At 36.8% G+C, this 69528-nt stretch overlaps 1 protein-coding gene across 1 annotated transcript; it reads left to right on the forward strand.

Annotated features, from left to right (window-relative positions):
• The first annotated feature begins 21790 nt into the window (after positions 1–21790).
• LOC127837194 (tetratricopeptide repeat protein 28-like) lies at positions 21791–59893 on the forward strand. Its single transcript, XM_052364118.1, has 23 exons — positions 21791–22264; positions 22502–22711; positions 23466–23643; positions 30713–31014; positions 31700–32775; positions 33344–33467; positions 34791–35173; positions 35524–35885; positions 36727–36943; positions 38939–39108; positions 40226–40447; positions 42436–42583; positions 45714–45886; positions 47357–47460; positions 47972–48097; positions 48356–48455; positions 49061–49146; positions 49461–49618; positions 51994–52105; positions 53479–53547; positions 55251–55327; positions 56959–57037; positions 59418–59893. Exons 1-23 carry the CDS (start codon positions 22163–22165, stop codon positions 59661–59663), a joined length of 4824 nt encoding a protein of 1607 aa, XP_052220078.1. The 5' UTR covers positions 21791–22162; the 3' UTR covers positions 59664–59893.
• Positions 59894–69528: the final 9635 nt, after the last annotated feature.

The raw sequence follows: 69528 nt of genomic DNA on the forward strand, positions 1-69528 counted from the left end.
AACCTCTGACTTATGCAAGTTATGGTTATCACAAAATACGACCAACGGGGAGGTTATTATACATTATCCTGTTAATGTTTGGTTACTGTTTGGTTACCGTTGGGAATTTCCTACAGAGTAAACTAATGCGCTGGACGGTTGTGATACTCCGCCCCGCATGATCAATAAATACTCACAATATGCTGAATATTTTAATTTAAAAAAGGTAACAATTGAATTTCTTTAAATTTGTATATACCGGTAATCTATTTCAATGCATTAAATACTTGAAACTTCTCTGTGTTTTTTTTGCCATTCTGATATTTTTATTCATTTTTTCCTCAATTAAAAAAGAGATTTTAAACATTTATTATGAATAAATCTGAAGGAAAAGCGGCTCAAGAGACAAGTATTTTGATTGGCTGTTCAGAAAATGTGTATGTCGAAGTACAAACATGAATGTCGAAGTACAAATTGTAATTTGACGTACAAATATATACTTCGAAGTGTATTTTATATTTGTATGTCGACGTACAATTATTGTACTTCGACGTACATTTCTCTTTTTACCTTGTAGGTCTTCTTGACTTTCAACCCAAATGGTACGCCATAGTATGTCTTTAGGGTTATCTAAAGAATGCTCCCACTTAAGGGATCAATAAAGAGACCTCCCAGTGACTAAGCCAGTTAGCAGACACCCCATCAACTATACCACAGCTAACCGAACCAGCTTTAAATTCCTGTGGCTAGAAAAAAAAAGATGCTAGATCTTTAAAGGGATCTTTTCACGGTTCGGTAAATTGACAAAATTGAAAAAAAGTTGTTTCAGATTCGCAAATTTTCGGTTTAGTTATGATATCTGTGAGAAAACAGTATTACTGAACATTTGCAATGGTCTAATATAGCCATTATATGCATCTTTTGACGATTTAAAAACCTAAAAATTATAAAGCGTTGCAATGCGAAACGATTGAATAATTTGGAGAGTTCTGTTCTTGTCGTTTAAATTTTGTGAAACTACGAAGATTGCTTATACAAGGTATAAAACACGCATCATAAGTATTCTTGGCAGGATAGCTCAGTTGGCTGATGCGTTTTGACTTTAGGATTCCGGGGGTCACTGGTTCGAGCCCTGCTGCGGGCTACTTTTTTTCCTTTTTTAAATTTTATTTTTTGATTTTTTACTGGAGCTTTTAAAATTTAATGTTTACATTTATCAATATAAAGCATTTAATGACAAACTTCAAAACATGCCAAAATCTGTGAAAAGGCCCCTTTAAGCTAGGAACATGTAACTCGTTTCAAGATTGATTTTTTTTGGATGCATTACTTAATTATTGCAACAATTATAATATTTTGAACACAATCATGTCCATATATTTATAAAAAATACATGGTTATCAAAAAAACTTAAAAAGCTTTTGCCCGTAAATTAGATAGCACCTATAATCATATTAATGTTTTTTACATGTATTTGGTATTTTATTAATAGAAAAAAGTATATCTTATATATAGAAAATAGTAAATGCATGCGCATGCGCGGAAAGCAACTGACGGATATTCGAGGTCACGTGGTCATCTAGCCTAATATCTGGTTACCTGGTTATCGGGCTGATTTAAAGGCATGTGACAGGATAAATATTTTTATCACAATCTATTATTCTAATGGCAGGAAAACAAAAATTTCAATCTAATTGGTCGCTATATGAGGCGCAAAATAAAATGCATAAAGCAACCCCAAAGCAACTAGCAACCCATTTTTATCAACATGTTGATTAAAAACTTAAAGATAACTAAAATGAACAAACGTAAGTTAAAGATAGTATCGAAATAATATTATTTGCTATATTTGCTTTCATCACGAGTGTGTATGTTCAGAACAAGAGAAATCTATAAGCAGAGGTTGGTGTGAACTTATTGATCATTTTAAAGGGGCCGTCCAACAGATTTTGTCATGTATTGAAGCTGGTTATTAAATGCTTTAAATGCTTTATATTGATAAATAAATTGCTGATTGCCAATAAACTGAAACTAAAACTGATCAATTTAAACATTTGAACTAAAAATCTCCAGTAAAAAAAACAACAAGAATTTAAAAAAAGGAAAAAAAGTAACTCTTAACAGGGCTCGAACCACTGACCCCTTGATTCCTGGAGTTCTAGAGTAAAACGTCTCCCGCCCCGACCACTCGATTATCCACGCTCATGTTTACAGCCTATGTATTTTTTAGCTATAAAAGAAATCCTCGTAGTTTCCCCCAAAATATCGTTTCGCTTCGATACGACGTTTTATCAGTTGGACGTCCATTGTTTATTTTTAGAAATGACATGTAGAACATATATCAATAATAATTGAGCAAAATAGAATTCCGCCCTTTTCCCCTTCCGTCCATCTTTTGATTTTTTATAGAGTGACAGTTAAATAACTGATTCATTGTGTTCTCCAAAATAAACTACAGCATTCAGAATTTACCTTCCAAATTGACTTGGTCTAAAATATTCGGGCAACACGCTCCCTTCTTGACACAGGAAGTGACGTCACAAGAACATTCTCTGCAGCAAAGCCAGGTTGACCTTTTCGGCAAATGGAACTGCAAGCCGTTAACAAATGTATTAACAGCCTCACTGTTTGTTTCGCTGATCTTTTTTTCGCATGTTTTGTAAATATCGCACAATTTTGATTGCACGAACGCCATAATGGCTATCTCCGTCACGTTAAACGCACCCGGTGATGACGCAACGAGATGAACGCAGACGTTCAAAAGTGTTAGATGAAGTCCGTACCTCATTGCTTTGTTTTTCCGTTTATTCGTGTATACATAAATATATATATATATATATATATATATATATATATATATACATATAATCAAACGTTAAACACCACTTCAGCTTGTTAATGCATCATTATTGCAAATAACGATACAGATTTAAATAATGCTCCACCTTTCACTATTTCATCCCAATCTTTAAATATAATCGAAACGTGTGTGACATGCTCATAAAGCTGTTATCACCACACCAGCTTTTCCGTTTATTTTAGATGTTTTCTATGTGACCGCACGGACTCTAGATGACGCGGATAAGAAACGGGACCGTATCGGCAAATATCTAGTCGAAACCGATCTTTTATGATTAGCGTACTTCGAAGCGCCGAGGTTATACATTTTGATGTACCCACTCAAGTCTCTTTTTTTAAGTATACTTTCATTTCTCGGCCGATTTTGACAAATTATATATCATTAGAAAGCCTACGTTACGTAGTTTTCAGATAAAAAAAATATATATTATATTTTTCATCTAATTTGGGCAGCCCGGCGAGGTATAAATTTAACTTTTGCAAAAATCATACCGTTTTGGAGTTAAAAAATCTAGATTTACGGTTGACATGTTTGTTTTTTATACCGATTTGTAGCGTTTATATTTGGAGTTCAGTTTTAATCAAAGCGCTGAAGGCACTGAAGTTGTTCGCTATTGCATAATCTTAGACGCAACTCAGTTTCAAAATTATGTTATAGCATTTTATATTGCAAGTTTGAAATGAACACAATCCATTCAAATTTATAAAGAGTGTGTCTTAAAGCACAGGTAGAGATGTGTGCTCACTGTTTATCCTCGTATTTATGTTATTGAGATAACTTACACAAAATAACAACAATATGTGTCGTTTTTTCGCAATTGGTTGCTGCACTGGCAACCATCTTTAGAATTTTGGTTACCTTGTTAGAGAATAACAAGCCTAGAATCATGTACATGTTGTATTATGTGTATCTAATACTTTATTTATTTGCTTTAAATTATTGAGCTACAATTTTGCCGACATGACAGACTTTTAATGGATCATGTCTTGTTGTGAGCTGGAATTTAATCATTTCCTAAGCTTAATTGATCCACAGTCGCCAATTTGTATTCTATGTTTAATTGGATTGAGTTGTTTCAAGCTTTGAAAAATCTAGTTGCCCTGCTTTTTAGCCCAACTGTAACCAACTTTTGAAATTGAGTTTCCTGGGCGTAAATCTACTGGCTCCAGGCTAACAGGCAACCACTTAACCTGTAAGTTATGCATGATGTAAGATCTGACAGTGTAATGAACTCATTCAACTTGCAAGTCTGAAGACATTAAAGAGATCTTTTCAATTGACAAAATTAAACGATTTAATAATTTGGAGAGCTCTGTTGTTGTCGTTATTTTTTTCATATTACGAGGATTGCTTAAATAAAGTATAAAAAACACCTCTCACTGTATGTGCATGGATGACCGAGTGGTCTAAACGATAGACTTTTATTCCAGGGGTCAGTGGTTCGAGCCCAGTTGAGGGTGACTTTTTTGTTTTGATTTAAAAGTGATTTTGTATATTTGCCTTGTCAGCGAGGTTACTTTGAAGTTATTATCACTTTTATTGCTGTTTTCAAATCATTAATAGAAAATATTATTTTGGGAAAACAGGGCTTAAAGGGGCCTTTTCACAGATTTTGGCATTTTTTTAACTTATTCATTAAATGCTTTATATTGATAAATGTAAACATTGGATCATAAAAGCTCTAGTAAAAAATCAAGAAAAAAAAATAAAAAAAGGAAAAGAACGTTGCCAGGAGCAGGTTTCGAACCAGTGACCCCTGGAGTCCTGAAGTAAAAACGCTTTAGCCTATTGAGCTATTCCGCCGAGTACACATTCTTGACGTATTTTATACCTTATATAAGCAATCTTCGTAGTTTCACAAAATTTAACGACAAAAACAGAACTTTCCAAATTATTCAATCGTTTCGCGTTGCAACGCTTTATAATTTTTAGGTTTTAAAATCGTCAAAAGATGCATATAATGGCTATATTAGAGAATGGTTAATGTTCAGTATTACTGTTTCCTCACAAATATCATAACTAAAACGAAAACTTACGAATCTGAAACAACTTTTTTCAATTTTTCAATTTTGTCAATTTACCAAAGCGTGAAAAGATCCCTTTAATGCATATGTATAAGTTATCATCCCAGTACCAGAGACTCTCTTTAAACGAAAAACACCATAAAATCAGAGAGTGTCGTCCTTGGTCAGCTTGTGCGCACTGCACAGGCTAATCAGTGTGCACAGTACACCACTTATTTGACAAGCATTCAGCCCCGTTTTCGCTGAACGCAGCCAATATGTACATATTTCAATGACAAACTGGTCAATGTTGTCGCACAAGCTGTTAAACACTATTGATAACATACACACACTCACTGTCTGCAGTGTACCAGTGGTGAAGTATAAACAGTCTAATCAGTGTGCACAGGCAGATGCGGTGGTTATCGTTTTTTGCGTAGTTTAGAGCGGACCGACTTGCAAACTTCTTCTTAACCTTAGTTGTTTGCAAGCGAACAACTAAAGACGGCTATGAGAGACGTAAACCCGATATTCAGAAAGACTGCTATTAAAGTTGATTATATCAACATGCTCGTTTTTCTAGTAAACAATAAAATTATTTATTTTAAAAAGCAACGAAAATATCAGACCCGCCATGCTAACCCACAAAGAGGCTCCAGGGTGAAAGTATGTCTTGTGTCGATTGAGAAATCGGAAAAAATGTCATACCATAAGTACTACATGTACGTTTAGTTATTGGCGTAACTATTATAATATATCATACCGCACCGAACTAATTCTACGGTCTTGGCGATTATGCTTTTGTTTAGATACCGGCCATTAAATTTCCTTTGCCATTATTATAATATTTTTTTACGGAATATATTGAAACATTTTGTTCACGAAACATATCAATATAGCTAATTATTAATGAAGCTTAATAAATAAATGATTTCAGTTCTTGTTTATACCACAGAAAGGGTGATAATTTTATGCAACGAATCTGAAACCCTCTCATATGTTCACAATTTAATATTCTGTAGGAGGACCCTAGAACAGCTCTCAGTATAATCTAAATTGACAGTCGTTCCCGAGGTGATACAAAGCAAAAACTGTGCATAAATTAAGTAGGTTGAATGATTGCAGCTAAAACATTATCATCCGTATCTTTGTGTACCGGGTATTTCGAAGTTCACGAGGTTCTTCCGCGCCTGAAGCTGTATTAATTATCTAGCGTATATCAGCATACATGTCTTTGTAACCAAATAAAGCAAATGTAACGATCAACTGACTTTTAGTAATCATTTGCCAGACCTTTTGTCCGTCATCCGGTTGTAAAATCACTTATGGAATATGTCAACGGAACAACGAAAATATGAAGAATTTTGACAAAATGCAACTGTCCGAAAATTTATAGTCATTTATTATTTATGGAAAAATCTGGATGTTCGAAATATAGAGTTATAACATTTAATTGTGTGGATTAAATAGGGTGTCCGATACCTTATAGTAATTACGGGAAGTTGCATTAGTATTACCGGCATGCTAAATGCGCAGCAATAAAGAATAATTGTAAGAAATTTAAATTTGGTTTGCAATCATTTATAGATGTGTGTATATCGTGCACTAGAATTGCAAACTTAGTTACAATTTGAATATACACTCGCTTTACTTATTGTCGCATATTGCTCCGCAAAGAAGCGATATCAAAGTAATTGATAAATTCTTACGGAGTAAATCTTCCGGATACGTGCAATAAGTTAATTGCATAACATATTTTGTATTGTTGAATTTTACATGATGGGCGGAGCCTAATATGCAACATAACCGTGCAACTTACGTGCCGTATATTAAAGGGGCCTTTTCACAGATTTTGGCATTTTTTTACTTATTCATTAAATGCTTTATATTGATAAATGTAAACATTGGATCGTAAAAGCTGCAGTAAAAATCAAGAATAAAATTAAAAAAAGGAAAAGAACATTGCCCGGAGCAGGTTTCGAACCAGTGACCCTTGGAGTCCTGCCAGAGTCCTGAAGTAAAAACGCTTTAGCCTACTGAGCTATTCCGCCGAGTACACATACATGACGTATTTTGTACCTTATATAAGCAATCTTCGTAGTTTCACAAAATTTAACGACAAAAACAGAACTCTCCAAATTATTCAATCGTTTCGCGTTGCAACGCTTTATAATTTTTAGGTTTTAAAATCGTCAAAAGATGCATATAATGGCTCTATTAGACCATGGTAAATGTTCAGTATTACTGTTTCCTCACAAATATCATAACTAAAACGAAAATGTGCGAATCTGAAACAACTTTTTTCAATTTTATCAATTTACCAAAGCGTGAAAAGATCCCTTTAAACTTGAGTTGTAATGGATGTTCACATGTCCCTTAATTAAATGCACTGAGCGTTTTTTTTCCACATTAGATATTATTCTGTAATTGAAAGCTAACATTGAGTCGTGGGGAACATCGCGTGATGGTTTATGACTGTTCATTAATATTGACATCTTAAAATGTTGAGATTTGATTGATGAATATGATACAAATCGCTTGTAGCAACATTTGCTATGTTTATTATTTATTCTGTTCTTTCTTACTCGTTTCAAACCAATATAAAGTCAGTAAATACCAGGTATTTTTTACACCCGTAATAACTCTAAATATTTGGACATTTACAAATATTTTGTTTGTGTCCAAAAATTTAGATACAAAAAGTATTTAAAAATTACAGGTGTCCGAAAATTATCATTATATTGAAATAAAAGCAATGTCGCGTAATTGAATGTCAAACGCACTTAATCATTTTCGAATAAACAAGACAAGTCTCTGAATAATTTCTAAGTATTTCTTTTATTTTTCAATTAAAATACTTTCTAACTCCAATTCTAAAATTATAGTTATAAATCTCAATGTTTCATTCCAATCTAACCGCAGAGTGCCGTTTCTACACAAAACATCTCGTTTTATATCGAAATACACATTAACATAAAATAATAATATTTCTTATATCATATTTGATTGGTCAAGCCTTTTTACTGAATATTTGTTAATTTCTGATTGGCATGGTCAAAGAATGTCCTTACTACTTGTTAATTGCTGATTTGCTGACCGCTAAAGTATTGTTCCAAATGACAACCCCCGGAAATGGTGTGACCTAATTATTCACGCGTTTACCCATTTACCGGATATTCATCGTAAACATCTGATTAGACTCGCGTGACCATTTCCGTGGATGTTTTTGATTGCTAACCCATATTGCACTTCCGGTGATAATAATATATTATTGTAATCATTGTTCTCGCACAGTTGTTGTTTATATTGAGTATTGCGTTTATAACGCCTTTAATTAATTATAAGTAAAGATGTTTTTAAATAACTAGATTTTTATTAAAGCACCGCATCAACACTGCAAAGTTTCCTATTTTATAAATGGGACAGCCCAGTAAAATCGGGCTGTCCATATTTTGGCCGTTTTCGACCTTTTTAAATGTATTTTAATGTATTACAATGTATTTTTTACCGAAGTCCCGAGGGTAAACAACCCCATTAGTCAGTCAGTCGCACAGTTCAGCGGATGTACTAGATAATTTAATAAGATTAGAATTCCCGCATCAGTACATTTGAACGTTTTATCAACTTGGACATCTTGTTAAATATACATGTTAAATACATATTCATTCATCCAGAATATCTCATATTTGACCTTTCAAATTGTTGATTTAGTCTACTTCAACAATGAATGTAAAGGAACGTCTGGTTTGTGCTTGCGAGAAATGTTAATTAAAGTTATATTTTATGTATACTCTTATTGTATTTATAATTAACAAATAATAATAATTTTTGATTTCTATACTCATGGCCAATACATCACAAAGATTTATTATTAAATTTCAAAATTTCACTTATGTAATTATAGTTTCCAACATTCAAATATTTTCTTTATAGAAGCATTATTATTACGATATGAAATGTATCAATAATTAAAAAAGTTATTTTATTTATACATATTACTGTAAATAGACTTTCAACATTTTATTACATTATTAAAATATCTTTTTAATTTATGAAATGCACATATGATTTTGTTATATAATTAACACATCTCTTGATAATTTCTGAACTACAATTATGATAATTAAATTTAACTATAAATCACATTATTAATATTATCTGTAACTAAATTTCGCTTTCTTTATTAGTGAAGTGCATTGGACGCTGATTAGGGTATAAATATGACGCGTTCAAAGAACTGAAAAATAAAGTACACCCTTGCGACTTCCAATGTCATTCTTGAAAACAAATTTTGTATTCACATGCATATATACATGTATATAACAATTTGACTTAATCTCTATTTATTTACATTGATTGTCTTTTGTATTTGTGCTATGTTTGTATCGTTTGTTTGTATCATGTACATCTTCAGAAAATGGAGGCAATAAAGATATATATATATCATATTGTTATATTATATAACATTGTCTAGTGTTTTTCCCAGGCTATTTTAGCGTGGCGAAAAGCCACGCCGCCCTCCGGGATCACCATTCTGCCCTTTTCAAAGGCAAATTTGGCCACGCGCCCTTTTTTTCAAAGGCAAATTTCGCCACGCGCCCTAATCGATAACATCTTTATTGCCTTACGATCTAACTTGGTCCGCAAAATCAGCTTCCTTGATTGTCTGTGACGCTCCGACTGTGCTTGATTTACTCGCGAGACGTCAACGTCTAATCGACTATATAAATTGAGCAGATATAATCTATTACAGTGCTCGATTTATAGGTATGTCTCTGACTGCTCCAAAGCTGTGAATTAGTCATGCGTGAATAACCTCGTGTCAGTATCAATCGATAATGCCGAAGGCTATGTTATACCAAGCGCACTTTTCGGTCGGCAATGTGTTCTCCTCCACGATAAAATCATTACTTCGGGACTTTTGATGAAAAACTCGATGTTATTCTCGTGGCAATTATGCATTCCATGCATTATTCAGTTATATCAAAACATATATTTTTACGCATAATTACATTTAAAATCACAAACAAATTTATTTTTAACGTTTTCGTCTTTAAGATAATTAGATCTAATTATTCAAATAATTACTGAGACGTATACTAATTTAACAAAATGCGAATCGCGTATACGATTTAACGTTGCTATGCGCACCTGTCGCTTACATCGTTTGACATTTTATCAACATGGCGGACTATACAGATTTAAATTGTGACTCGGCAAAAATGGCAAATAACGTAGTAAACGATCGAATTAACGATGAAGCTTACACATTAAGAAGGAATTAATGAAATGTCTGTGATAATAAACGATGCATAAAAATGTTTTAGATAGCAACAACATTATTTATTTATTTGTAATCTACTCGGTGGATGTATGTCACGGAAACGAGTGTTTGCATATTGTTAGCGATCAATTTACTCGCAATGTTATTTTAAACATATGTCAAGATTATTGTTAGAAAATGGGACAAGACAAACATGGTTTCATTTATATGTTAGTGGATCTGTGTATAATCAGATTCATATGCATATATTGCTTTATTATGTTTGTCGTGCTGTACAGCTTATTGAAACAGCATGGAACTTAAATGTACATTGCAAGGTAAATATATTAATATCAATCATAGTAAGTTAAATACATCTATTACCATTAAATGTGCTTGTTTATATTTTTTTCCACAACTGCCTCTGATGCGATTACATGTTTCTCCCTAATTCAGGTATTCACGGAACGTTTTTGCCCTTTTTTGCCTTAACTGCACGCTAAAATGCCCTTTTTGAAAGTAATGCGCCATGCCCCTTTGCCCTCCTGGGAAAAACACTAATTGTATTAATGTTATATGGATAAACAATATCTACTGATGTAACTAAATTTGTAACATGTTATTTAAAATTATATAACATTTTATTTATGTTATATGGTTAAATATATTGTTTGTGCTGTGTTATTCTGGTTCCCGTCGTACTCATACAAAGTGTCAGGGGCAGGTAATCAAGACTAGTGCTGTGTGACCTTTTTTGTGTGGTAATGTTTTCTTTCTTTGATCTTATGTAAGTGTGGTTGTTGATGCCGAGTGTGGATTAACTGTAAGTCTGATTCCTGTAATCCTGTGAGGCAAAATCGGCAGACATGTTTGTTCATTATAACAGGATGTGGATTGCCACATTTGACGTGATAACCTAGATTACAGCAAGGTGTTCTAGCGCCGCATAAGTTGTAAGAAAGATTTGACAAATGGATTTTATATGTGTCTTTCCGCGGCGACCTATAGTGATGAATTGGTGTATGCGATCTTGTAGTTGCTTATTGTCGGTGTGGAAGAATGTAGCGATAGACATGTTTTTGCTGATTTTTTGGGAAGTTATGTGGATCGTGTTAGGAAACGAAATGCTTTTATGGATAGTAGTGATTCGAACCCGTAAGTGCCTATGATCGCCTAGTCCATATAAACGGACTCCCAGAGCCTTTGATAATTTTTGCTATGGCGTCTCTGGCAGTCCATATGCACCCCTTCATAAACATGGGTGCTGTTCAGCGCAGCGAATCCGTGCGCTTCACTAAACAGACGTCGTTCGAGACAAATTGAGGAAATTAATGAATAAACTTCATAAACATGTTAAATTTACCGGAATGGCAACCTACGGATGTTATCCTTTGCTTGCACCCTATAAAAACACGACGATGTTTCAACACACTTTTCTCGCTGACATGTTTATATTTAAATTTGAAATAGTGTATTCTGTATCGAATACCACATCGTTATCGATTTTATAGGCTGGAGCACATAACCCGACGTGCAAAATATTGGTGTACTGCGACCTAACCAATATTGGGTCAATTTTCCAATATGGCGGATACAGCGTACAAAACAAAACCTATTTCAATAAAATCAATTATTTTTTGCTTTAATGGTATCATTTAGATAAGTTTGTGGTTTAGATAGGTACAATTTAATAAGTTCTTGCAGTTTCAGTGTTCCTTAACCCTTGCATTGTTGATAAAATTTTGCACCTATGGACAAGAGACAGCGCATTGCAACTCTCAGCCTTATCTGAGAGTTGAATTATTGCAACTAATGATATCCTTGCAGAGGTAGAAATTATGAGTATGGTTAACTCTTGATAAGTGATCGTACATTTGCTGGTGTAGAATAGGTATGTATAAAGTAGTCGATGAGGATGACAATGGTGTCCAGTTGTTTTTCGCCTGATGCAATCATGTATGTGAATAACACTGAATAATGATAATTCATGTGTGTGTTCTATGGTGTCCATGTTCTGAAATGTAGAGATGAAAAACGAATTGATTTAACTGTGATTCCTTTACTGGGAGCGTGATAGGTATGATGTCTTGCATGTAAAGTCTTTGAGAAAACCGAACGAAGGTACATTTTCGCAATTAATAAGATTTAAATCAAAGTGATTAGTCTGTTTTTAATGCTGACGACGTCTGGATCGGCGGCGGATGTGGGGCTTCTCGGAGGCAGAGGCTGGTGTGGAGATCGTCTTTGGATGTAGATCCTGGGATGGTAGATGAATGTGGCTGTGTCGGTTGCAGTAAATGGGCGGGTGTAGTTGTAGATGTTGTGGAGGTGGATGAGTCAGTGGCAAGGTGTTGTGAGGATCACCAGCGGACGTCAAAGGCGAGGATGTGGTTGTGGTGACAACTTAGGCAGGTTCCGGCTGCAGAGTGTCAATGCTGGTTCAAGATATTGGTGGCGGTGGATGATGGCGGCGTCGCTATGGGTGTTGTTATGGATGTGTACCGGTCGTCGACGCGCTCGAGGTGGTTAGTTGTGTCTGCAGCACAAGAACGTGTGTAATGAACACGTATTGTCAGCTACAGCTTATGGTGTGCCAATGTGCGGATGGCAGTCATGGTGTACTATATACGCATCATAATCACATATAATCCAATGTTTGTTGGAGTATAGTATAATAACTTTCATAACGTCTTTACAAACATAAATCCAAAAGTTCATTGAGGAATATAATTTAAGCCGTCACCAAATGTTTACAGTTAATTTGCGCAATTATGTCGATCAACTCATTAGTGCACTAAACAATGTTCATTTTTTTACTAATCGTTGAAATCGCTTATTGTCCTGTTCATTATTGACGATATGTGGGAATATCCAGTAAACAGCCCATGGCGCTGGTTTATGGTTCACAACTTGGATCAAATGTTAGATAATGAGAACAAGTTGATATCGTCAAGTATCATCCTGAAGTGCTCGTCTGATAGGGTTCTTTACCCTCGTAGAGACGGGTATAGAGATGACAATGTTCTTGTTTGTTGCAGGGGTGCGGAGGGCTTTCTGACCACGGGAACGAAAGGTTCGCACGCCACATCGCAGGAGGTCACACCCACATAACCCGGGGGACTGAGTTCTCCCAGGCGCATATCATCGTTGGTAGATCGAACTTTGGCAATTATGGGACGATAAGATTGAGTCATGTGTTTACATCTACAGTAAATGAGAAGTGCTGCACCAGAACTCAGAGCTGTCATCACTCCTATGACAATGTATCCCCACAATGGAAAGTTATCAGACGTTGCGTCAATGTCATTTAATTGTCAGATATTTTTCAGTTTTGTTTATAAAGCTTCCATAGGTATTTTTCTGATGTTTGAGAGTTCATGAGGCATTTCAGTTTTAGAGAAATTTATGAGAGAGGTATGGAATGGTTTCCAAATAGAAAAACAATCTTAAAGGTTGGCAAGTTTGTCGTTTTGAAGGCGGGTTTGGCTTGAGCTACCGTACCAAGCATTTAACGTAAAGTGTTCACTATAGGCGCGGCAGTTCATGGGTAATTTAACAATATCTATGGAAGCGATTGCGCGAGCAGCTATTTTATTTTGAGAGTGGTCTTGACATATTGTTACAAGGCGTAGGTCTTGTCTGGACAGTATCGCCCAGTTACCAGATCCTAAATATTTGGCAGCAGGTAAAATAGTGTTAGGGTGTATGAGACCTTTGCAATAGTATTTTATGTGTTGAGTGTTGTTAACCATAATAACTACGACACATAATCTAGACATGTCCTCTTGGTAGAATGGAGATTGTATGTCACATATACGTTGCGATTGACATGTTCTTAGTTCAAGATCTGTCAATAGGCAGAAGTGATTGCGCGCTGTATCAATAAATAAGCCATTAGTTTCTATCTCATATCTGGCGAACCTGTTATAATTGTTTTTTTGTCATTGATAGTTTCATTGACAGGTGAGTAGGGCATCGAAATTGAATACCTCATACACGTCAAAGGAAGCTCCTTTTTTCAAGGAGAGGGATGTCAATTGTAACCATAATAGCGGTAGGTGACATGATGGCGGTCGTCGAGGTTAATTGGTAATAATGCCATAGGTCGGTCTTGGGATTAGCTGGTAGTTGTAAATTATTAGGTAGTTTTGTCGCGATGTCCATAAGTAAGTCTTTGAGGTGAATAGGTGAAATGAGAGATGGAAAAAGTCTGCGAGCGCTGAGCATGTTAAGTTGTTCCTTAAAAGCTTCTAGATGGAGTGATGCGTGCAAAACAGCCTGGCTTAATTCATCAATTAGGAATTTAAGGGAGTTTTAATTAACTGTGTAATCTTGAATAGCATGAGTTATTGCCTGCATACTCTAATGTGTGTTCCTTATTTTATTTTCGAGTTGTTTAAGAGTAGACATCAAAGTGTTAATGGAGTGGCGATTCTCAGATATGTGTTGTTGGGTAACATTTAGAATGGATAAACTATTTTGTAGTACATGGATAACAGTTTTCGGACTTTCTTGAAGTTGATTGACATGCACTTGAATATTTTGGATGTCAGAATCGTGAGCTGTGCCAAATAGAAATTTGAAAAATCCGCCTAGGGATAATAATGATCGTTTTTGGGTATGACTAAGCGTTTTATAATACGTTGTCATGGTAAGAACGAATGTATTCGATTTCTGTATGGAGTTTTGCTAATGATTGTTCAAAAGCGTCAGTTTGTAACACTATGTCATTTCGTCTGAATCGACTCGTCCTGTCATTTTTGGCATTTGTGATATTTACTAGTCTTTCTTCAAGCTGGGTAAGATACGTAGAAAAGACAGTGGTGTCGAGAAGTAGGGCTACTTGCCAATCAGCTCTGGTCACAGACACTTCGTTAACTTTTTGAAAAATGACATTTTCATTAATTTCAAGCCCAACGATCAAGCGCAACGACACTATCAAAACAAATGATGGTAACATCATCTAAAATATTACACAGAAGAAGTATAGTATAATGACCTATTTACTACACTACAAGCTATTTACAAAACTTGGAGTCATCCAAGCGTATAGACATTAACATTGCCTTGCCGTGTGGTCGTTTATGTAAATATTTATATATGATCAGCCATTGTCCCAAGGCATGTGAAAATCACTTTCTTTATGGCTTTATTGGATCTTTGACGTTTTCGTATTGATTTCTTTTCCTTATGTTTAATAGCTACTTCGTCGATTTGCGTCTGATCATCTGTTGAATCAGTGTCAAATTCACGTGAGGGCGGGTATTGTGATTCAACCCTATCATACTGATGCGTATCAGACTCATTAGAGCTTGAAGTATTGTAATTGAATTGTTTGTTTCTTAAATATTTTTGTAATTCTGCCAGAGGGATATCTTCTTCATGGTCAGAATTGTCCCGAATTGGACGGGTTTGTCTAGTAATGATAGGTAGTCCCTGTACTAATTCACTTGAATAACTATTAGACTCTGTATCTTCGGCAAAAGATAAATTTGTTTTCCTAATGGGGCGTGTCAGAGTTGTTTTCAATATAGGCCATTCAATGATATTAGCATGTCTTATTTGGTCAGCGTGAACTGTCCCATTGACTTTTTATAACATATAATAAAGATGATATTTGTTCAATAAAACGGTAGTAGGGTCTCCATTTACTGTCTAATTTATTTGTACGTTAAAAGTTTTTGTAGTAAACTGGGTCATTGATTTCGAATTTAATGTCCTTTGCGTTTTTATTGGCGTATTCGGCCCGTTTGTTTTTAGATTTGAGAATTTGGGCACATACTGTTTTAAATGCTTCGATGTTTCTGAAGTAGAAAATCACAAGGCTGCCGAAGACATGTTTAAATGTTAATCCCATCGTTGAACATTTTCTTGAACACGTTTGGATAATATATTGTTCATGGCTGAGTGGGGGCATTCATTCATGCCATTAGCCACGGGGTGATATGTAGATGTTTTGACATGTTGGATGTTCATTAATTGTAATGTTTCTGTAAACGCCGTGCTTGTACATTCTTTACCGTTATCAGTAATTATCCTTATCGGACATGAATGTCGGCAGTGAACTTCGTTCATTAACAGATGTATTACGCTGTCAGAAGATTTATCTGGTGATGGGATTGCCTCTACATATCCAGAGTATTGATCTATTTCCGGACAGCGTTTTTGGATATGGCCCGCATATATCTATGGAAACAACTGGGAAAGAAAATGGCGGTATCGAGGTATCTGACGATATGGGGGCTTTAATTGCTTTTAAGTTTCTACTTTAACAGACAATGCACTTCGACACACAATCATTCAATTCTTTGAACAATTTAGGTCAACACTATTTCTCTTTTATGGTATGGAAAAGTCTTTGACAACCAGGATGACCGTTTTCATCATGATATTGGTTGATAACTGCACCCGTTAGGTGTTTAGGTATAAAAAGCCTAAGGGTAGGTTCTTTATTTACATTTGATATGTAGTACAGTATCCCATCAACCAGAAGACATTTATCATCGTCATGTTTATTTTGTTTCCATAATCGTAATCGTGTTTTAATCTCCGATATATGAGGGTTTTTTCTTGCTCTATTTTCATGTTTCATTAGTTTATTTTATCGATTTCTATTGTTTCGTCACTTTGAATTGTTTGTGGGATTGTGCTTTTATCAATTATTTTTCTGTGATCAATATGAGTCGAGTCAATTTCATTTATTTCGTAAATTTGTTCTTGTTGCTTAATCTAAGAATTTTTTGTATATTGTTTATCATTGATATCTACTTCTAATTCTTTTTGATCGTCTTTGGTATTTGTGAGTTTGGTGTTAGGAGGCCTACTGAGAAAATCAGCAATAGTATTCTTTTTTCCTAAAAAATATATTCAATTTTGCAATTGTATCCTGCTATACTGAGCGCCCAAAGTTGTACTTTCTTGTTTTGCTTGGGGATTCGAGAAGGTATTTTAGTGGTTTATGGTTTGTTCTGATAACACATTCAGCATTGTGTAAATGGTGGTGTAATTTACTGAGACTGTAAAATATGCTGTAACATTCTTTTTAAATTGTTCTTTATTTGCATTGTGTGGGGCTTAATCTGTGTGATATGAAAAATATTTGTTTTTCACCCACATAAACCCCAGTTTCGTTTTCTTGACATTGTTGAGTCAGACAGGCACCTACGCATTTATCAGATGCATCGGTATAAAATACATAACTTTTTTTTGGATTTGGGTATGACAAATAAGGAAAATTGTTTAAATAAATATTTTAATTGTATGAAATTCACATTGTTTTGACCATATAAATGTGACATTCTTTCTTATGAGATTAATAAGAGGCTCAACCATTTCAGAATACGAAGGGCAAAACCTCCTATAAAATCCTGCTGCACCTAAGACAGATCGGACATTACGTACGCATTTCGGTCTAGGGAATTGTCTGATAGCTTTAACTTTTTGGGGGTCTGTCCTTATACCGTTTTCATCAATGATAAAACCTAGATACCAGGTCTCACTTTTTAAGAATTGACATTTTGACAGCTTTAGCTTCAGGTTATGTTTACTGAGAATCTGTAGTACTGTTTTTATGTGCGATAAGTGAGATTGCAAGTCAAGTGAAAATATGAAAATATCGTCTTGATAAGCTATTGCAAATCCCTCACAGCCCTTGAGTACTTTATTAGCTAATTCCTGAACAATTCCACCACCATTCTTCAATCCAAATGCCATGGCGTTAAACTCAAAAAGACCTCTAAATCCTGAAGCAAAAGCTGTTTTGTCTTTATCTTCCTCTTTTATGAAAATATGCCAATATCCTGAGATTAAGTGCAAAGAAGTAAAATATTTTCTTTTTCCCAATAAAGACAAAATATCATCAATCAATGGTAATGGGTATGATATTGATTTTGTAATTTTGTTTAGTTGTCTGAAGTCAACGCAAAATCGCTTATCATCTTTGTTATCTTTGTTTGCATCAAGTGTATTTTTCTTTTTATCTATTAAGACTAAAGGGAAGCTCCAGCTTCTAGATAGTCGAATGATATTTGCATCTAACATCTCATCAATGGCTTTGTCAATGAAAACTGTATTGTTTAACGAAGTTCTGTTAGGGTGTAATTTTATTGGTGGGTGGTCTCCTGTTGATATGCTAACTTCTACAGACGACTTTTTAGTTATTAATCTAAATTACTTCCTGCAAAGAGAGTTCTGTGTTTTAAAAGTATCGGGATAATATTTTCTTTTTGATCTTCAGCTACGTGTAAATCTGATAAGATTTCATCTCTAGATAAGCCTGCTCTAGGTGTGTTATTTTGATGACGTTTTCTACAGAGCATATTTCACTATCTTGTATAGACTGAATTTGGCCTATGGCACAATTACGTCTAAGCCTAATTGTTTTGTGTGTATTGTTTATAATTAAAATGGGAAATTTTCGGTAACGCGTTGTTTTGACGACTGCATTAACAATTGTTAAACAAGGTTTATTATCAAAGAAAGAATTGCTTATTCCAGTGAAGTCATAATTTTGATTTAAACGTATACAGTTTCTTTAAGCTTAAGCAAAGAGTTTATAGGCAGTTTGTGGTTTTAAACAGTATGTCTAATTAATTTTGCTATTGTTGAAAGGTGTACATCTTCCAGAGGTACATAACAATCCTTTATCCTTAAACTTCTTAGATCAAAGTATAAGCGAACGCCGTTGTCTTGTAAAAACTCTACATATCAACACATTTCAAAAGAAAAAGCCGACGAGGACCAGTTTCGCGTTAGAATTTCCGGGTACTTTTTAGTATATTTTCCTTACCCGGGCTATATTTAAGTATATTTAAGAGTATCCGAGGAACATTTCAGTAGTACCCGAGTAGTACCCGAGCCGTCAATGACCAATGGCCATTCGAGCACAAGTAGCAGATAAAATAGACTATTATTGCTATTTACACGATTTTATCCAATGTGGGTCCTCGCCAAAGTAGGTTAAATTTACCCCGGCTACCCAATGAGTTAGTAGCCCAGTGCACGATGGCCAATCCGACCTTAATGTGCACAGTTTTATTATTAGCTTTTTAAATAGTGCGCATTTTTATTTGCGTGGGTTCAACCCTCTTTAAAGGCGTGTATCGACCAGTAGTTTGGGGCTAGTAAATATAATTCTGAACGATTTCACCAGCATATAATTCTTGCATAATTATTTATGCAAGAAAATACCATCGATATGGTTTTCGACGATGCTGCGAAACATCGTCTAAGTTATCATACCATGAAATAAATTCTTCACAATGGCGACCTATGTAAAACACCGAGCCAGTCCGATTGAGATAGCTCGATTTTTCTAATCGGCATACCTCGCTGATTATCATTGATAAAGGTAAATATTAATAGAACAGCATATTCTGGGGAAACAGATTCAATAAGTGTATCAAAACGTTTATTTTAAATTAGTAATTTTACATCCATTTTATTTTTATGGACTAATGAAACAACTATATAATTTCTCTATTTTGTTTGATATTTGTTCTCGATTTTGTAAATAAATTGCGAATGAAAACATGTAAAATTAACTTTCTACGCGATCACAAATCTAATGCGAACAATTTCGAACCTGCAAATTGTAAACGCTGCACTGCTATGATATAAATATAGATAAAACAACATTTCTTTGCGTAGTTGTCCGTCCCGCTAGCGCAGTGGTAAGCACTTTCCCTTTTTCACCTGTACGACACCGGTTCGATTCCCGCTCCCGGCGCAATGTTATTTTTTGTTTGTTTTGTGGTCACCATTTCGGACAGGTGGTTTTTTCCGGATAATCCCCCCCCCCCCCCCTCCCCGCAGCACAAGACCATATAAAAAATTGAAAAGTATTTCAGTAAAAACAAATAAATAGCTGGAAATTGCAGCTATGATTCAAAATTCGTCCCAACTGTCGTCAATCTAAGCTTATTAGGTAGGAGTGCTGGACCCACTCCGGGTCCCAACATTATGCAGCCTCAGGCGCGGAGGTAACTCACAACCTTGGAAAAACACAAATACACACACTGGGTGCAGCCTAGGCGCGTATAGACTAAACCAAGGCAACAAATCAAGTGCGGGCACAATCATTTTAAATTTACATATTTAATACGATATTCTAACAGAAATTACACAACCACCTAAGTGCACATACCATGTTTGATAATTCGTTCGATTGTTAGATTTTAGCATATACATGTATAAGGTCATATCGCTTTGGTTAGTTAACTTATCCATATGTTCCTGGGCGAACTCGAATAGTCAAGTGCTCTTACGATTGAGCTCACCTGGTCCGGCTATGTGCTCATACATACTTTCGAGAATCATCATAAAAGTATTGCCATACTTAATGAACAAACATGCCTATGCGTATTGAACTTAAATTAACAAACAATATTCAACAGGAAAAAAGGCATATATCCATGTCCATGGGCATGTGAAATCACGTCCGTACATATAACATTATTTAATTAAGAACGTAAACAACGAAATAAAAGTAGGGTATGATGTACATGTGTTTTTATTATTAACGATCATGTCGTGTTTTGTATATATCTGCTGAAATATAATTTTAATAACCCACAATAGTTTATTATAATAGAAAGTTTTTACGAAAAGTGGTACAGAAAAATACACGCCGATTATCTGTTTAAAGATATTTCTTGTTAGATTTGATCGAGAATGTGACCCGCCTCCCAGTTTCGCTCAATGGGTCAAGTTTCCCACGGGTACTACTTCCCCGTACCCCTAAACAAATTTCGTACCAGACATGCTTCGTACCCAAAAGTTTGTTTCGTACCCAAAATTTTCGTACTCAAATTTTTCATCGTACCCAAAATGTTCTTATCAACATACACAATTGTGGTGATATAGATAAACTTAAATTGATGTTTTATATCAATCCTCTTCAAAAGCATCGTCACACCAGTACTGTCAGTACTTTGATTTAACATTAAGCTGGTGTACGGAAATAAAAATTCTTAATTTGATTCACCTTTTGTATATTTAGTTAATTGTATTTGTTGATTTAAATGAGCTGAGAATATTTAGGAAACATGTAAGGAATTAAATAGTGATATATGCAATAATGAAAAAAAAAATCATGAATTGGTTTAAAATGCACTATTCTTATTGCAAAGAAAGTAAAACTTAAATAAATAAGTAAAACATGTTCTGATATGGTATGCTGTGAATATCCGTGCGAAATAGATTGATCTTTGTTTCACAAACATTTTTTTTCAACGAAAGCCACATAAAACAGGAGGGGTACCAACATTCGACGTGACTTCTATTATAAACTCTATATAAATGCAAACTTAACCTATAAGTCATTCGAACAATAACGATTAAAAAGTACAGATTAAAACTTATTATTGGATTTCATAAAAAAAAGATGGTGAACAATAGTTACAGAATACAAAACAGAAGATATCGGCGCATTAAAATAATTATAAAAGATTTAAAAAAATACATTTCATTATATTCTGATGTATGTGTGTTGAATATTTTTTTCATAACGTACAACAATATAAATTTTAATTACTATTTCATAATTCCATGCATAAATCTCATTAACATAATTATTATTAGCAACGGTCAGTGTTTTACGTTTCACGGGAGGGCATGGCTAAATAGTATCCGGATATTAAACAGGTTGGAAATGGACGAGTAAGTACGCTTTGTATTGTTTTTATTGGTTACGCTTAATTGTCATTACGTTTAAATCAGCTGTTTGTGTTTTATTGCGTGTTTGTTGAACTGCACGAATAACGGTTAATACAGTGAAATTATTTATATCATTAACACAAACAAATTTATGTTTACTGAAAGGTCTTTGCATAAATGTATCGCACTAAGACAGTTACGTACCAAGCATGCGTGTTGATAAATTAATTAAAAAAATACTGAACTAAAGAAAACTGATTCAGCACTCGGATGTATTACAGGAACTTCAAGAAACATGCATGATAATATAAAGAACAAAGCAATAAACGGATGGCTGATGTAAGTTATGCACTATTATAAATGAATTAGTGCATTGAACTATCAAACTCATTCTGAACAATAATGGAACGCAGTGGGGGCTATGGCACCTCATTGGCCCAAAGCTTCAGCTTGCCAAGCCTTGGGGGCAGTGAACCAATCAGCGAGGCAGATGAGTTTGTCGAGGTACAGTTAAAACATCATATCTGAAATATAATTTTTTTTAATAAATATGTATCTCAAGTCTGTCTAATAAACAATTAGAGAAATTTGAAATGTTTAATCTCATAATTCCCCAGTCTTTATTCAAACTCAGAATGCTTCTCACAATATGCTATATATTATTTTTGTATGTGTCTTAAAATTGCTTGTTTTAATTAAATTCTTGATGAATTTTGAAAACCCAAGCTTCATTGTCTTCAGATGCGATCCTTGCGGGAAAGCGGCGACAAAGCTCTTCAGTTGCAGGACTTTAAAGCCGCCATAAAGTATTACAATGAGGCTCTGGAGATTAACGAACATAATCCAGAGGTGTTGCTGGCTCGAGCTGCAGCCTGCATTGAGATGCATGATTACATCAGTGCCCAGAGGGACACAGAGTTCCTTATTGGACAAGATCCTGAGAATCACGAGGTATTTTATGAGATAAGTTTAATATGTTTCTTAAGAAGACTTGCATGTTCACAGATTTAAGCCTATTTTGAAATCTGTCATTTAATGCTTTTAATTGATAAATGTAAACATCTGAAGTAAGAAGCTGCAGTTAAAAACAAGATTAAAATTAACCCATTTATGCCTAGCGTCTACAAAAAAAGCCTTGGAAAACAGCTTAGACCCAGATGAGACGCTGCATGATGTGGAATCTCATCAGGGTCTGCACTGTTTGCTTCAAGGAATTTTTATAAGAAATATTCTAAATATAGAAATAAATATACTAGACATCCCTAATTTTAGTAATAAATTGATTCTATTTAGAAGGATGGGAGAGTCCACTAGGCATAAATGGGTTAAAGAAAAAAGGTTATCCAGGCCTGGGCTCTAACCAGTTACCCTTTGAGTGAAAGTCTTGCTTTCAGACCACTGGGATATTCGTGCTGATTCAAGGACAAGACTTTGGGGGAAAAAATGCAGCAGCAAGCTCTGGAGAAACTGCTTAATGCATCTGCACAGGCTAATCAGGGCCTACACTTTCCACTTTTATTGTATTTTTGTTTAAAGAAAGAGTCTCTTCTTGGCAAATATCCAGTCTTGGCAGAAAGTGTCCTCTCTGATTAGCCTGTGAGGACTGCACAGGCTTCTCTGGGATGTCACTTAATGCGCATTCATTAAACCCCTTTCTCCCATAACAAGGCTCACTTGTGATTCTCTGTGTTCATGTTCTTTTCAGGCACACAGACTTCATGGGGTCACTTTGCAGTACCTGCACCAATACAAAGAGGCCTTGACCTCATTCCTCACTGCCCTTGACCTTGACCCAGATAACTCAGACCACCTTACAGACCTTATTGCTGATGTTGCTGGACAGTTTTGTAATATCTCAGAACAAATGAGAGACTCTCTCAGAGGTAAAGTATAAAAAGTTTCAAAATAATTATATAGAAAAAGTTATCCCTCCCTTTGACCCATGCATTAATATTTCTCTGTTCTTAAGCTTTGTTCTGGATAATGTGATCTATGGATGCCAGTTTTGGTGGGCAAACTAAGGTCTTTTAATCTCTAGTTTTCTTTATCATACTTCTTTTACCTCAACTACCGGGGGTATTCAAAGCAAAGGCAAGCTATTCTACTGGCAAAGGCAGAGGTGTCTGATCTTTGGTGTAAGTTTTCTGCTCAATAACTCAATAAAATCACTTTATGCACATGCATTCAACGCCCTTTATACAGTCAGCTCAGCTCAAATGGTGACCTTTTGTATATAAACTACAAACATAAATGCCTCACATCCAGACTAATGGGGTTGTTTACCCTTGGGACTTCAGTTTAAAACCATTGCCAGAGCACACTGCTTTACACATATACTGTTTATTAATACGGTCGAAAACAGCCATATGGTCAGGCCGATTGTACTGGGCTGAACTATAAGCATAATAGGGTACTTTGCAGTGTTGTTGCGGTGATTTAATAATAATATAATAATTTAAAAATAGCTTTACTTTTAACAATTTAAAACGATGACTATAAACAAGATACTTAAGAATCAAAGCAGTTTTTACATCAAAAAAGGATAATTACATCCATTAGTACTTAAATATATTTGCATTTAAATGATTATTTTATATTGTTTAACTGCTATGAAGCTGTTATATTATTATTATCTTTATTAGTATTATTATTTAATATTGTATTGATGTTTTTGTGTTAAAAAAGTTGTTCAGCATATGCTGCAATGGAGTTTGTTTGAGTCTTTTAACTTTGTGATCTGTGATTTTAGATGTTCATAATATCAGATGGGATTACTTTTAAATTATATATATTATTTGAAAAGAAATAAGTTACACAGGTGTGTAATATGTTTGAAATAAACAAAAGTACACGGATATGTTATATGTTTGAAATAAACAATAATATTAATATTTTAAGGATTCTCCAGATCACAAAGTGGTTCAACATTGCAACTATTTGTCTACATACATGATAAAATCCAAAGATAGATGTAATCTAATGTTAGAGATATATGATATATTAGGAAACAGAAGCAATGGAGTAATATAAGATTTATGAACCTTAACTATTAGGAAAGGTAGAGCCTGATTGAATAGCTCTCCTCTATGAAAGGGGTTTTGCATGTAAACATGCATTAATATAGATGTATATCACACAATATATTGTAATTTATTTTTGTGCCCACCCCTCTTCAAAGAAGAGGAGGTATATTGTTTTGCTCATGTCGGTCGGTCGGTCCGTCCACCAGATGGTTTCCGGATGATAACTCAAGAACGCTTAGGCCTAGGATCATGAAACTTCATACATAGATTGATCATGACTGGCGGATGACCCCTATTGATTTTCAGGTCACTAGGTCAAAGGTCAAGGTCACAGTGACTCGAAATAGTAAAATGGTTTCCTGATGATAACTCAAGAATGCTTAGGCCTAGGATCATGAAACTTCATAGGTACATTGATCATGACTAGCAGATGACCCCTATTGATTTTCAGGTCAAAGGTCAAGGTCACAGTGACTCTAAACAGTAAAATGGTTTCCGGATGATAACTCAAGAATGCTTACGCCTAGAATCATAAAACTGCATAGGTACATTGATCATAACTGGCAGATGACCCCTATTGATTTTCAGGTCACTAGGTCAAGGTCACAGTGACTCTAAACAGTAAAATGGTTCCAGGATGATAACTGACAAGAATGCTTACGCCTAGGATCATGAAACTTTATAGGAACATTGATCATGACAGGCAGATGACCCCTAATGATTTTCCGGTCACTAGGTCAAAGGTCAAGGTCATAATGACTCGAAATAGTAAAATGGTTTCCGGATGATAACTCAAGAATGCTTACGCCTAGGATCATGAAACTTCATAGATACATTGATCATCACTGGCAGAAGACCGCTATTAATTTTCAGGTCACTAGGTCAAAGGTCAAAGTCACAGTGACTCGAAACAGTAAAATGGTTTCCTGATGATATCTCAATAATAATAAGGCCTAGGATCATGAAACTTCATAGGTACATTGATCACGACTGGCAGATGACACCTATTGATTATCAAGTCACTAGGTCAAAGGTCAAGGTCAGTGACAAAAAACTTATTCACACAATGGCTGCCAGTAAAACTGACGGCCCATATGGGGGGCATGCATGTTTTACAAACAGTCCTTGTTAAATTGTATTTTGTATTGTAATTATTTTTTATTTAAAAGTGTGGCTCAATGTTGAACACTCTCAGACAGGGAATTTAGCCGTGATGCTCCAACATAAGACCCTGTCTGTATGGAACTTGTAGTATATTGGGCTATGAAGAAGAGACGTCCCCCCAGAGTGGCGTTAGGACAATATTTAAAAAGAAAGTCAATAATAATATTTAAATAATAAAGGTTATGACTTACTAGTCGATTAACGGTCACCTTTATAGGGCCACATAAAAATTTGAGAGTAAAACAATGTACTTTACAGTAAAAAATTAAACAAAACAACTATTTTATACATAAAAGGTAGATTATTTACATTTTGTACAGTACTATATGCATTTATTTACAGGTAAAAAACAAGTTGCCACCCTGGGGGGCTAAAAGGGGAAGTTTTGGAAATGTAGGCTGGTGTGTGTGTGGGGGGGGGGGGGGGTTTCCAGCAGGGGTAATACCACTGGGTTGGACTAAGGGTAAGGGGGATAATTTGGGTGTACTATTTTTAGGATGGTTTTGTCCCCTGGACCCTAGGGAGTGCACGGTAAATGGATACTATTAAGAGTACAAATGGTTAGAAAAATAAAACAATATGATCTTTGAGGTACTGGGATATTTCAGTAAAATATGGAATTGGTAAAAGACCAAATTACATTTTAATGCAGGAAAACCCCACAAAAAGCTCTTATCCCGTCAATATAACTTATATACAGGGTATAATAAAAGTGAAAGTAGTACAATAGTAGTTTATTTGCTATACACAATACAAAAGTACACTATCTGCTATTATGAGCATGATAGCAATATTAAGAAAGACCTACAATAATACCAAAGAGTTGGTATTAACCTAAAAACTAGAGCTAAAAAAGGATTTTTCAAGGTATAAGGCCCTGCACCGTGCACTCCAGTCCAACATGGCTCTTCGAGTTTGAAGGGGAAGGGGGGTGTCAGAGGGGAAGGGTAGGGTTGCAATGCAGCCAACAAACCCGGGTTACTGGACGGCCTCGTCCTTTCTTTTAATAAAAACAGCTATAAAATATGATTGTATTAAGAAACTGAGAAATGTAAAGGGTGGACTAACGTCGTACTCATTTAAAAAAAGTTTTAGAATAATGAATATCAGGTCAATGCCATTGGCCTGATTTAGAAAGGGCAAGGTGGAACAATAATTCTTTAAGAACTAAAACAAAGTTGTGTCCTAGTGACACAAACCAAACATAATTACATAATTACAATAAGATAATGTCAGGTTTGTGTAAAAATTACACTGTTTTAAAAGAAAAACAGCCACGTGACTGTATAATTGGGTGGGTGTTGGCTGCTCTCCCTACCCCAATGACCTAGATCTTGTCAGTTATCTGACAGTCTAGAAGGTATTTGGCGAGGGCAGAGAAGACAGGGCCCCTAGCTGCTCCCTTGGGGTCTAGCACGTTGGAAAGGTTGAAAACTAGTCCATGGGAGTGCAATGCAGCTTCAAGGTGGTCCCTCTGCGCCTTATGGTTTTGGCGGTGCAGCAGCATGTGGGGCGCAGTGAGGGGTTCCTGGCACCTAGGACATGCAGGGCCACACCAAGGACATACTTTCCCGCGCCACCGGGTAATAGTGTGGTTCCCATCCTCAGGCGCGTGATGGCTCTGTCAAGCACAATGCTTGCTGAGTATTTGTTAGGTGGCCTGAGGGTTTTCACGGGTCTGGTAAAAGTATGTCGACGGGAAGCAAAATTGTCAGTCCGGAGATTCCACTGATCCACGACAAATTTCTTTGCCAGGTAGAAGATCTCAGTAGGCGCCAGGGGTTCCCCAGCATCTATGGCCCCCCTCAAGAGGCCCTCCTTGGCCCCCCTGTCAGCCTGTTCATTCCCACTGATATTGACATGTGCTGGACACCATACTAATGTGACCTTTAAAGATTTATCTAGGCACTGTTGATGAAGTTCCAAAATGCTAGTTAAAATATCAGGCCTAGATCTGCTATTTCTGTTTTTTTACATCCAGATCTAGCATGGGATTACATATAGGGTGTGTGGGGTCAATGTCACTGTAAGTCCATATCGAACAATAATTTGCTCTGGTTAACTTGAAAACAGATTGAGCAATTTTAATGAATATATTGGGAACAAATCGAGCTATTGTGATTGAAGTACAAGTATACATTGTACAACATTCATTGTTTATTTATGCATATGGGACAACATTCATTGTTTATTTATGCATATGGGACAACATTCAATTTTTATTTATGCATATGTGACAACATTCATTTTTTATTTATGCATATGTGACAACATTCATTGTCTATTTATGCATATGGGACAACATTCATTGTTTATTCATGCATATGAGACAACAATTATTGTTTATTTATGCATATGGCACAACAATTATTGTTTATTTATGCATTTGGGACAACATTCATTGTTTATTTATGCATATGGGACAACATGTATTGTGTATTTATGCATATTGGACAACATTCATAGTTATCCCCTGCCAGAGGCGGAGGGATATTGTTTTGGCGTTGTCAGTCCGTCGGGCTGTCCGTCCGTCCGGCACTTTTGTGTCCGGAGCCATATCTTGGAAGTGCTTTGGCGGATTTCATTGAAACTTCGTATGAGTATATATATGCATAAGAGGATGATGCACGCCAAATGGCATTGTACACCACCTGTTAAAAACAGAGTTATGGCCCTTTATATCTTGAAAAAATGCTTTTTACTATAGGCACTTTTGTGTCTGGAGCCATATCTTGGAAGTGCTTTGGCGGATTTCATTGAAACTTGGTATGAGTATATATATATGCATAAGAGGATGATGCACGCCAAATGGCATTGTACACCATCTGTTAAAAATAGAGTTATGGCCCTTTGTATCTTGAAAAAATGCTTTTTACTATATAGGCACTTTTGTGTCCGGAGCCATATCTTGGAAGTGCTTTGGCGGATTTCATTGAAACTTGGTATGAGTATATATATATGCATAAGAGGATGATGCACCCCAAATGGCATTGTACACCATCTGTTAAAAATAGAGTTATGGCCCTTTGTATCTTGAAAAAATGCTTTTTACTATAGGCACTTTTGTGTCCGGAGCCATATCTTGGAAGTGCTTTGGCGGATTTCATTGAAACTTGGTATGAGTATATATATATGCATAAGAGGATGATGCACGCCAAATGGAATTGTACACCATCTGTTAAAAGCAGAGTTATGGCCCTTTGTATCTTGAAAAAATGCTTTTTACTATAGGCACTTTTGTGTCAGGAGCCGTATCTTGGAAGTGCTTTGGCTGATTTCATATAAACTTGGTATGAGTATATATCCCCCGCCAGAGGCGGAGGGATATTGTTTTGGCGTTGTCCGGCTGTTCGTACGTCCGTCCGTCACTTTTGTGTCCGGAGCCATATCTTGGAAGTGCTTTGGTGTATTTCATTGAAACTTTGTATCACACCAACTGGCATTGTACACCATCTGTTGAAACCAGAGTTATGGCCCTTTGTATCTTGAAAAAATTAATCAGTTTGTTCATCTGTCCGATTTGCACCCATCCTCAAACAAAGCATATGTTGCTGGGGATATCAATTCTACGAATTTGCTTGTTTATTTATGCCTTTGGGACAACATTCATTGTTTATTTATGCATATGGGACAACATTCATTTTTTATTTATGCATATATTGTGACAACAATCATTGTGTATTTATGGATTTGGGACAACATTCATTGTTTATTTATGCCTATTGGGCAAACATGTATTGTTTATTTATGCATATAGGACAACATTCATTGTTTATTTATGAATATGTGACAACATTCATTATGTATTTATGCATCCTGGACAACATTCATTGTTTATTTATGCATGTGGGACAACATTCATTTGTTATTTATGCATATGGGACAACATTCATTGTTTATTTATGCATTTGGGACAACATTGTATTGTTTATTTGTGCACATGGGACAACATGTCCTGTTTATTTATGCATTTACGACAACATTTATTATTTATTTATTCATATGGGACAACAATCATTGTTTATTTATTCATATGGGACAGCATTCATTGTTTTTATGCATATGGTACAACATTCATTGTTTATTTAAGATATGGGGCACATTGGGTATTGGTTAACATTTCAGTTCACTGTTTGTCAATTAAAAAAACATGGTTTACAATCCTAGTCAAGGTATGTGTGTCTTGAAAGATATTTTGCAAATTAGAAAAATACTAAAATACTTAATAGCTTCATTAACTTACCTACTGCGTAATTAATTTGGTTGAAAAAGTGTCAGAAACTCTGATAATAACAAAAAAAGTCAAGTTGGCTGTTCCCTCGTCATCTTTAATGCCTTTGTAAGGAAATTTGAAAGCATATTTGATCAGTTTACCCCAAAGCAAATAATTTAGAAACAAACCAATCATTGACCCATCATAAATCTTCAGCAAGTTTTAGAAGCTATTTAATTTTGAAGCTTGACAAAATGTTTATGACCAATTTATTCCAAAACATTTTAAAGATGCCAAGAAATTGAATTATGTACTGCACTTAAGTCATCACAAATATTGATACAAATCACTTGTTTATTTTTCGATAGTTTTGTCGTACAACATTTAATACAAAAGGCTTCAGACTTCTAGATCTAAGTTTTGATATATTCACAATTAACAACAAACAATATATTTTATTAAACTCATGCTAGACAACATTTCCACTTTTTTTTTTAAACATGAATTTCTGCAAAATAAAACATTTTATCAAATTATGTACACGTTTTTCAGAGATGGACTCATACAAGAAATTGAGTGAAGTGGGAGTTTGCCTTTTCCAAGCTAAGAAGTACAAGATCTGCATAAAGATTCTCGAGGCAGCACAGAGGTATCAGACCAATCAGAAAGGGATCACCATGAGGGTGCTCCTGACATTGGCAAACGCACACTCAGCGTTGAAACACATGGACAAGGCCATCTCGCTGTATCAGGAGTGTCTGCAGACTGCGATAGCCACCCACGATCAGATCTACCAGACAAAGGCTCTTGTGAATATAGCCACCTTGTATCTGGAGAACCAGGACACCCACCAGGCAATTACTTTAATTGTCAATTTTTAGCTTGGCTGTTTTTGGAGAAAACCCGAGGTGTGGTCATAGCCATCTCGCCGTCCGGCGTCCGCCGTGCTAAAACCTTGACATTTTCCTCAAACATCAAAGTGCTTCCACCTACAACTTTGAAACTTCATTTGTAGATGCACCTTGATGAGTTCTAAACGCAACACCCATTTTTGGGTCACTAGGTCAAAGGTCAAGGTCACTGTGACCTCTAAAAAAAATATTCTGACAAGCTTTCGCAGCCGAGCGTGGCAACCGTTATGCGGTGCTTTTGTTAAATATTATTTTATTCCATTATTGTTTTTTTTATGATTTTCAATTCAATATATTTTCTTTTCCTGGTTTATAGGTGTTTAAAGGTCAAGGGCATCTTATGCACACTGTCCAGAGTTTACAAAATGTTCAAAATATGAACATTTTGTACACCTTTGATGTTTTTCACTATCAAAAGCTTTTACATTACAATATAAACAATATTTGTTAAAGAAATAATTGAATTTCCCAATCACATCTACTGAAAAAGAGGTCACAATAGTTTCTATTCTATTCTATTCTTTTACGTAAAACATTAAAATAGCTAATTTCATTTAGGCAATTTAAGCACAGTAACGATTTTCCTGCTTTAAGAGTGGATCTATTTTTGCGCTTTTTACAATTACAGGCAATAATTTATTATGAGAAGCTCTTACAACTGGAGGCTGAATTGGTGCAGGAAACAGGAAGTGAGGATATTCTTCCAGACTTCTGGACTAAAGAGCTTCAATGCGGCCTTCATTTGAATCTCAGTATTGCTTACAAGGCTATCGGAGACATGTATTCGGCGATCAAGCACGCGCACAAATATGTTCACTTCATTGAAAAGTATGGCTTCGAGGGGAAAATAAAGGCAGAGTCGTATCACAATACCGGCATGCTGAATGAAGTACTAGGAAAATATAATGATGCAATTAACAATTATAACAAGTATCTGAATGAATGTAAAGGGAACGGTGACAAGAAAGGCATGGCGCAGGCTTATGGGTGTCTGGGGAGTGTTTATGCTGCGTTGAGAAACTGGAAGTTGTCAGTTACCTATCATGAGCAGTATGTCGCCATGGCGGCAAGATTCGAGGATAGAAGAATGAAAATTATAGCCAATGAGATGCTAGCGGATACGCTGATGCTTAAAGGAGATTATGATCAAGCGTTGATAGCCTACGAGGAAATGATAAACTGCTGTGTCCGGACAGATTACCGCACCCGAGCGACGGCCATGTGTAAACTAGGCCACGTGTATAGGGCGCTTAAGAAGCATCAGTACAGCTTGTACTTCTATGAACAGGCGGCAGAGCTAGCGGAAGATTTCGAATACCCGGAAATCGAGACTTTAAGTCACTATAACATTGCTTGTATCCAACAGCAGTCCACTCAGATGCTCGAACTCGAGAAAGCCTTGAAGTATTTCCAGAATCTCATCCCGTACTATGAGTCCAAGATTCGCCAGCATACTGCTGAGAGCAGTCACTGCCCCACTGAATACTACATGCAGCTTCAGGAATGCTACGATGGGATCCAAACCGTACATGCAAAGCTAGGTAACAAGGAGGAGGCCCTGCAGTTTGCTGAGGCCTACAGGAAGCGATCACTGACTCAGACACACAATTACCAGGCCTCGGCCCTCACCTCTCAGAGCCACACTGCACCCTGGGATATGTGGACCGTCGAGAGGATGGGGCGAGTAGTCAGTCAGCAGAACAGGTATGTGACAAATATACTTTTCTTTCAAATTAGCATTGTTCTGAGAAAACTGGGCTTAATGATTGTGCATATTGCTGTCAAAGATTTTCTGCATTTACAGACTTTTTTGTTTAAAGGAGTATGGTTTGGGCTGAAAGTGTCACCCCTGATTAGCCTGTGCGAATGCACAGGCATATCTTAGATGACATGTACATGCGTTAGGCCCATGAGTTAAGCCCATTTTTCCCAGATTGAGGCTCAATTAATAAACAACCAGGTCTTGACCTCAAAGAGCCTCACAGACCATCCAGAGAATGGGTCAGTCACACGAACAGGTAATGGACATCCAGAGAATGGGTCAGTCACACGAACAGGTAATGGACATTTGAGCTTTGCTCAAGGCTTCATGCTTGTGCGTTGAGTGTTCCTGCAGATTAGCCTGTGCAGTCTGCTGTAGAATATAAAGTGTATTTGTCTTTGTCTAAACAGTGGTAGGGGCATGACAGTCTATGGGACACATTTCTAGTTGTGTATACAAACCCCGTTTTCCAAGAGCATGGCTCAGAAAGTATGAAATTTATATTTCCAGCACCGTGCTGTACTACTCGTTGTTGACAGACCAGCTGCTGTTGTGGGTGTTGCAGCCGGGGGCAGGGCTGGTGAGGTTTTACGCCCGCAGGGCCAAGGGAGAGCACCAGAACATGATTGAGACAGTAAGACACCAGCAATAAATGGGCCTCGTTCTGGACAATCTGGGCTGCATAAGTGTTGCAGTCATTGATCACATACATGTTCAAACCTTTGATTATCAAACGCCCACTTCATGAGACTCAATCTGTGAAATCAAGGCTTAACCCTTTACCACTTGGATATGTATTTTGAGACATTTGTAGTCCCTCAGATAGTTAAATATAGTGAAGGACCTTTCTTACTAGATTCAAATTTTAAAGGCTTCATTTTCAACCCTTAGATACTGATGAGCATCAAACAGCATAAAGTTACTGGCAGGCTGTTCTGGTTTTATGCTGTTTGCACATAGCCATTTTCACTTTGCTTCTGAGTGGGAAAGGGTTATTGCATGTGTCTTTGTCAAAGGCTAATCAGGGACAACTCTTTATACTAAATTTACGCCTGGATTTTTGTTGAATAGAGAATCTTCCTTTAGACAGAAAATTCCAAAAAAGTGGAAATTGTCATCTTGATAATCATGTGTGGACTGTACTGCCTGATATGGGATAACACTTTGTGCAGATGCATGAAGTACAGATTTTCCAGAACTGGACTCAAATGATGACTTTAACATCTTTGGTTTATATGAATTTGGCGACTGCAAAATTTATGCAACATTCAATATTGCCCCATAAATTTGCGATGAATTGCAATGAAATGTTGACGGTTGCAAATTTGCTTTATCAGGACTTAACTCTTTCAGTGCTGGAACTTAATTTTGAAGGCCTTTGCAAACAGTTTGGATCCAGATGAGAGACCACAGAACGTGGCGTCTCATCAGGATCCAAACTGGTTGCTAGCTTTGAAAAAAATCAAAGAAAATGCTAATTTTAGAAATTCAGCAGACGACATTTTTGCAGACGACAAATTTCCCAGCATGCAAAGGATTAAAAACACGGCAGCACAATATACAATGCTTGGTCTGCTTTTCACGTTACATTACGTATTTGTATATACATGTATTTAAAATGGTGTTCACTTAAATATTATGTCTCAACATAAACTATAAATGTACCTGTTGACAACATACACATTTTATAGTTATGTTTTTTTTATTGAAATGTTTTTGTTTCATACCGGTATACCAGAACCAGCACAAGTGTAAAAATTGGGTTCCATAAAATGAAGTTATTGTAGATCTGAAAAGAGAAAATGTAATATTGTTTGTTTGGAACACCTCAAATATTTGTGTGGAGATGAGACGTTTTCTAATATTAAAATTGTCCTAGCCATTCAAAGTGATATTTTATTACCAATACGGTTTATCGTTGTTTTATAAGTATTCCTTATCACAAAATTGTTTGCAGATCGATGCAATGTTGGAGGAGATACGCCAAGGTTGTGATAGAAAAACACTTCCTAACGTGTGTGAAAACAGGGCTGTACCCTTGAAAAAGGGTGACCTTGAACTGGCGAGAAAGAGAAATCTGCAACTAGGACGTCAAGCTCTGAACAAAAGCAAAGAAGAATCAGTGGAACCCCTGACAGAAAAAAGCAGTGAGAACGGAGAAGAATCCGAGGAACAAAAATCCGTCCAGAGACGAATGTACGATTTACTTGTGTCACCCATTGAGGACATTTTATTGAAACTTCCCAAGGACAGTCACTTGATGATTGTACCTGACAAATCCCTGCATTTCTGCCCCTTTAACCTGCTGCAAGATTTCCTGGACAGGTACCTTTACACCAGGTCAGTGTTTTTTTACACCATTTTGGGATAGGGCTGGGTCCCTTTGCATTTAGAAAACTTGCTACGGTTTTAAATTGGGGAATTGGTGTTACTAATTTTTTGTTAAGAAACACATTCAAATTAAGAATAGTAGTGATTTCAATATTATATATTAACTAAGGTTAGATTTTTAGAGCTTGATTTAAGATGAATTAAATGTACTAATAAAAATAGATGCTTATTTAAAAAAAAAATGGTGGGAAACCTTAATTTGAGAATATTTAGGTCCCATTTGGGAAAAAAAAAAAAAAATTCCATTGGTTATGGGAACCAGTACTGGACCCAAATTTGAAGACAAAAAATCACTTCAGATTCTCCATCACCTACCTGCCCAGCCTGCTGTTGCTTGACAAAGTGGTGGCTAATGAGTTGAACCACCTGAGAATGCAAGACGACCTGGAGTTTGAACGGCAGCTGAACAAAAAGGGCGGAATCCTGAACTCGGTGAATAAATTCACTTCAAGCAGTGGAATGTCATCCCCGAGTTCGGAGTCGCTGTTGATGGGTATAAATCCTCGCAGGGTTGCGAACCCGAGATTGTTGACGAGGCCCCCACAAAGTCGCATGGCTCCAATGGCTCCCCCTACACCTGGCGTTCTGCCAAAGCAAGCTACAATGTATGAGGAGGACTTCCATAAGCATTCCCAGTGGAGATCACCTAGAACTCTTCGAGGTATGGTATAAAAATATATGTATATGCAATCTAAGATCTTTTTCTCTTTTAATTATTGTTATGATTTTGTCCTTCAATGCTATAAAGATTTTTGTCATTAAGGATTCGTTTTTCAGTGGAACAGTGTGATTTTGAGCCTAGTTTTGGTAAAACTGGGCTTAATTTATGTTAAATAGTTGTAGTCCCAGATTAGCCTGTGCAGACTGCATGTGTCAATAAGGAACCTTACTTTGCACTTTTATTGTGGTTTTCATTAAAAGGAGGTCTTTACTACATGAACATCCAGTCAAGGTGGAAAGTGTCATCCCTGATTTGCCTGTGTGGACTGTACAGTCTTTTATGTGACATGACATGCATTAAACTGGACTGCACAGTCTTTTATGTGACATGACATGCATTAAACCCCCATTTCCTAGAGTGAGGACCATATTCAATTCAAGACCCTTTTTTAAGGTTTTCTGATGTTTTCCTATGGTTTTTAAATTATCATAATTTGAATTAGTTTTTACTACCCATACTGTTCTGTTTCTCTACCCATACCGTTCTGTTTCTCTACCCATACTGTTCTGTTTCTATATTACAAGCAGGGTTTATACAGGTAATTTTAATTGTTATTTCATACAGTCGGAAATTCTGGTACCATAACACAGGGTTAATATAAGCCTTCTTGTTTGAAAACTGGGTTTCTAACTTTCCACTTTTATGGGATTTTTTGTTTAAAGGAGTCTCTTCTTAGCAAAAATCAAGTATATTCGGAAACTGTCGTGCATCATTAGCCTTTTCAGACTACACTGGCTTATCTGGGATGACACGTCAGGCTCATGCATTAATGCATTTCCAGGGTCGTATCGAAGTACACTGAACACTCCCCAGTCATCGGCTATCAGCGGACCTGCCAACCTCGACCGGGCATTCAGTTTCAGCACGTTCACCACGCTGACCTCTGTGACCTCTACTGGTACGGACATCACGACCTCCAGTCAGACCGTGACCCAGTTTAAGCAGGTCAGCTGCCAGGATCGCTGTCTCGTCTTTGGGAATCCGAAACTGCCTGAGAGGTATGCTACCTGGACCAAACTCCCATGGCTTTTCACCTTATCCCACTCAGATGCCACTTTTGACGCCTTTGTAGTCCCTTAAAAAAACAAATTGAATTAAGTTTTTCAGGCTAATGTGATACAGATGTATGTTTAGACATAACACAATTGTTGTTAAAGTATTAAATTAACAATGCAAACAGAAGTATTCATGCCTAGAGAATAAAATTTCAAGGCTTAAGAGGGAAACATTTGTATCCTATGTTTGAGTTGCGCTCTGACATAAGGGGGGATAAATGAATGTGTGTAAAGTGTTGTTATCAGATTAGCAGTCCGCGCAAGCTAATCGGGGACAAACTTTCCGCCTTAAATGGATTTTTGTCAAGAGGAGTCCGGAAAGTGCGGTCGGAACAGGCTCATCAGGGACGACACTTTACACATGCATTAAACCCCTTTTTCGCAGAGCGAGGCTTATATTAAAGTGAAGCAGATACAACTTGGTCATACTCTACTCTTGATTGTCTTTATCAAGATTTCAACAACAATTTGTGTTTCTAACGCGAGGCTGTTAATTCTTATGCCTCACAACTTCAAACATAGTTAATTTGAGCTTGTTTTTAGAAAATTATAAAGGTGTAATGCATGTTCCTAGAGTCTTGCCCCAGATGAGCCTGTACAGTCAGTGCAAGCTTATCTAGGGTGAAACTATGTGTCTTGTTCTGAGAAAACTGGGCTTAATGCTTGTGCGTAAAGTGCCGTCCCAGATTAGCCTGTGCAATCCGTACAGGCTTATCAGGGACGACACTTTACGCTTTTATGGTATTTTTAGTTTCAAGGAAGCCCCTCCTTACCGGAAATCAAGTTTAGGCGGAAAGTGTTGTCCCTGATTAGCCTGTGCGGACTGCACAGGCTAATCTGGGACGACACTTTACGCACATGAATTAAGCCCAGTTTTCTCAGAACAAGACACCTATCTATCTAAACTGAATGTTTGCTAAAAAGACACTTCCTTTAAACGAAATATATCCCGGTGTGACCCAAGTTTGACTATGTAACGGTTACATGAAGCAATATTTAGCAAATAACGAAAGAAATAATGAAATGTTTAATGGCACAAAATAATAATTTTAAACTCGGCTGTATTACTTTGAAATGATTCCAAGACAATAATCATCCATTTAATCAATACAAATAGAACATCGTCGAATTTAGGTGTCGTCGAATTTGGGTTACGGTAGTATACCACAAAAAGGGCATAGTGCCTGTACATTTAGCCCAGTTTTCCCAGAACAAAACTCATTTGCTGCTAACAGTTCTAAATTAAAGCTCTGTAGCAGCATAGATGGCTGAGTTGTTGAGACTTCAGCCTTTAATATAAAGGTTCGAGCATTGGTGTGGTCCACTATTTTTTTTTTGTCCCCTACCGATGAAACTGGAGGGGACTTATGGTTTGCGCTCTGTATGTCAGTGAGTCTGTCAGTCTGTCTGTCACACTTTTCTGGATCATGCAATAACTTTAAAAGTTCTTAATATATTTTCATGAAACTTGAAATCTTGACAGATGGCAATGTGGAGATTATGCATGTCATTTCATTTTGTTCCTACGTCAGGAATTCTGGTTGCTATGCCAACAAATAGACTAGAAATATTGCTGAAAATGGTGAATCCTGCAATAACCTTAAAAATTCTTCTTTTTTTATTCATGAAACTTGACAACTGGATAGATGGCAATATTTAGATTATGCACATGATGTCATCATTTCATTTTCTTCCTACATCAAGAATTCTGGTTGCTATGGCAACAAATAGACTAGAAATATTGCTGAAAATGGTGGAGTTTCACCGGTAGGGGACCATATTGCTTGTCAATAGTCTTGTTATATATATTTTTAATGTTATTCTTCTTTTATATTGGAGCTCTTTAATTTGGCTGCTTACATTTACTTACTTAAAGCATTTAATCACAAACTTCAACACATGCCAAAATATGTGTCCCTTTAACAATGTCTGCCACAGTTTGATGCTTCATGGAAAACCATGGCGACCAGGCCTTGAGGACTTAAAGGCGGCAAAAAGGGAGGCAACTAGCGTTGCAGAGTTACTTGATGTTGGGCCCGTGCTTTGTGAGATGGCTACCAAACAGAAGTTCCTGCAGGACATAGAACAGGCTGCTGTTGTACATATTGGTGAGAAAATAAGCCTCATTTTGTGAAAACTGGGCTACATGCATACGCATAAAGTGTCGGCCCAGATTAGCCTTTGCAGTAGGCACAGGCTTATAAGGCACCACAGGCTTATCAGGGAGGACACTTACCACTTAAATTGTATTTTTTGATAAAAGGAAGTCTTGTCATAGCAAAAATGAAGTTTAGGGCAAAACGTTATTAGCCTATGAAGAATGCACATGTATTAAGCCAAGTTTTCTAAGAATGCTGCCCAAATATGGGTGTCTATGTTGTTCTTTTAAGGCATACGGTCATTCAGTGTATTGCATGCTACATTATGTAGGTGAGTAAATTAATAAGTTAATTGTCAAATAATTTGAATTGATTTTCCATTTTATAATTATTTCTTAATTAGTGTGTGTCAGTAATCGACCTTTTGTTAACTACTGTTTAACTTTATTGTCCATATCGGTTCTGGATGACATTTAAGAAGTAATTAATAACTGCCAGAATATTTTTTTTCTTTCTAGATATGTAAGATTTATTGATCTTTAACCACACAGCCACACATAAAAAAATGTATAAACAATTTTCTAATTTACAATCAGGTGCAATTTTTTTTCGTTTCAGCAAAATATTGGCGTCAACTTGATCATCTAATACTTATATCTGTTTCTCGAGATGATCTTAAGGGTTTACATAACAAAACAAAATGATAATCATATTTTATAAACCAAACGGCCGCATATTCACAAGGAAGCAATTCTTTTGTCTTATGTTTCAGAAACCTTAGAGTATTGGCAGATTCAGTGTGAGTTTATTGGCAAAATCAGCAAATACATGCCAATATACAGCCAATACTCAACCCATGTACAACCAATACAATAATGTAAAAAAAATAATCACATAAATGAACTATTAATTAAATTCATACCACATTAAAAAATTAATTTCATTAATACATAAATAACTACTAGTCATTGGTGTACATTGTTATAGTGTTATCAATAAGCAACACGTCTCTCTTTCTGATGATAATATATTTTGTTCTCAGGCCAGGGACAAGCCTCTATCCTCTCCATATATCTACTAAGCCGTATATCCCAAATGAAATTACATTATTCTCTGAATCTTTCAGCGACATATGGATGTTGGCAGGAAGGCCTGATGGTCATGTCTCCATCGCGGGTAGACGGAGGGGAGGGGACTCCACCCCAGGAGTCGTACGTGATCACTGTCAATGATGTGCTGGGTCTCAAACTCACGGCCCAGTTAGTGGTTCTCAGCCTCGGTCATAGTCCGTACCGGGCAGACAATCTGCAGGCCGGGTACCTGCTGCCCAGTGCGTTTATTGCAGCAGGTAATGGGGGAATCTCTTGCATTTTATTCATAACCATTTTGTATTCAGTATGCACATTTTATCATGCCCTGCTATTTACTTGCAATACCGAAGCTAGTGTTTATGATAAACGATTGCTATGCAGATACAAGTGTTTCACAGTCAGCCAACTTATATTTAGGTATAAGACTTTGACAAATGAATCACGCGCTGGTAAAACAGGGCTTTATGTATGTGTGTAAAGTGTTATCTCAGATAGTCTTTGCAGTCTGTGCAGGCTTATCAGGGGCGACACTTTCCGCTTTTATTGATTCGATTAAAGGAAATCTCTTCCAAATGAAAATCCAGTCTAAGCCGACAGTGTTGTCGCTGATTAGCCTGTGTGGACTGCACAGGCTTATCCAGGATGATAATAAAGGTACATGCATAAAGCCCTGTTTTCTCAGTCTTGGTCACATTCCGTATTGGGTGGACAGTCTGAAGGCCAGGTAGCTGGTACCCAGGGCATTAATTGCAGTAGGTTATGCTGAAATTGATTGCATTTATTGCAGCAGGTAGTGTGGCAATTGTTGCATTTATTGCAGCAGGTTATGCGACCATTGATTGCATTAATTGCATCAGGAAATGTGGTAATCTCTTGTATTAATTGCAGCAGAAAATGTGGCACTCTCTTGCATTTATTGCAGCAGGCATTGTGGTAATCTTATTGCATTTTTGAAGTAGGTAATGCAGCCCTTGATTGCATTTATGGCACCAGGTAATGCAGCACCTGATGACATTTATTGCAGCAGCTAATGCGGCAATTGATTGCATTTATTGCAGCAGTATATGTGACAATCTCTGGTATTTTTTGCATCAGGTAGAAATTGATTGAATTTCATTTGCAACTTGTTCTGGGAAAATGAGCTAAATGCATGTGGGTCAAGAGTCATCCCAGAGTAGGCTGTGCAGTCTGCACATTCCACTTCAACTCGATTTTCTTAAAGAGGAGACTTCTTTTAAACATAAAATACCATTAACAGGGACTGAACATGCTAATCTGGGACGACACTTCATGCATATGTGTCTTGTTCTGTGAAAGCTGGTCATAATGCATGTGTGTAAAGTGTCGTCCCAGATTAGCCTGTGCAGTCCGCACAGGCTAATCAGGGACGACACTTTCCGCCTTAACTTGATTTTCGGTAAGGAGGGACTTCCTTGAAACTAAAAATACCATTTAAGCGGAAAGTGTCGTCCCTGATTAGCCTGTGCGGACTGCACAGGCTAATCTGGGACAATACTTTACGCACATGCATTATGACCAGCTTTCACAGAACACGAAACATATGAATTTTGCCCAGTTTTCACAGAAGCGGGCTCCTTTGTATACATTTTATTCCTAAATATAAGTTGGCTGAGTGTTAAACAATATTATCTGCATAGTAATTGTTAATCAGAAACACTCTCTTCATCCACTACTCACATAATGTATTTTATTTGGATACTGAATTATTTCTTTTGTTTAAGGATAACACTAGCAGCACAATTAGTTGGTCAGTATGTTCCAATCAAACATGCTAGACACATTTTTTGCACTTCATTATGGTCAGTGAAATGTATTATGCAGTAGCTATATTTTTCTTACTATTATAACACTTGCACTATGTAATTGGGATACAAATCAACCCTTTCCCACTCAGAAACAAAGTGAAAATGGCTATGTCAAAACAGCATAAAACCAGAACAGCCTGCGGGTTACTTGCAGTCTGTTCAGGTTTTATGCTGTTTGCTGCTTATAAATGTCTCAGGGTTAGAATTGAAGCCTTTAAAATTTGAATATAGTAATAAAGGTCTTTAATTGAATTTAACTTTCTTTGGGACCACAAATGCGTCAAAATACGTATTTAAGTGGTAAAAGGTTAAATACGTATCTGAGTAGTACAGGGTTAAATACGTATTTAAGTGGTAAAGGGTTACCTATGCATTAAGCCTGTTTTTCGTAGAGTGAGGCTCACCTTTCTTGTGCACAGGTGCGCAGTGTGTGATGACTACCATGTGGCCCCTACCTGACGTCTGTGTTGAGAAGTTCTTCCATGCCTTCTACCTGGCCTTGCAGCACGGCAGCCTGGCGACTGCTGCATTTGTGGCTGGAATGACTGCCTTGAAGAGGGATGAAAGGTTGGATGTAGTGTTGTTTAAATGCATATGGTTCCTATGATATACGATGTATATTTAAATATGCTTGTGCATAGCAACTTCAAACATGAGCCTTGTTCTAAAATAAAGTGGGCTTAATGCATATTTGTTAAGTATCCAAGATTAGCCTGTGCAGTCTACACAGGCTATTTGGGGATGACATTTTCTGCTTGTATTGTATTTTTCTGCCCCCGGATCAAATGATCGGGGGTACATGTATATTGTTTTTGGCCTGTCTGTCATTGTATGTGTGCGTCTGTGTGTCTGTCCCAAAACTTTAACCTTGGTCATAACTTTTGCCAAATTGAAGATATCTCATGGAGCTGCACATTTAGAGTGATGAAAGGTCAAGGTCATCCTTCAAAGTCAAAGGTCAAATATATGTCTTCAAAGTGGCGCATTAGAGGGCATTGTGTTTTATAAACACAGCTCTTGTTCGTTTAAAGAAAGTCTCTTTCTAGTAAAAATCTGGTTAATTAACCCTTTACCACAAGGATACATCTTTTCACGTGTTTGTAGTCCCTTAGAAAACTTAATTTAATCTAACACCTTTCTTGCTAGATTCAAGTTTATAAGGCTTCATCTCCAACCCTTAGATACTGATGAGAAGCAAACAACATAAAACTTGAACAGACTGCGAGTTACTCATGGGCTGTTCTGGTTTTATGCTGTTTGCACATAGCACATAGCCATTTTCACTTTTCTTTTAAGTGGGAAAGGGTTAAGGCAGAAACTGTAAACACACTTTATGCACATGCATTAAGCCCAGTTGTCTGAGAAGAAGTTCATATTTTAAGTTGCTGTGCATAAGCATATTTGAATATTTTATCCCAGGACCAAATATTCAAATTGTTATCTGTATGATAATCTTATGATCTGTTTACAATTAAATATAAACAAATTGTGAATGTTTTATTCATGTTTAAATTATACTTCCCAGAAATTGTCCCTTTGGTTGTATCCAGGTTGTAATTCTGTTTTCTGATAAAAGAGCACAGATGTCATATATTGCCTCTGTTGTATGCACCGACATTCATTTGCTAATTGTGCATACAACACAGGTACAGCTTTGCCAGTCTTTCTATAAGCTTTTGCATGGTTATCATCTGAATGTACAAAGCCAAAATGATGGTGTATAGTGCATTGGCTATTGTTCATGATAATTAAATCCTCAATGACATTGTTTTTACATTTACTAAAAATATAATTGTCTATCTTCTTTTAACAGAGATATCCTTTGAATGAAAAATTTCACTAAAGCAGAATGTGTGGACTGTATGGTTTTATCTGGGACAACACTTTATGGGCATGCATTTAGCCAAGTTTTTCCTGAACGCAGCTCAAAAGTTTTAACACTTAATTACCCGTTCTCAGACAGAGATTTATTGCAACCTATTTCATTCGCTCTCACCTAAAACGCCACCTTTAATTTTGATGTGTAGCTTTCAGTGCATGGTCAAGTTCTATTAAAATTATCCATGTTGTGAGAAAACTGGCTGTAATGCAAGTGGGTAACACCTCACACTTTCCGCCTAAGCTGGATTTTCTTTTAAAACAAACACTTTTAACCAAAAAATAAACAAAGCTGAAAGTGTCGTAGCCTTTGTGGACTGCAAATGCTCATCTGGGACAGCACTACACATTAGGCCAAATGTTCCAAAAGCGCAGCTTAATTGTTTCAACACCAACTCATCCTTTCTGTGCCACAAATATGGTGTGACCTGCTTAATTCCTACTACAAGGCCAACAGTAATTTTATTAGCGAGGCCGTTTTCGGAGAAAACCTGAGCTATTGTCATAGCCATCTCGTCGTCCACTGTCCGCTGTAGGCGTCGTGCTAAAACCTTAACATTGGCCATAACTTTTTAAATATTGAAGATAGCACCTTGATATTTGGAATGCATGTGATACTCATGGAGCTGCACCTTTTGAGTGGTAAAATTTCAAGGTGAACATCATCCTTCAAGGTCTAGAGTGCAAAAAACAAAGTAAAGGGAAGTAATAAGCTTTAAATGAACATAGTTATCTGACCTGCCCACGTATATATTTTTGTTAAATAAATCAAAGCGGCGCAGTATGCGGCATCGTGTTTATGACAAACACATTGTGGTAAAAAGTCAAGGTCATCCTGTACGGTCTACGTTAAAAAAATACAGATTTAAGGGAAGTAATAAGCTTTAAATTACTTCCCTTGAAAATAATTGTCTGTAACAAATCTCTACTTTTAGTAGCAAATAATTAAAAGCCACTACCGTGACTGTAGATTCACCACTCAAAATGTGCAGCTCCATGAGATACACATGCATGGCAAATATATAAAGTGGCTATGTTCAATATTGAATAATTTTCTCCCTTGTTAAATCTCATATTATATATTTCCTTACCAAGAATTGAAATTCTTTTCACAGTTACTGTACAGATTTATTATTTTGATTATTTATAACCCAAAGGATTGATTTATCAAAGTTTTTTTTTAAATGATATAATTATAATTTCTTTGATGTTAAATACATACCTGTGGACTTATGTCCATAGTTACATGATCAAATCTGGCTATGATCTCTTTTAAACCACAGGCCTTGGTTGTCAGTGATGTCTGACATGGTCATAATTGACTGTGAGACCCTCCCCACCCCCCCCCCCCCTCCCCCCGGTTGGATTGGACAAAATTCAAGGGAAGTAATAACCTTTAAAGGGAGATGATTTCTATACCTGCCAAAGGATAAATAGAAATTTTATTTTAATGTGGCGCAGTAGGGGGGGCATTGTGTTTCTGACAAACACATCTCTTGTTGGGTCACTAAAAAAAAAATCTGACAAGCTTTGGCAGCCGAGCGTGGCACCCGTTATGTGGTGCTCTTGTTGTTTTTATTGTATTACGCTTCCAGTGCGTGGTAAAGCTGTAATGAAGCATTTCATTACCAACTCACCCCTTCTCCGCCACAGATTTTGCGCCCTCTATTTCTAGAGTTGTAACATGAACCATATTTTATTCTTTCAGAGTCTTCTCCTCCTACTTGTATATTCATTCAATTGATGTAATACTAAAAGTAGTTCCATGTACAGCTTCAGTTGCATGGTAAAGTTCAAATAAAATGTTTCAACACTACAGATTTGGTTCCCCTTATTTCTGGAGTGGTTTCCTGCTCATCGGAAAGGATGTGTACATTAATGTGAAGGAGATAAGACATGCCATGCTGGACCAGACACTAGACACTGCTGAAAGCGAAGTGGAGCAAACGTCAGGACACGAGTACCTCAACCCTAAACCAGTGCTAGCCCCACGTAAGATAATGAACCAATGCTAGAACTAAATAATTAGCTTGGCTGTTTTCGGAGAAAACCCGAGGTATTGTCATAGCCAGCTCGTAGTGTCATCCGATGTCCGCCGTCCGCATCGTGCTAAAACCTTAACATTTTGTTAAGGTTTTGAACATTGGCTCTAAAATCAAAGTGCTTCAACCTAAAACTTTGAAACAACTTAATATGTAGCTGCACCTTGATGAGTTATACATGCCACACCCATTTTGGGTCACTAGGTCAAAGGTCAAGGTCACTGTGACTTCTTAAAAAAAAAAAAATCTGACAAGCTTTCATTTATTCAAAACTGTACCCGCACCCGAGCGTGGCACCCGTTATGTGGTGCTCTTGTTTTATGAGTCAATAGTAACTTCCATATCATTGTGTAATACATGTATCTGGTGAGGCTTAGAATTAAAGAACTGAGTTGCTTGTTGAGTTGTTACTGTATTAGTGCCTGATATATTACAAAACGGAAGTCAGAATCCTGTTTTTAATTTTTATCAAACCTCTATGTCCCCATTTATGAAACTCTTTGTGTCTGAAATAAATTACATCTTGGAATTAAATTGATTATTATGTTGAATCTGATTCTATTTTAACAAAAATGTTTAATGTATAGTTGATTCTTATTGAAACCTCTTTGTTATGCTTTTTGTTATCTCATGCACCCTTTTATCAGACAGATATCAATGTTGTTGTATGATAAAATGAACACAGTGTCATATTGGCTTATACTCAAGCTTGAAAATAAGGCAACCTCAAACCAGTGTTATGGCCACATGAAATAATGAACACAGTAAAAATTAATATGGGCTCAAAGGCAACCTCCTTGAAAACATGGACAATCAGATCAGTAGTCTAGTAGTATTACACTTGGGCCAGTATTCAGGGGTTGCATGTTAGATGAAACTCCCCACCCTGCTTCTTCTCATCCCATACCAGCTTACTCATCTTCCACATGAGACTTTAACATGAGTTTACTTGCTTATTAATGGACACTAAAAGACTGATCTCAAGTACCTCGCACTTGTTCCCCTATCCCAACCCGCAAGTCTTCAGGAGGGTATGGCGTAATTGAAGAATCCTGGTACATTCTATAAAAATGTACTAATCACAAATAATAGACTGTTGTCTTGCAATGTTTAGTGATTTTAAGAAAATAATGTTATTCAGTATTTCGTTTATGTTAATAAACTTATACAGTATGTATTTAACATTGTTGACTTAAATTGCAAGGGGCATAATGCATCATCGGTTTTTCCCCCTAAACTAGAATTGTGAATAGAAGAAACATTTCTCTTTACAGAAAACACATTATAACCCGAAAGTGTCATCCCTGATAAGCCTGTGTGGGCAGCTTGGTAAAATCTGAGACAACACTTTATGCACATGCATTAAGCCCCATTTTCTTAGAGCACGGATCATTTCAAAATCTTTTGTTACTGTTTTCAGTGAAAAAGAAGCCAGAAAATCTCCGACTCCTTCAGACCCATCTGGGAACGTTGCTTAGGAACAACGCTGGGCATCCTAAATGTCTTCCAGAACTGATTGACCTGGTAATGTGCTTCATTATGGTCTCCAATTATTATAATATAATATGGGCCACGATCTGGGAAAACAGGGCTTAATGCATGTTCGTCAAGGCTTATCAGGTACAAAACTTTATACACATGCATTAAACCCCGTTTTGCCAGAGTGCAGATCAAATGATTGTACAGTATTTTGTTGTAGTTGGACATTGCCTTGAAGTTTTAACATGTATATTTGTTGAATTTTAATTTTGGAAAAAACAACAGCCAGTTGGTCATTTACAGTACTGATGTATTGGTGTAAAATTTGTGGATCATTCAACCTATGAATTAAAAGAAAATCATTGTCTCATAATAAAATAAATGATTTTTATTGTAGTTGGACAGTTTTGTCCAGTAATGCTCATTTTTAGAAAAATCACACAATTTCATGCCAACTATAATATAAATGCGTTTACAGTATCTTTTATTTAAGCCTATGATTTCATAAAAAGTGCACATGGCCAATTTTTATATGGGTATAAATATGTCATTGCAGTTGGACAGTTCCTTGAAGCGTCTCCACACGGAGGAGAACAACAGGCAGACGAGCCGTCTCCATGATGACCTGTTGTCGGGGCCAGGGGCCGTCGACCTCCTTAAGTTTCTTGGATTTCACTTCCAGGTAAGAATTAAAAAGATTTGCCGTACAAACATATGACTTTTGTTTATTTTAATTTCTCAAATACTATGTTTACAATATAATGTTTCGGCCTTCATCATTAGTATCAATATAACCATACACGTCAGCATCATATACAAATGAAACGTGTTTGGCAGAAAACTTTTATGATACATGATTTTACATAATACATAGATGGATCAGTAAACAGCTGATGCACAAGCTTATTATGATATAATTTATATATTTAAAAAATTCCAGGCAAGGGGGACCACTCTAGACAACCCTTACGTGATTTATCCGCACTGGAACAAGGACGAGTTGCTCATTCCGACGTACGATGCGTTGAGATCGTTAGTTGGTATGTGAACAAGTGTGTGAGCCTCGTTCTGCGAAAACTGGGCATTGCATGTCCGTAAAGTGGCGTCCCAGATTAGCCTGTGCAGACCTCACATACTAACCAGGGGTTACACTTTCCGCTTCAATTTACTGGTTTGAAGGAAGCCTCTTCTAAACAATACTCCAGTTGAGGAGGAAAGTGTCGTCCTTGATTAGCCTGTGCAGAAAGCACAAACTTATCTGGTATGACACTTTATGCATGTATTTGCAGTAACCCCATATTTGCCAGACTAAGGCTAAATAAGCCCTCTTCTTAATCGCAATCTTTTTTGACAGATTTTTCCACTTATAGATAACTTAAAATCCATGCAAAATCTTTTGGTTGATGCAAAGGTCTTAGTAGTCTAAGATTTTATATCATTTATAAATATCTTGAAATATTTTGGTCAAAATTTATTTTTCAGACTTCAAAATGTTTTTTTTTTAATATGAGACAAATGGGACATATACATGTATAACTTATATTTATTAAAAATTTGATACATGTGTATGTGTGCTTGCTTCAGTAAAAAACACTAACAACTTCCTATAAATTAACCATTGTGTGTTATATCTTCTATTTATCAGAAATAGGGAAGAACCCTGAGCTGGTTCTGGCAGTGTGCAGTGTGTTGCCAATCAGTCAAGACAGCATCTCGCTCATCATTGACCTGGTAAATGAAAGGTTTTATATAGAAAATGGCTTAATTTTTAACATGTCTATAATTGAATTTTTTGCTAATTTTGCAGATTTTTTGCTAAGAAGCAACTTCATTTAAAAAGAATACCATACAAGTGGAAAGTGTTGCAGATTGCACAAGCTAATCTGTGAACAACACTTTTAGCATATGCATTAAGCCCAGTTTTCCCAAAACGTGAGGCTAATTTAGTTTATTTATTTAATTTGGTTGGGAGTGGGGGGTAACTAACAAGCCCATTAGGCAATCTTATCCTTAGTAAATCTAAGAAGATGATCTAATGTTTTCAGCTCAGTGTTACGAAGCATGCCCCTGAAATCCAGCTGAAGGTTTCTGACCTGTCTGTGCGACCTCTGTGGACAAATCTGTCCCTGAAAAACCTTCTGCTAGCCGTGGGATTTCACCAGATTGGCATGCTGTTGAACTTCAATAGGACTCCAGAAAACAGGTTTGGATTTTTTCGGCGTAGCTGTTTAACGTCACTTTTGACCTTAGATGACCTTCATCATGATAGATCCGAAATGAATAAACCCGAATTGTTTATAAGCTAATAATACAAAAATCACCGTGAACATTGGTAGTCTGGTTCCCAGACTAAAACATTGGATGCATATCATTTGAACTGAAAATGAAATATAAATATATTGTAAATTACATGTTAAATTCAATAAATTAAAAACTGTCATGATACATAACATCCTCTAAACATTACAACGAAACGTTTCTCCAAGATTCTATTGTTTATATGTGGTAGCGGCCACACTAAACACTACAAAAACAGGCTAGATTGCACTTTACCGGTACGCAGTTGTTTACCACTATCGACAAAGCGGGGGGTTTGGGGCGGAAGCCCGCGATACTAAGGAAATATATAGGTGTTGGAAATATATCTGTTTTGATTTATTTATAATCCATATTTGCGTTTATTAGTGTAAATATGTTTCTTTGTACTTTGTTTCGTTCATTTTTATGCCCCCGGATCGAATGATCAGGGGTATATTGTTTTTGGTTTGTCTGTCTATCTTTCTGTCTGTCATTCTGTCCCAAAACTTTAACCCTACAGTAAAGTTTTGCAATAACTTTTGAAATATTGAACATAGCAACTTGATATTTGGCATGCATGTGTATCTCATGGAGCTGCACATTTTGAGTGGTGAAAGGTCAAGGTCAAGGTCATCCTTCAAGGTAAAAGGTCAAAATTTTAAAACTTTAATATATTAAAGTTTTGCAGTAACTTTTTAAATATTGAACATAGCAACTTGATATTTGGCATGCATGTGTATCTCATGGAGCTGCACATTTTGAGTGGTGAAAGGTCAAAATCAAGGTCATCCTTCAAGACCAAAGGTAAAAAAAAAAATATAGCGGCGCATTAGGGGGCATTGTGTTTCTGACAAACACATCTCTTGTTTATATAAAGTTCAGTTTTTCGGCAAAAATTTCATATCACTATGATGCTTGAGTCTTTTATGTAAACATTCTACCAACATCTGTACACATTATAACACATTATCTTTTATTTCATTCCAACATTATGTTAATAGTTTTTCAGTGGCGAATATGTTTTCTTTTCCTATTGAAACTAATGTATCACTCGTTCAATTATGAAAACCTAGTCATTACAATACTTAATGACAATAAAACATACAATTTCACCTCTTCTTGTTCTTCATTTTCATTTGTTAATACATTAAAATATATTATCTTATTATCACTCACTACCTTCATTAAAATACATTCAATCTCCTTTCACTGGTCGCAAAAATTACAACATCAACGCCGTATATCTTTTTAAAGATATTTCTTATTATTAATGAGATTGAAATATATTTGCTTTCCTTTGGGATGTTGACATTAAATAGGACCCTGGAAAACAGGTTTTGATTATTTTTATTTAACCCTTTCAGTGCTGGAACCGAATTTTGAAGGCCTTTGCAAACAGTTTGGATCCAGATGAGACGCCACAGAACGTGGTGTCTCATCTGGATTGAAACTGTTTCCTGTTCTTATAGTATTCTTTGGAAAAAAATCGAAGAAAATGCTAATTTTAGAATTTCAGCAGACGACATTTTAGCAGACAAAAAATTTCCCAGCATGCAAAGGGTTAAATTGATGGGAAAATATTTGTATCTCAAAAGCTTATTTTATTTGGGCAAATGTTTTGCGTTTTCTGTGGTCATCAAATTAAGATTGTAGTAAAAGGATGATTTCTTTATGCACCCTTGGAAAAGGTACATAATGTTTCACTAAATAAATGCATTAATTGTTCAAAATATTTTGTGTTGAAAGGTTGAATTGTATGATATTTGAACCTTAAATTGTTTGAATAATTGAACTGCTTGGCATTTGTTATACCATTGTAAACATGTGCTGTTATAAAAAGAGACCGTGCCTTTTTTAATGGGACTGTTTATTATCATAATAATATTTTATTATCATAAAATAACAGAAATTGATTTGCAATTTGGAGCTGAATGTTATAATATTGTTTTTTTTTAACAAATTAACTTATTCCAAAAACGTCACCTTTTGATTATATATGAGCCTTGCTCTTGAAAAACGGTTCAATGCCTGTGTGTAAAGTGTATTCCAGATGAGCCTGTGCAGTCCACTAATCTGGGATGACACTTTCATCGTTTATGATATTTTTGGTTTTAAGGAATTCTCTTCTTTGGAAAAATCCAGTTAACATGGCTAGTGTCGTCCATGACTAGCCTGTGCGGATTGCACAGGTTAATGAGGGACAAAACTTAACACACATTCATAAAGCCCACTTTTCCTAGAACGTCTCCCATATCTATTTTTTCCTTGACTGGTTTCCAGGCAGCTGATGATGGCCCTGTTCCAGTTGCTATTATCTGTGAGCCAGTCCAAGAGTCAGGTGCTCCTGTATCGATTGGACGTGAATCTGCTGGGGACAAACTCAGATTTAAAGGTTTCTTTGTACACATTTCTTAACGGTAGTAAAGCGCTTGGCTTTGTGAATACCAAGCTCAGATTTAAAGGTAACTTTATACACATTTCATAACGGTAGTAAAGCGCTTGGCTTTGTATATACCAAACTCAGATTTAAAGGTCGCTTTATACGCATTTCTTAACGGTAGTCAAGCGCTTAACTTTGTGAAAATCAAACTCAGATTTTAAGATTGCTTTATACACATTTCTCAATGGTATTCAAGCACTGGATTTTAAATATCAAACTCAGATTTTGGTTGCTTTATACACATTTCTTAAGAGTAGTCGATCTCTTGACTTTGAATACCAAATCATTATGTATTATAATGTATTGGCCGATTTACTCCCGGTAAATGTGTCATCTATAAAATCTCTACCACATTGTCTTGGCATACATATTTTATGTCGTGAGGCAAACTTCTGTTTCCATCTTATATTTTAATTCAAAAATATAAGAGCGTTTTTTTTAACTCGACATACCGAAATACCAGAATACATCTAGAATGACATGAGTTGATGCAGTGTTACACGCCTGTTTTAAGCCTCTGTGTATACCATACTTATGCAATTAAATAATATTTCAAAGAAACTAAACAATAAATGTATTATATGCCATGCAAAAAATGGCAATATATAGCGCACTTTAATAAAAAATGGGCCTCATTCACTATTTATTGCTATGGATGCAATAAAATTGTAATTTTATCTTTTCCCAAAAAGTTATTTTTACTCAATAATTAAGTGTCATGTGTTATTAGCTCATCTATTTTTTGAAAAAAAAATTATGAGCTATTGTCATCACCTTGGCGTCGGCATCGGCGTCTGGTTAAGTTTTGCGTTTAGGTCCACCTTTCTCATAAAGTATCAATGCTATTACATTCAAACTTGGTACACATACTTACTATCATGAGGGGACTGGGCAGGCAAAGTAAGATAACTCTGGCTTGCATTTTGACAGAATTATGTGCCCTGTTTATACTTAGAAAATTGAAAATATTGGTTAAGTTTTGTGTTTAGGTCCATTTTATTCCTTAAGTATCAAAATTAGTGCTTTCATACTTGCAACACTTACTAACTATCATAGGGGGACTGTGAAGGCAAAGTTATGTAACTCTGACTGGCATTTTGACAGAATTATGTGCCCTTTTTATACTTAGAAAATTGTAAATTTGGTTAAGTTTTGTGTTTAGGTCCACTTTTTTCCTAAAGTATCAAAGCTATTGGTAACATATTTCGGTAACAGTCCTCTATGAGCATTAACAAATGTTTCTAAATACAGAAACATGTCTGTACCTCTTTGGGATACAACACTTGAACACACACATGCGTTTACTTTGTTTTGCTACATTTCAGTCGACATCTGACTTCCCAGAGTTAACAAAGCTTCCGTCACTTGCTCCTTTGATTTTGCCTCGGAACCAGGTACATATCTATTTAGTGTCTTAATCATATCTGTTGTTTTTATGCCCCCCAGATCGAATGATCGGGAGTATATTGTTTTTAGCCTGTCTGTCTGTCATTGTATGTGTCTGTCTGTCTGTCTGTCTGTCTGCCTGCCTGCCTGCCTGCCTGCCTGCCTGCCTGCCTGCCTGCCTGCCTGCCTGCCTGCCTGTCTGTCTGTCTGTCTGTCACAAACTTTAACCTTGGTTAAACTATTGCAACAATTTTTGTAATATTGAAGATAGCAACTTGGTATTTGGCATGCATGTGTATCTCATTGATCTGCACATTTTTAGTGGTGAAAGGTCAAGGTCAACGTCATCCTGTAAGGTCAAATGTAAAAAAAATTAAAGCGGCGCATTACGGTGCATTGTGTTTCTGACAAACACATCTCATGTTTCTTATTAAGTCATCTATTTTTGAAAAAAAAATGAGCTATTGTAATCACCTGAGCGTCGGTGTCCGGTTAAGTTTTGCCTTTAGGTCCACTTTTCTCATAAAGTATCAAAGCTATTGCATTCAAACATGGCACACTTACTAACTATCAAGAGGGGACTGGGGAGGCAGAGTTAGATAACTCTGGCTTGCATTTTGACAGAATGATGTGCCCTTTTTATACTTAGAAAATTGAATATTTGGTTAAGTTTTGTGTTTAGGTCCACTTTATTCCTAAAGTATCAAACCTATTGCTTTCATACTTGCAACACTTACTAACTATCATAAGGGGACTTTGCAGGCAAAGATATGTAACTCTGACAGGCATTTTTATAGAATTATGGTCCTTTTTTACTTAGTAACTTGGAATATTTGGTTAACTTTTGTGTTTAGACCCACTTTACTTCTAAAGTATCAAGGCTATTGCTTTCAAACTTCAAATATTTTCTTACTATCATGAGGGTGCTGTACCTGGCAAGTTGAATTTGACCATGACCTTTGAATGACCTTGACTCTCAAGGTCAAAGTATTAAATATTGCTAAAATTGCCATAACTTCTTTATTTATGATCTGATTTGAGTCATACTTTGACAAAACAACACTTACCTGACATATCACAATAGACTCCACCCAAACCATCCCCCACACCCAACCCCAGAATTCCCCCCCCCCCCCCAAACAAAAATCTCTATTTTTTTCTTATTTTTTTCACACCCACCCCTCCCCCTTTTCGATTGAAGTATTGAAGTCCCTTTACCTTTAAATAGAAAAACAGATGAGCGATCTGCGTACGCTAGACAGTGCTCTTTTTAAATATATATGACATTTATGACTTATCAATTATGAATACAGCACCAAACATCCAGATAAGTACTATGAAGCAAATCAATATCACAAATCTTCAAGCTTTATATGTTTTGCAGATGTATAAATCATTCATTTAGATAGTGTTAAATCCTATAATCCTTATTTATTTGTGTATCATTGTCTTTTTTTTCGAAATTAACAAATGTCATGTAAAGTGTAATGATCTTTGGCAAAAACAATTTGTACAATCCAAAATAAATGTGTAGAAATCAAGATAATAAATGTATGCAAAACGAGATAACCAATGTGTAGAAATCAAGATAACTAATGTCTAGAAATCAAGATATCAAATGTGTACAAATCGACATAACAATGTGTAGAAATTAGATATAGAGATAATAAATGTGTACAAATCGAGATAAATGCAATCACCTTCTTTCCAGTTGCACATGAGCACACCTTGGCTGAGCAAGTCTGAATCTCTGATAGAAATGGAAGAAAAAGTGAAACTGGCAAGAACGTAAGTTAAAGTTCTTTATTGTCTACTATATGATTATTGTAGGGTGTCGAATGTTTTTTCTGGTCATACTAAGTTTGTTTGTAATAACGTCCTGATAGTAAATACTGAGTATAATTTAATGAATGTAATATTCTCTCATAATTACTCAGTGTTTTGATACAATTGATATGGCATTTTTGAGGATATTGTATTGGATTATTTAAAAAAAATGACCGATAGCGTATGATTATATTACTAGGCTTTTTATATGTTTGATGCTATGATCAAGGTATCTAAGCATAATGATGTACGGCAGGAATGAACCGTGTTTGTACAATTATTGTGACTTCCCTTTGTTTATATCACAAATTTATAATTAACAAAATACCCAGAACTCACTTTTTTGTATACATCATAGATGTTCACAGGAATATATGTGTGTAGAGACATAAAGAAATGTCTGTTATTGTATACATCATAGATGTGCATAGGAATATATGTGTGTAGAAACATAAGGTAATGTCTGTCATTGCATACATCATAGATGTGCATAGGAATATATGTGTGTAGAAACATAAGGTTATGTCTGTCATTGCATACATCATAGATGTGCATAGCAATATATGTGTGTAGAAACATAAGGTTATGTCTGTCATTGCATACATCATAGATGTGCATAGGAATATATGTGTGTAGAAACATAAGGTAATGTCTGTCATTGCATACATCATAGATGTGCATAGGAATATATATGTGTAGAAACATCAAGTAATGTCTCTAATTGCATACATCATAGATGTGCATAGGAATATATGTGTGTAGAAAAACATCAAGTAATGCCTGTTATTGTATACATCATAGATGTGCATATGATTATATGTGTGTAGAAACATCAGGTAATGTCTGTCATTGCATACATCATAGATGTGCATAGGAATATATGTGTGTAGAAACATAAGGTAATGTCTGTCATTGTATACATCATAGATGTACATAGCAATATATGTGTGTAGAAACATCAGGTATTGTCTGTCATTGTATACATCATAGATGTGCAATATATGTGTGTAGAAACATCAGGTATTGTCTGTCATTGTATACATCATAGATGTGCATAGGAATATATGTGTGTAGAAACATCAGGTAATCTCTGTCATTGCATACATCATAGCTGTGCATAGGAATTTTTGTGTGTAGAAACATAAGGTTATGTCTGTCATTGCATACATCATAGCTGTGCATAGGAATATATGTGTGTAGAAACATCAGGTAATGTCCATCATTGCATACATCATAGATGTGCATAGCAATATATGTGTGTAGAAACATCAGGTCATGTCTGTCATTGAATACTACATAGCGGTACATAGCAAAATATGTATATAGAAACATCAGGTAATCTCTGTCATTGCATACATCATAGCAGTACATAGGAATATATTGGTGTAGAAACATCAGGTAATGTTTGTCATTGCATGCCTTGTAGCTGTACATACGAATATATGTGTGAAGAAACATCAGGTAATGTCTGTCATTGCATACATCATAGATGTGCATAGCAATATATGTGTGTAGAAACATCAGGTAATGTCTGTCATTGAATACTACATGGCTGTGCATAAGTATATTCGTAGGATGTAATTAAATTGCAGACGGTCCGACCTGGATGAGAATTTCAAGGAATCCTTGGAACGCGCCAAAACGTGGCACCAGATCACCATTACCGCTCAGGTATGTTACAAAGAATACATTAAAGCATATTATAAACAAAACTTTATTGAAACATCATAATTATTTGTCATCACCGTGGATTGTAGAAGTACTGTAAAAGACCGTTACAAACTTAGTGCGTTCCTGAGTTATCTGCCCTTGAAATAGCAGATAAAGCGATGCGGGGTATAAGTCACGTTTGGGCCGTCCCCTGTGAAAAAGGGTTAATGTATGTGCGTAAAGTGTCGTCCCAGATTAGTTTGTGCAGTCCGAACAGCCTAATCAGAGACGACAATTTCCGATTTGTAATATTTTTTTGTTTGAAGAAAGTTTCTTCTTTGCTAAAATGCAGCTTTGGCGGTAAGTGGTGTCCCTGGTCAGCCTGTGCAGACTGCACAAGCTAATCTAGGACGCCACTTTACGCAAATGCATAAACACCCCTTTTCACAGAGCACGACCCATTTGTTTTATACATCATTTTAACTCTTTCCAGTAAGTTTCAAGTGATACATTGATGATGTTAAATTGTACGTTTTTGCTTCAATAGACACACGACTCTCGAAAGGTAAGTTGAGTCTGAACTGCATTGAAGTGTTCGAGTGCAATCTTGGAAGTTCCATCACGTGTTGATTTGCGCATTCACTGTCCGGTGTTGTCCTATAGTTTGCACTATGCGGAAAGCCTTTTCTTTTTCTGTGACACAATGAAATAAATCAGTGCTCCAGCTAGGCCTAAATTGAAGAGCGCCCCGCCCTGCCCTTCCGAACCTCCGCCCTGCCCTTCCTAGGGCCCCCACTGCCCTTAAAAAAAAAATTTTTTTTACCTATGATAATTAATAAATCTCTTATTACATTGTATTTAATTTATTCTCTTTATTGTATACATTATATTTGAATTGTTTAATAATGGTTTAACAATAATGGGAACAATATATTCTAACAAGTATTAAATTAACATGCAACAGGAAGCATTCCTTAAATGACCGCGCGTTCGAAAATGCCCTTTTGACAAAATACTGCGCGTCGAAAAAAGAAACAAAAAAAGCCCCCCCCCCCCCCCTGCCCTTTTCAAATCCTAGCTGGAGCACTGAAATATTGGTTGAAAGTAATCATTTGAAATCTGTTCACACATTTTTAATCGCAAATCGCAATCGGAAATAATTTTTTTTTATTATACAAATAAATCAATTAAAACATTCATGCTAATATTAAAATTTATATATTTTTTGTATTTGTTAGCTAATAATAATAATAATTATTATTATATATGTTCTTCCACAATATTATACTATACTATAATATTACACCTCAGCGATATTGGTCCTTCTATATCTATATGACCGGTTTCAGTCTGTAAAATGCGATAGAGGAACCTATTAGGAAATGGACCGGTAACTATTTTTTTGTGTATGGACCGTTCGGGGTTACACACCACTAAATTTGCACTGTTTTACTGTAAAATGACGTCATTTTTTTAACGAAATGACGCCATTATTCCTGCGAAATTCTTCAGTTTATCTCTTTTAAACCATAAACAATCGTACAACACTGTACAATGGTAAAGGGGAAACTCTTCGGTGTAATATTAGACATAGTAAACTCCACTTCGGTCCCAATGGCATTATAGTGACCAGCCAGGCAGCCACAAACTGTATATGTACCTCAGCCTACGGCTTCGGTCCATATACAGTTTGTGGCTGCCTGGCTGGTCACTATAATGGCATAGGGACCTCAGTGGAGTTAACTATTTCTTAATGAATATTTAATTCACCAAATATTCAACTGAACGGTTTTGTCATATTTCAATTGAATTATATACACTTTGCTGTTCCATAAAAAAACTTGTGTTGATGACAGTAAAAACATTTAAGTATTTATAGTATTTATACATGGTATTACTGTGCTTTTAATTCCGAATTGAACTATTAATTTTGTATGCGATGTAACCTTTCAAACGATAGGTATGCTTATCAAACGTGACGTTGAAGTTGGATTGTTCTTTATGTCATCACTTAAATCACCAATGGACAGTTTTTCATAAAGCGCCTCATGTACTCAGTTTGTCTGTTTATTAGTATAAACGCAATGAAACATCAATAGTTTTCCATTGAAAGCCATTGCTGATATTTTCGAAGCTCCTTCGGGAGACTTTAAGTTGGTTTTAAATGTAATTTACTAATAAATTGTTCATAAGATATATAATGTTTTCCGCTTAAAAAGGGTCTAATGTAAATCATTGAATGCATATTTACTTGTTGAAAACATATTTATGTAAAAATACCTTTATCTTTAACACGCCGGATACTTCATTTTGTGAATATTGGAAATTTCCTTTAGCTTTACGTAAGGATCTCAATGTGTCTTGATAAATATTTAAAGAGCTGATTACTTGAATTTTTTAGGCGAATGAGTCATTGAACGCTTACGGACGTCCGCAGACGTCGCCTCCGAAGGTGAAGGTGTTACCAGGATCAACGGCATCCACCGAACGTATCCCCGTTGACCTAAAAGTTACCTTGAAGAATCCGGAAGTGGACCAGCGGCGCGACTACGCGCACTATATATACAAGGAACGAGTACAGAACATCGAAAAACGGCATAAAAACGAAGTGATGAAGCTCTACCTGCCGTACGTCAACAGCGTTTAGTCTTAGAAAGACATCAGCTTAGCCTGTGATTTTGCATGGAATATTGCTGATTATTTTTGACTGTTTTTTTTTGGAGATTTTGATAATCATATGTGTGTTAGAATGTGATGTTAACTATTTACTGTTTAATTCTATTATATATTGTTGAATTTGCACAAATACTTACATGACTTTGTTTATGTATTTTTTCGATTTGAGTGTTTTTAATACAGATCGGATACTTAAGAAAACAGTTGTCTAAACTTTTTTTTTATGGAATTAGAGACACGTTACCGCATTAACTCTTGCATTTTTGACCAATTTAAAACTGTGATATACTGTCGTATCTTAAGCATTTTATTTAGCAATATACAGTTTAGTATCACAATAGACTAAGTTCGTTTTCATTTTTCGTTGTTTTAAAGAACATCGTGTTCAGACAACTATGAAGAGGGTGTCAAGGTTCTGTCGTCAGTCTTGTTCTGTACCAGAAGTCCCTGCTCAGTGCCTAGACACAATACGATACAAGCAGAGCAGACACAATGCGATACAAGCAGAGCAAAACAAATATTCAAGTAGGAATACAGACAATAAAAATCAAACAACCGGATGACGACGTGCGCATTGATATAAATTCGGTAATTTCTTTGAAAAAAAGTAACGTCGTTCATCGGGCGTTTTAATAAGTTAAAACGTGATCCGATAATAAGGTTTGTGTTGATGGCTTTGTTCAGGTTGTGTGGTAACAAGGGCCATGATGACTTGTAAAGCAATTATTTTTCAAGGTTCCAAAGAATCTTCAGTCGCTACATATATAACATAAATTATGTGCGCTTATTGGAGAGCATTCATATGACATTTCACTCAAATCCTTGCACAAATTGTTATCATTCACTACCCGGCATCAACAATTTATTTAAACAACTCTAAAACGGCTTGGTGTACCTATTTCATTTTTAAATTAAACTTTAATTTGGTGGTAATGAGCATGGTATGATCCTTTACAGAATGAACTATATTTAAGCCGGGCTTAAATTTATATTGAGAGAAAAACAACTACACAAGCTTAGACAAATTTAGCTGTCTGTTTAGTCGACTTTATTAAGTACAGATGTATATAACATATTTACCTTAGGATAACCAAGTTAAATGATGCCATAATATCACCTTGTGTTCCCAGGGATATAAGGTTCCCCGCCTACAGGGTTAAGTAGGAAACCACTGCCTTGTGGTTTGTCGTTGGATCGGCAAAGGCTAAGGGTGAGGTAACCCCGACAGAAAACCTAGGGAGTTGAAATCGGAGACGTTAGGCCATTGGCACTCCCTTAACAAACCATGACGTCATGTACATCGCTATGTCTACACAATCAACCGGTGTTACTCGATGTGGTGCTGAGTCTCTGAGATCCCACCAGGGAGATTCAGTGCCGGGCTCTGAGCCTCGACAGAGTCCACCCACAGCTACTGGGGGTCCCTCCTTCATTCCACAACAAGCCAAGAGAAGAGGAGGAAAGAAAGCTGGCTACAATAAGCCTAGGAGGAGAAAAGACCAACATCATCCTTTCAAGGTGATGCATTGGAACGCAGAAGGAGTCTTTAACAAAAAGACAGAGCTAGAACATATCCTTCATGAACAGGACATAAATGTCTGCTGCATTCAGGAAACTCATCTGCAGCCAGCGAAATCCTTCAAGGTCAGAGGATACCAGAGTTTCCGATGTGACAGAGAAGGCAGAAAGAAAGGAGGCATCCTGACATTAGTCCGGAACAACATCAATGTAGTCCAGACTAAAACGCATATGGATGACTCTGAATTCCAGGTTCTGAGTCTCAGGAAGAACGATTTCAATCTGAAGCTTGTGAATCTCTACTCTCCAAATGACAAAGCTCTTTCCCTAGACAGTATCCCAACAGAAGAATCTAACTTCATTGTTGTTGGCGACTTCAACAGTCATTCACAAAGCTGGGGATATGACCACATGGACCGACGCGGAGAGGAAGTGGAGAACTGGCAAGATGAAAACAAGCTTAATCTTATCAACCAGCCTGAAGATCTGGCAACTTTCTACTCTAGGAGATGGCACACAACGTCGACCCCTGACTTAGCTTTCTGCACTGCAGATATCCAAGGGCATATCAAGAGAGAAGTCTGTGAACAACTAGGAGGAAGCGACCATCGTCCAGTTCACCTCATCATAAACCATTCTACCTCTTCATCCTCAAGCATCCCCAGATGGAACTACAAGAAGGCCGACTGGACCTTATACAAACGTCTGAGTGATGACCTCTGCAGAGATATCAGAGTGGATGGTAGAGATATAAACAAAGTTGTGAAAGACTTCAATGCATGCATACTAAACGCAGCACAGAAGGCGATACCACGTGGGGCCAGAAAAGACTACAAGCCATACTGGAGTAGGGAGTTGGAAGACCTCCAGACTAAGTTGACAGAAGCCAGGGTGGAAGCAGAAAGCAACCCCTCACAAGAAAGCAACCTCTCACTACAGCGAGCCAAGGCCAAATTCCTGCGGCACAAACTTGAAGCCCAGAGAAAGAGCTGGAGAAACAAAACAGCATCACTCAACCTGGAGCGAGATGGCCGTAAGCTGTGGAGGTTAACGAAACAGCTGAATGACGATGAAGTCCAAGCGAGAGGCTCAGTAACTCTGGAAGAGAATGGAGAGCTGCTGACAGGCAAACAAGCGGCAAATGTCTTTGCCAGCAACTACAAAGATGTCAGTGACATTCCTGTCAGTAGAGAGAGACAGAGAGAAGTAAGAAGAGAACAAAGGGACAGGAAAACAGATGATGTGACATCAGACCGCATGAGCCAAAGCCTGACCCTGCACGAACTACAGACAGCAGTCAGGCAGCTGAAATTAAAGAAGTCTCCAGGACCAGACAATGTGACCAATGAAATGATCACCCATCTAGGCAGTTCAGCAATGCACACACTCCTAGACATCTTCAACCACAGCTGGACACAAGGCCAACTTCCCCAAGTCTGGAAAGAGGCCATTATGATACCTATCCACAAGAAAGGCAAGGATCCGAAGCAGGCTGGAAGCTACCGTCCAATAAGCCTCACTAGCTGTGTTGGGAAGACGATGGAGAGAATTGTAAATGCACGCCTTAAATGGTATCTGGAGACGAACGACTTACTTGCAAAACAACAAGCTGGATTCAGGCAATTCCGCTCCACCGAGGACCAGACTACCTACCTGGCACAAAAAATTGAAGATGCTTTCCAGGAACAGAAGGTTGTCCTGACAGCATGGATAGACCTTCAAAGGGCCTTCGATAAAGTCTGGACTGACGGACTCCAAGTCAAACTGATGAGGAATGGAGTTGGAGGAAACATGCTGAAGTGGATCAAGTCCTATCTATTCAACAGAAGGGCAAGAGTCAGCTTGAACCAAAGAAGCAGTAAGAAGTTCCTTCTACGGCACGGTGTCCCACAAGGAGGAGTCCTGTCCCCGACGCTCTTCTTACTCTTCATCAACGATCTTGTGTCTGAATTTCCAAGGGGAGTGAAGGCGGCACTTTATGCTGATGATCTTGTGTTATGGTGCAAAGAAGAGCATGCCACCACAGCCACATACAGAATGCAAGAAGCAATAGACAAACTTACCGCATGGGCTGAAGACTGGTGTGTAATGATCAACAAAGAGAAATCATCCACCACACTATTCACATTGTCATCAAAACAGAAAGCAGGGACGGTGAGAATGGGAGACACTCCTATGACTGAAGCAGACGAGACCACGTACCTGGGAGTCACCTTTGACAAGAGGCAAACGTGGAAGCCACACCTCATGAAAGCAGAAGGAAAGGCCCGAAGAAAACTTGCAATGATGCGAAAGCTTGCGGGAACTACATGGGGGGCAAATGAGCACATACTCAAGACAGTCTATCAAGGCACAGTGAGACCCCAACTAGAGTATAGTTCCCCCACATGGTCTTCCACAGCCAAATCCAATCGCCAGGCTCTGGATAAAATCAAGAACCAAGCTCTGCGCATCATGACAGGAGCAACCAAGTCCACACCAATTGCCTTCATGGAAAAGATAACAGGAATACAACCACTTCAAGAAAGAAGAGATGTCAAAATCCTGCTTCAGACAGAGAAGTATAAATGTCTAACGGATCACCCCATGTCAGCCAGAGTTAAAGGGTACACCAAAAATCGGATCAAGCGTAGCAGCTTTGTACACGAAGCTAAGAAGCTGGACAAGGCCTATGCAACGGATCTGACCATCCCCACCACTCCGCTTGGTCAAGAAGACATCATAGATCCATTACAAAATGACCTGTCAAATGTTGCAGTAAGATCCAGTGTTCCTCACCTACAGCCAGGTAAACAAGAGGATGAGCATATCAGAAAGAGCCTCACACTTGCCATGATCGATGACGAATACCCAAGAGAGGCATGGACTCATGTCTACACAGACGGTTCTGCCACTAGAGCAGTCATAAATGGAGGTGCTGGCATCGTCATTCTGTACCCATCCGGAAAACGAGAAACACATCATGCAGCAACCGGAACACACTGTAGCAACTACAGAGCAGAGACTTTAGCCCTCATGAAGGCAGTGTCAATGATTGAAGACTCGACCGAAGATGTCAACTCGATAGTCTTCTTTACAGATGCCATGTCTGTATTAGAAGCCCTGACCAACAACAAGGTTCCTCAGCTTGCAAATGCCTTACAAAAAATCAGCACCAACCTAAACGTGACCCTCCAGTGGATCCCAGCACACTGTGGAGTGGCCGGAAATGAAGATGCTGACCAACTGGCAAAACAAGGTGCTCAGTTAGATCAGCCACCTGTGCAAGTAAGCTACAAGGAGAAAGTTACCATCATTAAATCACTTACCCGGCCAAGACAAGAGGCAGATGCATATCATCTCCTAAGCAGGGCAGAGCAAGTGATAATGGTCAGACTCCGATCAGGGCACAACCGACTCAATGCACACATGCATAAAAAATACAGACTGGCCCCGTCACCGACCTGTCCGTGTGGCACAGAAGACCAAACAGCTGAACACATCCTCCAAAGATGTAAACGTCACGACCAGGAGCGAGCTACAAAGTGGCCCCAGGACACAACCCTCCATCAGAAACTTTATGGAGACGTGGATGACCTGAGACGGACCACATCATTTATTGAAGAAACTGGTGTGATCGTGTAGAGCGAACGCCAAGAAGAAGAAGACCTTGAGTTAAAGTCTTATGAATTGATAAGTGAATTTGTTAATATTAGATCAAACATGTGGGTGTTGAAAGTACGAACCGTTGTTACCTTTGATTGCACAGAAGTCTACATGGTTGTAACCGTCATCACCACAACATAAAATTATACTAGTAGTACATTCACTTCGTTCGTTCGCGCACTCGTTATAATTCGTCCGGTTGAAGCAGAAATCAAGTTCTCGAAAGGCTAACATAACCAGCGTCTTGCACAACTAGAAATGCACATGTAAACGCGTTCACAACGCATGCTATTGACTACAAAGTGACTGTGCACGTCTGTAGTTGTGAAGCAAAGAAAAAACATCAAACACATTTTGTGTAGTATATCCATGTAAAATGTGTACCGCGCTGTCACATTTCAGCATATTGACATTTTCGTGAGTCCAGCAAGTTGATTAGGTAGGAGAGCTGGGATAAACTCCAGTTTCCTACAAAATGCAGCATAAGGCGCGCAAGAATCTTAAAATAAACTTCGAAATATAAACACACACGTTATTGAGTATTGCCTTCAAAACACTGGCCTCGCAAAGGGAAATAATGTGCGATTCTTTGCCTTAGTTTAGAGATGAATGAAGAAGGCTTAAAAACTTCATATATGGAAAATAAGCTCTCTGAGCTATATTTCGGCAAAAACATAATCCAAAACAGTGAACACAGTTTAGAGGTAGGTCTTCTATTTAGGACTTGCATCCCATTCTACTCGAAAAAATCGACAACCAATGTTTCACTCATTTTAGAACAGACATTTTATTAACTATTTTAAAGTACACACATATATTGGATAATGTTTTTTTTAATTGTCTGATCACCTGAATTGCACGGCAACCTCCTTTGTAAATGGTTGTGGCCGTATCCGTGACAATCTGATCCATGTAACACTTCTGTGAACGCGAAAAACACTTAACACATGTTCACACAGGCACCTTCATTTTATTCTGCGTTTTTAATGCTTACACGTCAATGAGCCGCAGTCTTTGAAAAGGGGGCGTAATGCATGAGCGTAAAATGTCGTCCCAGATAAGCCTGTGCAGTCCGCACAGGTTAATAAGGGACGACACTTTCCGCTTAAACTAGATTTTTGTTAAGAAGAGACTTTCTTTAAGCGAAAAAATCATACAAATGGAAAGTGACATATTGAACGACAATTAGACCATTATGGCGTCTTCTTGTTTTCGCCGAAATATATACAGAGTAAGTGTTCAAACTGATACTATTTAAATGCGACGATAAGTATGCTTCATTTACATATAGTCCAGCCAGGGGCGTACCTAGGCATACGGCAGTACGCCCGTGCGTATAATTCAGTTTCAAACTTATAAAAAGAAAACTCTTAAAATTCGAAAAATGCAATTAAAATTGAGGGCTAAGGGGGCTAGGGGTATAGTAATGTAACAAGCAAACAAGACGTCAAGTTTTAGTAAATAACAGTGGGTACAAAACACAACACAGTCTCAACTCCAAACATACGAAGTTAAGTCTTTTTTGAAGTTTTTTTTTTAACTGATGAGGGGTAGTAATGACTGTGTAGACTGTACTCGTTCTACGACTGTGTTGTCGCCCTTCAATTTTTGGGAACAAATATTCGGACACGGGTAACAGATTATGTTTACATGGCTCAAATTTTCAAAATGTTGGCGAACGCTCCGTTCTATCCAGATGTTTTAGAGATAGCGTCAGCGAACCATGTTCATTAGATGATACTCAGAAGCTAGCTCTTTTGATAGATAAGTGGAAATATGTTCACAGCTGTACATTTCCATTAAGGTTAGTCGATTTATAGATCTACGAGTTAAATGAAAGTTTAGTATGCTCGCTCCAGACTCAGCGAGTTTGCTCTTGTGTCATTCAAAGAGTGAGTCTTTACAGTTTAATTGAAAACGAACTTAATTTTTCTGTTGACCAAATACCCCAAAATAAAATAGTTTCAGCAGAAAATAATGACAGGCTTAGATTTTGGCGTCACGTCGCACCAGGTTTGACGAATCGTCTAAACAAATACACACAGCGTGGTCGTGGCAATACATTTTTACAGAGCCGCAACAAATACACGGACATGGGTACGGTTTCCATGGAAAACATGCAAAATCCAATACTTTTTATAGAGGAAGATATTGAAGACTAAAGTTGCCAAATTTCGCTGAAAGATAACAACAAAACGCTCATTTTGCAATGAACTCCAAAATTTTCTGGGAGAGGAAGCAAGAGTCAAGCATTTCCTCACATGTACATACCCATTCCCTCGCAGTCATAGGCTTCTTGATTTAAAGCCTTGACACTCAAACTTAATAGATTAGTGTCAAAAGTACATTTGCAGTTGGCAATGTTTATTGAAAATAATTATTTTTTCTCTTTTTTTTTCAGGCTAAAATTCGAGGATAAACATTGCCGAAATGTGCCTGAAATGCAACACCTAATTACACCTTTTGCAAATAAATGTCCAACATTTTCTAGGGGAGGACCCCATACTCCCGCCAGCAATGGAATTGAACACCCTCGTACACCTATGCAACTAGGGATCCATTCTCCCTCGCAATATGGTTTCTTGATTTTTAAGCATTGACACTTAAACTTAGCAAACAAATTATGGTCGAAAGTATATTTGCTGTTGACAATGTTTAATAAAATATTTCCTTTTATCGGTTATTTTCAAGCAAGAAATTGACGAAATCAATTGCCAAAACGTGGCTGAAAGATAACACCAAAACGCAACATCTGCAATGAATTTTTCAAAATTTTATTGGGGGACGCCCCCAAACCTCCCCCTAAGGAGGGGGAGACCCCCTCCCGCACCTACCCCAAACTAGCAGCTTCGCTGCTCAATCGTGCGTATAGCTGAAAAAGCCTCAGGAACGCCCCTGCCAGCATTACTGAGTCCAATTTGGCGTAACCAGAACTATCGTTACTATTTAATTTCAGAAAGTCAAAGAGTGTAGGTTGCTTTAGTTTCTATCAATATACAAACAATGTTGAAGAAAAGACCACATACGTGATATAATCCACTATTATGTTCCAGTTATTCGTTTATAGATTTACAACTACAACATCAAAACTAGTACAAGTTGAAATGCATGGAGCACTTTAGTGTCGATTATCATTAACCACAAAACACAATACTCACTCGCCCACAGTGCAACTGCCATGCACATAACAACATCAGCAATCCTAAGGAAAAAACTTTTGAAATAAAAATTATTTATTTTATTTATCAAGGGTGCGTTTACAGGGGATAACTGTGTTTAAGTGCGGTTAGTTGTAACACCTCCATAAAACAGGATTGGGGCCCACGACAATGAACCTACAAGTATTTAGAGAACGCCATAAGACGTATTAAGAACGCTAATGTTTTTTGTCCAAAAACTTCAAAACAATCAACCATCACGCTGGGTTCCTGCTATCTTCGCTGCGTACACTCCGTCCGCGTCCCTTTTTTAATGCGTTTATCCTGCGATCCCTCTGCGTCCAGGCGGTGTCACTGCCTCACAGTGTCTACACTACGTTCTCGGCGTCACTTACTAAGACCTTGGTTATTGCGCTATGACTTAACAACGTTTGCAGGAATAAACTATTTATTATAGGTACATAATCCTCAGGTAAATAAAATATCTCGACTATGATTATATTTTACTATAGACGTGCAAAAATAGTGCTTAAAAGAATTTATTTTTTTTATGAACATCAGCTTTTCCTTTAATAATTTTTCCGAAGTCTACGGTCTTGAAACAAAAAAAAACGAGAGAAACCAACAAACCTTAGAGCAAAATTGGCGAATTTCAGACACATATAAATATAAAGTGGCTTACCGGGTGAAATTGTAAGCCCTTTTCTAACGATAAACTCGAAAAGGACGCTAGTTTGTCAATAAGTTTAAAAAATTACATAACTTAAACATTGCCATCCTCTGTATAGGAATGCCGCCTCCACCTTTCCAGTTAATGAACTACAAACATACTTTTAATGTGTCCCTAGATTTAGCAAACTTCAGTGCATGTCTTAACATATATAAAATATACACATCTGCACATATCTTCATTTATGGATATAGCCTCTACTGCGTAACATAAAGCAAGCAACAGTTAACTCGTAAAAATTTTAATGAACAAAAACGTCTTCAAGTTAAGTTGACTGGCACAGATACAGTCACAATTTGTTAGGTAGCTCTCAGCCAGTATCAGATGTTATTAAACAGGCCGAATACGCGTCAGACAATCTAGTTCGTGAGATGTGTTATAGAAACAGGTCCGATAAGGAACCATCGACATGCATGTAAAACATAATGATGTTATCATGGAACTCGAGAAGTTACACCTTGCAAAGATTTTTCATTAACACATACGTGCATGTTTTGAAAGCAACGCTTCAAACAATGTTACACCTACATCGGAGCGAATGTTTACTGATATAAAGGATACAAACGGTTGTTTTTATTCAAATTCGAGAATACTAATGAAATAAATAATGTCTGACCATTTAACAATAAGTATGACACACCGATTCAGTTGTCCGAATGAAATGTCGCAAGTCCACAGTTTCATGAGAAAGTTATGAGCAATATGAGTTGTATTATTTTAAATTGAAAATTAAATTTTATTTAAATCTTCATTATTAATGTTTTTTTTATTAAATATAAAACGGT

This window comes from Dreissena polymorpha, chromosome 7 (genome assembly GCF_020536995.1).
Source record: "Dreissena polymorpha isolate Duluth1 chromosome 7, UMN_Dpol_1.0, whole genome shotgun sequence".
Taxonomy (NCBI): domain Eukaryota; kingdom Metazoa; phylum Mollusca; class Bivalvia; order Myida; family Dreissenidae; genus Dreissena; species Dreissena polymorpha.

What these genes read in the sequence shown, in the direction of transcription:
- LOC127837194 (XM_052364118.1), top strand. Translation starts at nt 22,163, where the DNA reads ATGGAACGCAGTGGGGGCTATGGCACCTCATTGGCCCAAAGCTTCAGC. An exon ending in TTCTTGGATTTCACTTCCAG is followed by an intron (nt 48,098 to 48,355) that starts GTAAGAATTAAA and finishes AAAAAATTCCAG; the next exon opens with GCAAGGGGGACCACTCTAGA. An exon ending in TGATTTTGCCTCGGAACCAG is followed by an intron (nt 53,548 to 55,250) that starts GTACATATCTAT and finishes CCTTCTTTCCAG; the next exon opens with TTGCACATGAGCACACCTTG.